This window comes from Orcinus orca, chromosome 12, assembly GCF_937001465.1.
Source record: "Orcinus orca chromosome 12, mOrcOrc1.1, whole genome shotgun sequence".
In the NCBI taxonomy this organism is placed as follows: domain Eukaryota; kingdom Metazoa; phylum Chordata; class Mammalia; order Artiodactyla; family Delphinidae; genus Orcinus; species Orcinus orca.
The window spans coordinates 73,395,434-73,467,522 of NC_064570.1; the positions used below are offsets into that span (position 1 = coordinate 73,395,434).

The 72,089-nt window shown below is 38.7% G+C and overlaps 1 long non-coding RNA gene and 1 pseudogene across 1 annotated transcript; one reads left to right on the forward strand and one right to left on the reverse strand.

Annotated features, from left to right (window-relative positions):
• Positions 1-27,191: 27,191 nt before the first annotated feature.
• Positions 27,192-40,304, reverse strand: LOC125960658 (uncharacterized). The gene is made up of 3 exons (XR_007470546.1): positions 38,821-40,304; positions 30,189-30,244; positions 27,192-29,633 (listed from the first exon to the last, which is right to left on the reverse strand). It is a non-coding gene; the product is annotated as an uncharacterized LOC125960658 (long non-coding RNA).
• Positions 40,305-40,310: 6 nt separating this feature from the next.
• On the forward strand, positions 40,311-40,998 carry LOC101273858 (type 2 phosphatidylinositol 4,5-bisphosphate 4-phosphatase-like; annotated as a pseudogene).
• The last annotated feature ends 31,091 nt before the right edge of the window (positions 40,999-72,089 follow it).

The window sequence follows — 72,089 nt, forward strand, 5'->3', positions numbered from 1 at the left end:
ATGTGGTGGAAATAGCTTTGCAACCACCTAGAGGGGTGGGGTAAGGAGAGTGGGAGGGAGATCCAAGAGGGAGGGGATATGGGGATATACATACACATAGAGCTGATTCACTTTGTTATACAGCAGAAACTAACACTACACTGTAAAGCAATTATAGTCCAATAAAGATGTTAAAAAAAAAAGTGGAGCCTGAACATGTGATTGAGTTGCTGCAATCTCATGATAAAGCTTGAACAGGTGAGGGGGTGCTTCTTATGGATGAGCATAGAAAGTGGTTTCTTGACATGGAATCTACTTCTGGTGAAGATACTACAAATATTTTTGAAATGAAAATAAAGGATTTAGAGTATTATGTAACTTTATTTGCTAGAGTAGGGGCAGGGTTTGAGAGGATCACTGCCATTTTGAAAGTTCTGTGAGTAAAATTCTATGGAAGGGTGTTGTAAGTGACAAAGATATCGTTAGTGAGAGGAAGGGTCAACTAATGTGGCAACTTCACTGTTGTCTTATTTTAAGAAACTGCCACAGCAACCCCAGCCTTCAGCAGCCACCATCCTGATCATCAGTCAGCAGCCATCAGCACTGGCGCAAGACCCTCCACCAGCAAAAAGATTACAACTCACTGAAGGCTCAGATGATGATTAGTATTTTTTAGCAATAAAGTATTTTAAAATTAAGGTATGTACATTGTCTTTTAGATATAATGCTATTGTACACTTCACAGACTACAGTAAAAAGTGTAAACGTAACTTTTATTATGTACTGGGAAACTAAAAGAATTATGTCCCTCACTTTATTGTGGTATTTGCTTTATTGCATTGATCTGGATCTGAACCTGCGATATCTCCAAGGTATGCCTGTGTATAAACAAATATTCCCTAGGCATGGTGAGCAGTCAGCTTATTTGAACTGTCAACATAGATAGTCATAGCTTCTCACCCAATTAGCAGTCCTTTATAGAAGGGGAGTCTGATATCTTTGAGGAAGTACTCTGCAATAAGATTATAGTATTGTGGTAGGCAGAATAATGAACCCCTAAAGATATCTTTGTCCTAATCCAGGAAAACTGTCACTGTGTTAGATTATATGGACTATATTAGAGTCTATGGCAAAATAGAATTAAGATTGCATATGGAATTAAGATTTCCAATCAATCAGCTGACATTTAAAAAGGGTGATTTTTCTGCCTTATCCAGATTAATTCAGTGTAACTAAAAGAGTCCTTAAATTGGAAGGGGAGGCTAAAAAGAGATCAGAGAATCAAAGGGAAATGTTACAAGGAAGAATGGCCAGAGAGATGAAACGTTGCTGCCTTTGAAGTTGGAGGAAGGGAGCCAGGAATGTGGGCAACCTCTAGAGCTGGAAAATGCAAGGAAATATTTTCTCTTAAAGGTGCTGTAAGGCCAACTGGCCCAAGGCAGGGGAACGCAATCAGACTCACAGGTTGCATCAGACCAAAACTCTCCGGACCACCCAGTTCCAGAAACTGACCTGGGGACTTCCCACCCGGCCCAGCCTTCCCGCCTTTCGAGGGGCGGGACTAACGGTCCCAAGACTGATGCAACCGGCACCAGATATTGCCACGATACCCGAAGAGACCACCAAATAAGGAATACCCTGCGCCCTCCCAGATTCACCACACCCCTTTCCCTTCTTCCCCTATAAAATCTTGCCCAAGCCTCGCCCGGGTGCGACTTCTCTGGCCCCCTTCTCTCGGACCAGTGAACCTCGCCCGGGAGCGCTCCCTAATAAAGCTCACTTGAAGCTTTCCTTTGTTTCGCGGTGCCATTTGTTAAGATCCGACCTTACATCTGGTGCCGAAACCGGGGAGGGGTATCAAGCCCCGCAGGTTACCGCGCGGGCCGCTCCTCCCCTCCCCCAGGAGACAACCAGGGAACCTCTACACATCCACCCGATCCGGCAGAAAACGGGGTAAGTCCCCCTCCCTTGTTCCCTCCGACCCCCAGAGTCCCGGCCCACCGGACTCCCTGTCCCTAATCGCGGCCGTGTCAGGGACCTCCGTCCTCTCTCCGGGTCTCGGGCAACTGTGGAGACGTCCCAATCGCCTGACCGCCCTCTGACCTGCCGTGAATTGGAGACTGAGACCAGCGACGCCTCTCTCCCTCTCCAATCACTCAGGAACTGACTGGGGGTCATGGGAACCTCACAATCGAGACAAGATCCTAAGGCCCCTGGGGTGTCTCCTAGCCAATTTTACAGCCCTCAGTTTCTCCCAAGATCTCCGTCGCCGACGGCTTATCCTCGAGACAATCAATCCAAATGGCCTCCTGAAGGGACTTTCGATTTTAACATCCTCCATGATCTAGATAATTACTGCCGCAGGACGGGCAAATGGTCTGAGGTCCCCTATGTCCAGGTTTTTTTGGTATTTGCGCTCTCGCCCCTCCCTTTGCATCAATTGTTCTACCTCTCAAATCCTCCTTGCCAAACAAACATCTCTTCTATCCAAAACCTCAATCCCCTTGGACGATGATTCCTCCCCACTAACCGACCCACCCGAATCTCTCGCCTCTCCCCCCTCCAGAGCTCCTCTCCAACCTCCACCCTACCCTGAAGCGGTCCCCCCTCCTCCCGAACCCTGCTCCGGCCCCTCCAACCGCTCCCCCGCCTCCCTCAACGGTTTCTCCTCCCACGCCCCTTGCTTCGCCAATTAGTGCACATACACGCTCTCACGACTCCCAAGATCCAAATCTCCTCTGCCCTCTGAGGGAGGTAGCAGGAGCGGAAGGACTGGTCAGAGTCCATGTCCCTTTCTCTCCCCAGGACCTCTCTCAAATTGAAAAACGATTAGGCTCCTTCTCTGCCGACTCCTCCCACTACATCAAACAATTTCACTACCTATCTCAAGCTTACGATCTAACCTGGCACGATATCTTTGTGGTTCTGTCCTCTACCTTAACCCCTGACGAAAGGGAAAGAATTCAAACTGCTGCCCGAAACCATGCAGATCAGGTTCACCTTACCGACAACTCCATGCCTGTCGGAGCGACTGCCGTACCTGGCACCGATCCAGGCTGGACTTATCAGGATGGCCAAGATGGCCGCCGTAAACGCGACCTCATGATCCAATGCCTCCTGACTGGCATGCAGGCTGCCGCTCATAAGGTAGTCAATTTTGAAAAACTAAAAGAGATAACCCAAGAACCTAACGAAAATCCAGCTATCTTTCTCAATCGCCTTACAGAGGCCTTAACTCTCTACACCCAGCTGGATCCTGACACCCCGGCAGGGGCAGCGGTCCTAGCCACTCATTTTATCATCCAATCAGCCCTGGACATCCGAAAGAAATTAAAACGGGCAGCAGATGGCCCTCAGACCCCTATTCGAGATCTGGTAAAGATGGCCTTTAAAGTCTACAATGGCCGTGAGGATTTGGCAGAATCCAGCCGACAGGCTCGGATGCACCAGAAGGGGGCCCTCCAAACCCAAGCTCTTGTAGCTGCCCTAAGGCCGGCCATCTCCCATGGATCACAGCATCCACGGGGTCCGCAAAAGGCAACCCCGCCGGGGGCCTGCTTCAAATGCGGAAAAGAAGGCCACTGGGCTCGCCAATGTCCCAATCCCCAACCTCCTTCTAAGCCCTGTCCCAGCTGTGGGCTAATGGGCCACTGGAAGAGTGACTGCCCTATGACTGGCCCTCCCTCAGCGTCTCCACGCAGGGGGCAGGCCGACCCAACGGCATTACCACTCGAACTGCTGGGATTGGCTGACGACTGACGGTGCCCGAACTTGAAGACCCCCCATCACCCTCGCCGAGCCCAGGGTAACACTACAGGTAGCAGGTAAGTCCATCTCATTTCTGGTGGACACGGGGGCTACCTATTCGGTCCTGCCTACTTATTCCGGGCCAGTTTCTCCTTCCCAGATCTCGGTCATGGGTATTGATGGCAAACCATCCTTCCCACTCCAGACCGGTCCACTCCCATGTCATATCGAAGGACTCCCTTTTACTCATTCCTTCTTAGTCATACCATGCTGCCCAGTTCCCTTGCTAGGCCGAGATGTCCTTTTCCACTTAGGGGCCTCCCTCCAGCTGGTTAGACTTGACCCTAAGGTCCCCTCCTCCCAACTCCTGCTTCCTCTTCTCAGCCTGTCTCTAGAACCCTCCCCCTCCTATCCCCCTCTTCCAATCACACCGAACCCAATCAACCCCCAAGTCTGGGATACTTCTAAGCCCATAATAGCAACACACCATTCCCCCGTCCTCATCCGCCTAAAGGACCCCTCCAAATTTCCATCAAGACCCCAATTTCCCATCTCTTAGACTCACCTTAGGGGCCTACAACCTATTATCACCAGACTCCTAAACCAGGGACTCCTTATCCCCACTGGCTCTCCCTGCAACACCCCCATCCTGCCTGTCCGCAAGTCCTCTGGGGATTATCACCTGGTCCAGGACCTCCGACTAATCAATGAGGCCATAATTCCTCTCCACCCAGTAGAACCAAACCCATACACCTTGCTCTCCCATATCCCCCCATCCACAGCCCACTTTACGGTTCTGGATCTCAAAGATGCCTTTTTCACTATCCCCCACATCCCGACTCCTATTTCCTCTTCGCCTTTACCTGGACGGATCCGGATACTCATACTTCCAGTCAGCTCACCTGGACAGTTCTTCCCCAGGGCTTCCGCGACAGTCCTCACCTCTTCGGTCAGGCGCTGGCACGGGACCTCACTTCCTGCTCCCTTACCCCCAGCACACTCCTTCAATATGTAGATGACCTCCTCCTTTGTAGCCCGTCTCTCAGCCTCTCAAGACAACATACTGCAGATCTCCTCAATTACCTTGGCTCTCGCAGTTACCGGGTCTCCCCAGCCAAGGCTCAGTTATCTGTATCTTCTGTAACCTACCTGGGGCTCCACCTTACCCCTACCACAAAAGGTCTAACAAACAGCCGACCGCACCCGGATTATCTGTGAACTCCACCTCCGGAAACAGCGGAACAAATTCTCTCCTTTCTGGGCCTCGTAGGATTTTTCCGACACTGGATCCCTAACTTTGCTCTCCTCACTAAACCCTTATATCTAGCCGCTAAAGAAACCCCTCAAGGACCCCTCACCTCTTCTTCCGCCATTCGACAGGCCTTTCTCACCCTCCGTAACGCTCTGATATCTTCTCCTTCCCTTTCTCTGCTCAACCCAAACGACCTTTTCACCTTCTTGTGGATGAACGGGCCGGAATAGCCACTGGACTCCTTGCCCAGCCTGTAGGGCCTTCCTACTGCCCCGTGGCTTACCTCGCCAACCAGCTAGACCCAACCATTCGGGGATGGCAACCATGCCTTCGGGCCCTAGCAGCAGCAGCCGAACTGACCAAACACTCAAACTGACTCTGGCCCACCCACTAAGCGTGTTTTCCTCCCACCGGCTGGTCGACCTCCTAGGCCACAAGTCTCTCTCCCTCCTGGGCCCCTCCCGCATCCAGGAGTTCCACCTACTGTTCAGTGAAAAGCCTGCTATCTCCCTCGACCCCCCACCCCCCCCCACCCCGCCTAAACCCGGCCTCCCTCTTGCCTATCTCTGATACCGGGACCTCCCCTTCCCACTCCTGCCCCCAAGTCGTAGAGGCCCTCAGCCCGCCTAGGGAGGGACGCTTTGATACTCCACTGTTAAACCCAGACTGCACCCTCTTCATAGATGGCAGCTCAATACTCGGCCCCGACGGACGCCGCCGGGCGGCCTATGCGGTAGTAACCATCTCAACCATTATCGAGGCCAACCGCCTCCCAGAAGGGACAACCTCTCAAAGGGCTGAACTGATAGCACTCACACGGGCCCTCGACCTCTCTAAGGGCCAAAGGGCCATCTTTCTCCCTATGGCCGCAGGCATTTCCCTAGCCTCCTCTCTCGTTGCTGCGGGCATCGGGGGAGGAGCCCTAACACACAGTGTCTCAACATCCCGTGACCTAGAACAGAAACTCCAGCTAGCCATCGAGGCTTCTGCCGCCTCCATCACCTCCCTCCAGTGCCAGATCACCTCAGTAGCCCGAGTTGCCCTCCAAAATCGACGCGCCCTGGACCTTCTGACAGCCGACAAAGGAGGTACCTGCCTCTTCCTACAGGAAGAGTGCTGCTACTACATCAACGAGACAGCGGTCGTTGAGGACAATGTAGATGCTCTCCGGCGCTTAAACGAAGAACTCCAACGCAGGCAGCGACAGTCCACCTCCCCAATTCCCGACTGGTGGCGGTCCACCCTCTATACCTGGCTGACACCAATCCTAGGCCCCTTAATTCTCATCTGTATCTTGTTCATGCTTGCTCCCTGTTTTCTTAGGTTCCTTCGCAGGTGCATGGAGGAAGCCTCTCGGGTGGCCACAAACCAAATGCTCCTCGGCCCTTACACCTTGCTTCCTACAGAATCATCCACTGGTCTCCCCTAAGCCTCGGACCTCTGGTTGCCCGACTCCCCTTTCGACGCCTCCATTCAGCAATAAGTAGCCAGAGATCAGAACGCCGCCCCATTACACCAAAGATGTAGGGATGTAAGGCCAACTGGCCCGAGGCAGGGGAACGCAATCAGATTCACAGGTTGCATCAAACCAAAACTCTCCGGACCACCCAGTTCCAGAAACTGACCTGGGGACTTCCCACCCGGCCCAGCCTTCCCGCCTTTCGAGGGGCGGGACTAACGGTCCCAAGACTGATGCAACCGGCACCAGATATTGCCACGATACCCGAAGAGACCACCAAATAAGGAATACCCTGCGCCCTCCCAGATTCACCACACCCCTTTCCCTTCTTCCCCTATAAAATCTTGCCCAAGCCTCGCCCGGGTGCAACTTCTCTGGCCCCTTTCTCTCGGACCAGTGAACCTCGCCCGGGAGCGCTCCCTAATAAAGCTCACTTGAAGCTTTCCTCTGTTTCGCGGTGCCATTTGTTAAGATCCGACCTTACAGGTGCCAGAAAGGAACACAGCCTTACCTTGATTTCAGCCTAGTGGGAACTGTATCAGACTTCTAACCTATGGAAATACAAGATGATAAATTTGTGTTGTTTTAATGCCACTGAATTTTTGGTAATTTGTTACATCAACAAGAGAATACTAATACAAATATATACTGCAAATATTTCTGCAAGATGTTTCCAAGGGTCTGTGAAGCTATTTACATAGAATGACTATGAACTTGGAAGGAGTAGCAATCAGACTTTAGGGACACTGGCTCTGAATTAATGCAAATGTGGAGGAATAAAATAGTACTGTGTGGTCCATGTGGAAGTTAGGTCAATAATAAATGGACCTTCAGCCTGAGTCCATCTTGTGTTCATCCTAGTTAATCAAGTAGAACATCCTGTGGTGTTCCCACATGTTAATTTTATATTTGCAGTTGAAATAGCTATACTCAGCAAATGGAAAAAAATCATAAGCTGGTTTTCTGACTCATGGAATAAGGGCTAATATGGTAGAAAGACCAAGTGGACATCCCTAAATTTACTCCTCCTTAGCAAAATACTAAACCAAGTGCAGTACCACATTTCTGAGTGAATTATAGAGATTACTTTAACCATCAACAGCTTGAAAGATGCAGGGGTGATGATTCATAGTCTATCCTTGTTTAAATTGCCTGTTTGGCCAGTGCGAAAGCTGGATGGGTCTATGACTGTGGGTTATTGTTAATGTCATCAAAGCATGATTCTCACTGCAGCTTTCCTCCAGATGTGTATCTTTACCGGAGCAAATCAACACAGCCAGTGACGTGTGGCATGCAGCTATTAATGTGGCAAATAAACTTTTCTCCATTGGCAAGGCATATCTGAAGTAATTGGATTTTACCTGGCAGGGACATCAATACACCTTTATTGTCTTACCTCAGGGCCTGTCCACAGGGGCTTGAACTAATATCCCAAAGAATATCATGTTGGTCCACAACACTGATGACATTATGATTGCACCTGTGAATAGGAAGTACCAGACACTAGCTGTCAAGATGCTTTATGTCAAGTATGTCAGAGGGTGGAAGATAAACTCCCTGAAAATTTAGTCTCTAGTGTATCAGTGAAATTTCTAGAGATTCAGTGGTCCATGTTATCTATGGGTATCTAAAGAAAAAGCAGGTTGCCGCACCCTGTAATTTCTACCAGTTGTTGAAAAGTGCAACCTATGATGGACCTCTATACTTAGAAAGCAACTTAAACCACATGTTCGTGTGGTGCTCTTACATTTTACTTAACACATAAGTCAGCTAGTTGTGAGTGGGACCCAGAGCACGACACTACTCTGCAGCAGATTCAAGCTGTGGTGCAATTAATTTTTCCACTTAAGCCTTGTAACACAGTAGAAGCAACAGTAGTCAAAGTATCTCTGGCAAATTAAGATGCTCTAATGGAGGCCCTATTTGGCCCCAAGAGGAGAATCAGTATAAACATCAAAATTTTCAGATAAAAACTACTTTCTTGTGTGGATAACTATTATCGTTGGAGAAGCAATTATTTTATTTCTACTAAACTCTGGTAGAGATTGAAAGCCTGACTAAAGGAAACAAAGTGACTATTATAAATCGGATTTTTGGGCTTCCCTGGTGGCGCAGTGGTTGAGAGTCCGCCTGCCGATGCAAGGGACACGGGTTCGTGCCCTGGTCCAGGAAGATCCCACATGCTGCAGAGTGGCTGGGCCCGTGAGCCATGGCCACTGAGCCTGCGCATCTGGAGCCTGTGCTCCGCAACGGGAGAGGCCACAACAGTGAGAGGCACGTGTACTGCAAAAAAAAAAAAAATTATATATATATATATATATATATATATATATATAAAAAATTGGCTTTTTTATAACAAAGTAGGTACAGTATTAGCTGATGCAACAAGCCATGAGTTTAAGAAGATGCAGTATCAGTATCTTTAAGTGGAAAGGACATATACAATATCATGTCTTAACAGATCAGAAAACACAAGTACGTTGCTTGAGCAGATAGATCAGTTTCTCCTGATCCCTACTTCTGTGTGTTGCCCACCCTTCCTCAGGCTCCAGTTATGGAATCATGTGAGGTTCCCTATAATCAGGTGACAGAGAAAGAAAAAATCAGCCTTGTTTTTACAGGTGGATTTGCATAATATGTGGGCAGTGGAACTAATGAGATACTACTGTATTACAGCCCATCTCATGGGTGACTCTGAAGAAGAGTGAAGAAAACTCCTTTCACTTTTTCATCTGCCTGTTGGTCATCTGTAAGTCTTCTTTGGAGAAGTGCCTATTTAGATCTTCTACCCATTTTCTGATTGGGTTGGGGTGTTTTTTGATACGGAGCAGTATGGACCGTTTGTATGTTATGGAGATTAATCCCTTGTTGGCTGCGTCATTTGTAAATATTTTCTCCCATTCTGTACATTGTCTTTTCATTTTGTTTATGGTTTCCTTTGCTGTGCAAAAGATTTTAAGTTTAATTAGGTCCCCTTTTTTTATATTTGTTCTTATTTCCATTATTCTAGAAGACAGATCCAAAAAGATATTGCTGTAATTTATGTCAAAGGGTGTTCTGCCTATGTTTTCCTCTAGGAGTTTTATAGTATCTGGTCTTACATTTAGGTCTTTAATACATTTTGAGTTTGTTTTTGTGCATGGTTTGACAGTTGTTCTAATTTCATTCTTTTACATGTAGCTGTCCAGTTTTCCCAGCACCACTTATTGAAGAGACTGTCTTTCATCCACTGTATATTCTCTTACCTCCTTTGTTGTAGATTAATTGACCATAGATGTGTGGGTTTATTTCTGGGCTTTCTATCCTGTTCCATCGATCTATATTTCTGTTTTTGTGACAGTACCATACTGTTTTGATGACTGTAGCTTTATAGTATAGTCTGAAGTCAGGGATCCTGATTACTCAGCTCTGCTTTTCTTTCTCAAGATTGCTTTGGCTATTTAGGGTCTTTCATTGTTCCATAAAATATTTTAAATTATGTGTTCTAGTTCTGTGGAAAATGCCATTCATAATTTGATAGGGATTGCACTGAATCTGTAGATTGCCTTGGGTAGTAGAGTCATTTTAGGGAAATGCAAATCAAAACTACAATGAGGTATCACTTCACACCGGTCAGAATGGCCATCATCAAAAAGTCTACAAATAATAAGTGCTGGAGAGGATGTGAAGAAAAAGGAAACCTCCTACACTGTTGGTGGGAATGTAAATTGATACAGCCACTATAACGAACAGTATGGAGGTTCCTTGAAAACCTGAAAATAGAGCTACCATATGATCCTGCAATCTCACTCCTAGACATATATCTGGGGAAAACCATAATTCAAAAAGATACACGTACCCCAATATTCACTGAAATGCTATTTACAATAGCGAAGACATGGAAGCAACCTAAATGTCCATTAACAGATGAATGGATAAAGAAGATGTGAGATATATTTACAATGGAATATTATTCAGCCATAAAAAAGAATGAAATAATGCCATTTGCAGCAACATGGTTGGACCTGGAGATTATCATACTAAGTGAAGTAAGCCAAACATAGAAAGACAAACATCATATGATATCACTTATATGTGGAACCTTAAAAAATGATACAAATGAACTTATTTACAAAAGAGAAAGCGATTCAGAGCTCTTTACTGAGCTCTGCCCACCAGAGCAACACCCAGCTCTACCCAACACCAGTCCCTCCCATCAGGAAGCTTGCACAAGCCTCTTAGAGAGCCTCATCCACCAGAGGGCAGAGAGCATAAGCAAGAAGAACTACAATCCTGCAGCCTGTGGAACAAAAACCACATTCACAGAAAGACAGACAAGATGAAAATGCAGAGGGCTATGTACCAGATGAAGGAACAAGATAAAACCCCAGAAAACCAACTAAATGAAGTGGAGACAGGCAACCTTCCAGAAAAAGAATTCAGAATAATGAGAGTGAAGATGATCCAGGACCTCGGAAAAAGAATGGAGGCAAAGATCGAGAAGATGCAAGAAATGTTTAACAAAGACTTAGAAGAATTAAAGAACAAACAAACAGAGATGAACAATACAATAACTGAAATGAAAACTACACTAGAAGGAAACAATAGCAGAAGAACTGAGGCAGAAGAACGGATAACTGACCTGGAAGACAGAATGGTGGAATTCACTGCTGCAGAACAGAATAAAGAGAAAAGAATGAAAAGAAATGAAGACATCCTAAGAGACCTCTGGGACAACATTAAACACAACACATTTACATTATAGGGGTCCCAGAAGGAGAAGAGAGAGAGAAAGGACCAGAGAAAATATCTGAAGAGATTATAATCGAAAATTTCCATAACATGGGAAAGGAAATAGCCACCGAAGTCCAGGAAGCGCAGAGAGTCCCATACAGGACAAACCCAAGGAGAAACACGCCGAGATACATAGTAATCAAATTGGCAAAAAATAAGACAAAGAAAAATTATTGAAAGCAGCAAGGGAAAAATGACAAATAACATACAAGGGAACTCCCAAAAGGTTAACAGCTGATTTCTCAGCAGAAACTCTACAAGCCAGAAGGGAGTGGCATGATATACACTTAAAGTGATGAAAGGGAAGAAACTACAACCAAGATTACTCTACCCAGCAAGGATCTCATTCAGATTCGATGGAGAAATCAAAAGCTTTACAGACAAGCAAAAGCTAAGAGAATTCAGCACCACCTAAACTACAACAAATGCTAAAGGAAATCCTCTAAGTGAGAAACACAAGAGAAGAAAAGGACCTACAAAAACAAAAACAAAACAATTAAGAAAATGGTCATAGGAGCATACATACCAATAATTACCTTAAACATGAATGGATTAAATGCTCCAACCAAAAGACACAGGCTCACAGAATGGATATAAAAACAAGACTCATATATATGATGTCTACAAGAGACCCACTTCAGACCTAGGGACACACAGAGACTGAAAGTGAGGGGATGAGAAACTTATTCCTTGCAAATGGAAATCAAAAGAAAGCCGCAGTAGCAATACTCATATCAGATAAAATAGACTTTAAAATAAAGAATGTTACAAGAGACAAGGAAGGACACTACATAATGATCAAGGGATCAATCCAAGAAGAAGATATAACAATTATAAATATATATGCATCTAACATAGGAAAAAATACATAAGGCAACTGCTAACAGCTATAAAAGAGGAAACAGTAACACAACAATGGGGGGGACTTTAATCCTCACTTACACCAATTGACAGATTATCCAAACAGAAAATTGATTAGGAAACACAAGCTTTAAATGAAACAATAGACCAGATAGATTTAATTGATATTTATAGCACATTCCATCCAAAAACAGAAGATTAAACTTTCTTCTCAAGTGCACATGGAACATTCTCCAGGATAGGTCACATCTTGGGTCACAAATCAAGCCTCAGTAAATTTAAGAAAATTGAAATCATATCAAGCATCCTTTCTGATCACAATGCTATGAGATTAGAAATGAATTACAGGGGAAAAAACGTAAAAAACACGAACACATATGTTACTAAATAACCAAGAGATCACTGAAGAAATTAAAGAGGAAATCAAAAAATACCTAGAGACAAATGACAATGAAAACACGACAGTCCAAAACCTATGGGATGCAGCAAAAGCAGTTCTAAGAGGGAAGTTTATAGCTATACAAGCCTACCTCAGGAAGCAAGAAAAACCTCAAATAAACAATCTAACCTTACATCTAAAGGAACTAGAGAAAGAAGAACAAACAAAACCCAAAGTTAGCCGAAGGAAAGAAATCATAAAGATCAGAGCAGAAATAAATTAAATACAAACAAAGAAAACAACAGCAAAGATCAATAAAACTAAAAGCTGGTTATTTGAGAAGATAAACAAAACTGATAAACCATTAACCAGACTCACCAAGAAAAAGAGGGAGAGGACTCAAATCAATAAATTTAGAAATGAAAAAGAAGTTGTTGCAACAGACACCGCAGAAATACAAAGCATACTAACAGATTTCTACAAGCAAATCTATGCCAATAAAATGGACAACCTGGAAGAAATGGACAAATTCTTAGAAAGGTATAACCTTCCAAGACTGACCCAGGAAGAAATAAAATATATGAACAGACCAATCACAAGTAATGAAATTGAAACTGTGATTAAAAATCTTCCAACAAACAAAAGTCCAGGACCAGATGGCTTCACAGATGAATTCCATCAAACATTTAGAGAAGAGCTAACACGCATCCTTCTCAAACTCTTCCAAAAAATTGCAGAGGAAGGAACACTCCAAAACCCATTCTATGAGGCCACCATCTCCCTGATACCAAAACCAGACAAAGATACTACAAAAAAAGAAAATTACAGACCAATATCACTGAGGAATATAGATGCAAAAATCCTCAACAAAATACTAGCAAACAGAATCCAACAACATATTAAAAGGATCATACACCATGATTAAGTGGGATTTATCCCAGAGATTCATGGATTCTTCAATAAATGCAAATCAATCAATGTGATACACCATATTAACAAATTGAAGAATAAAAATCATATGATCATCTCAATAGATACAGAAAAGGATTTTGACAAAATTCAACACTGATTTATGATAAAAACTCTCCAGAAAGTGGGCATAGAGGGAACCTACCTCACCATAATAAAGGCCATATACGACAAACCCACAGCAAACATCATTCTCAATGGTGAAAAACTGAAAGCATTTCCTCTAAGATCAGAAACAAGACAAGGATGTCCACTCTCAACTCTATTAATCAACATAGTTTTGGAAGTCCTAGCCACGGCAATCACAGAAGAAAAAGAAATACAAGGAATACAACTTGGAAAAGAAGATGTAAAACTGTCACTTTGCAGATGACATGATACTATACACAGAGAATCCTAAAGATGCTACTGGAAAACTACTAGAGTTAATCAATGAATTTGGTAAAGTTGCAAGATAAAAAATTAATGCACAGAATTCTCTTGCATTCCTATATACTAATGATAAAAAATCTGAAAGAGAAATTAAGGAAACACTTCCATTTACCATTGCAACAAAAAGAATAAAATACCTAGGAATAAACCTACCTAGGGAGACAAAAGACCTGTAAGCAGAAAACTATGACACTGATGAAACTAATTAAAGATGACACCAACAGACAGAGAGATATACAATGTTCTTAGGTTGGAAGAATCAATATTGTGAAAATGACTATACTACCCAAAAAATCTACAGATTCAATACAATCCCTATCAAATTACCTATGGCATTTTTTACAGAACTAGAACAAAAAATCTTAAAATTTCTATGGAGACACAGAAGACCCTGAATAGTCAAAGCAGTCTTGAGGGAAAAAAGTGGAGCTGGAGGAATCAGACTCCCTGACTTCAGACTATACTACAAAGCTACAGTCATCAAGACAATATGGTACTGGCACAAAAACAGAAATATAGATCACTGGAACAAGATAGAAAGCCCAGAGACAAACCCATGCGCCTATAGTCAACTAATCTATGACAAAGGAGGCAAGGATGTAAAATGGAGAAAAGATAGTCTCTTCAATAAGTAGTGCTGGGAAAACTGGACAGCTCCATGTAAAAGAATGAAATTAGAACCCTCCCTAACACCATACACAAAAATAAACTCAAAATGGATTAGAGACCTAAATGTGAGCCCAGACACTATAAAACTCCTAGAGGAAAACATAGGAAAAACACTCTTTGACATAAATCACAGCAAGATCTTTTTTGATCCACCTCCTAGAGTAATGGAAATAAAAACAAAAATAAACAAATGGGACCTAATGAAACTTAGAAGCTTTTGCACAGCAAAGGAAACCATAAAAAAAACCAAAAGAGAACCCTCAGAATGGGAGAAAATATTTGCAAACAAATCAATGGACAAAGGATTGATCTTAAAAATATATTAACAGTTCATGCAGCTCAATATTAAAAAAAACAAACAATGCAATCCAAAAATGGGCAGAGGACCTAAATAGACATTTCTCCAAAGAAGACATACAAATGGCCAAGAAGCACATGAAAAGCTGCTCAACATCACTAATTATTAGAGAAATGCAAGTCAGAACTACAATGAATTATCACCTCATACCAGGTAGAATGGGCATCATCAGGAAATCTACAAACAACAAGTGCTGGAGAGGGTGTGGAGAAAAGGGAACCTTCTTGCACTGTTGGTGGGAATGTAAGTTGATACAGCCACTATGGAGAACAGTGTGGAGGTTCCTTAAAAAACTAAAAATAGAACTACCATATGATCCAGCAATCCTACTACTGGGCATATACGCAGAGAAAACCCTAATTCAAAAAGGCACATGCACCCCAGTGTTCATTGCAACACTATTTACAATAGTCAGGTCATGGAAGCAACCTAAATGCCCATCGACAGACAACTCGATAAAGATGTGGTACATATATACAATGGCATATTACTCAGCCATAAAAAGGAACGAAATTGGGTCATTTGTAGAGATGTGAATGGACCTAGAGACTGTCATACAGAGTGACGTAAGTCAGAAAGAGAAAAACAAATATCGTATATTAACGCATATATGTGAACCTAGAAAATTGGTACAGATGAACTGGTTTGCAGGGCAGAAATTGAGACACAGATGCAGAGAACAAACATATGGACACCAAGGGGGGAAAGCGGCAGGGGGATGGGGGTGGTGTGATCAATTGGGCGATTGTGATTGACATGTATACACTGATGTGTATAAAATTGTTGACTAATAAGAACCTGCTGTATAAAACAATAAATAAAATAAAATTCATAAATTTTAAAAATTAAAAAAAATAAAATAAAAAGTCCTACCAGGAAAAAAACAAAAACAAAAACAAAAACACTTGTGATTCAGTAATGACCACACTGGGGCATCAAGCCTTCCTGTTAAATTTTTTAGGAAAATCAAGTCATCTTAATTTGGGTTTCTCATGATTGTGTTCATTTTTACCTAACAGTTATTTGAAACACTTTTTCTAATAATTTATTAGAATAAGATGTTTAACCTACATTGGTAGATTTGTGCTTTGCTTGAGGTTTTCTATTTCCAAATGTATTTTAAATATCAAATATTTCATTTCACTGATATGTTTTTAATTTTGTGAATTCTACTTTTTTAAAAACAAAATATACTCATATTGGTATTTCAGTATTAGGCAAAATAATGACCAAAACACTGGCATTGGTCTTCCCTGGTGGCTCAGTGGTTAAGAATCTGCCTGCCAATGCAGGGGACACGGGTTTGAGCCCTGGTCTGGGAAGATCCCACATGCCGCGGAGCAACTAAGCCCGTGCGCCACAACTACTGAAGCCCTTGTGCCTAGAGCCCATGATCCGCAACAAGAGAAGCCATCACAATGAGATGCCTGCGCCCAGCAACGAAGAGTAGCCCCCGCTCACCGCAACTAGAGAAAGGCCACACACAGCAACATGGACCCAACACAGACAAAAATAAATAAATATTTTTTTTAAAAAAAGCATTATAAAGACATGAATATGATCATAAATTTTGAAAACCCAGGTTAACTATTTTAAAATCTGCATATTGTCTACATTTGTTTCTTGAAACTCTCACCAGAAGTATTGCAAATTCATTATTTATTTTCAAAGCAACATCAAAATAGACCACACATGTAATGAATGAGCTTGGATGGGAGAATTTATATATTGGCTATATGGACTTGAAAATCAAATCAGTGTGCGATGTCAGACACAATCAAAAGTGGGCAACTTGATATATATTTCATGTGGTATGAAACAGAGCAGCTATTTGAAGATGAAGGAAAACGATTCAACTAAGAAATAAACAGTGATGAAATGATCAGCTGAGCAACAAAGGGAAGTTCTTAAGTTCTAGCAACTATTCAAGATCTTAAAGCCTTATGAAACCAGAAAAACAAGCTTCCTTATAAGACATACAATGTAATGCATTAATTACTACTACTACTTATTATTATTTCTTACTCTGAAAAGAATAATTTTAGTTTTGTGGGTGAAAAAATGATAAGGATGAAATATAATAAGAAGACAGGACTAGAACATAACTTTTTGCAATCTGCAGCCAAATGTGCTAATATAATTTGAAAAATACAAAGGGTTTCAAGTCAGAGTGAGAATGTATCTAGCTTGGTGTCAGGAGAGGCTTCTTACTGAAAGTAGCATTTTTGGTCAGCATATGTCTGGTTGATGTTATTAAACCAAAGTGTAACCAGACACCAATGAAAATTTGAATTCAGAATTATCAGCGAAATCAATAAACAATAAATAAGTGTTGCAATCCTCAATTTTTAAAGCTATGAGTTATTTTAAGAAAAATAAAACTATCAAGTACTCTCAGGTTAGTTGAAATTTCAAAATTAGTCGAATACTACGTGAACAAAAGAAACCAAAGCAAATATGCATTTGCAAATCCCCCTTCCAAGGATTCCAATACACCCCCTTCCAATTTCTGTTTCCTAGTTTCATTCCTTCTCATTTAGAATCACAATATGGTATACGAGTTCATGATAAATAGTCTGTGACTATTATCTACCCACCAAATATTTATTGAGCAGTTACTATTTGTAAGGCAATATGAAATTAAGGAAGGAGTCATACTCAATACATATATATATGTATATATATACTCACATCTATGAAAAAGAAAGATATAGAGATATGAGTATAATGAGTAGAAGTAAGTATGGAATAGTGAATGAAGATGGTATTTTCAAATGGAGTGTTATGAAGACTTTGAGGATGTAGTGATATTTGAACTGAACCTTGAAGTGTGGATATGGTTTGGTGTACAGAACTGGGGAGATGTAGCTGGAAAGGCATCTCTGAAAACTTTCTGAGAAAGAACAGAAATGTCAATCACATCCAGGTACCTCAATAGGGAACTCCATGGAGGCAGTTGCTGGAACATAAACTGTGGGAAGAATAAGGAGAATTATTTTTGGAAAATAATATTTGAGCCAAATTATAAGGCAAGGGAAGGAAGAGCACAGGATGACAGAGATTGCAAGACAAGGCATGAAGGAATGCCCTGTTCATCCCATTTCTTAGAGCCCAGTTGCAAAAAGGACCTTGTTTTGATAGTTTTCTCCCCCAACTCTGCTTTTATCACCAAATGAAGGCCTCCAAACCTTGTAAGCCTCTAGGTTTTGATGGGAAATCATTGCTGTTTCCTTGCCATTTTCTAGTAGAACTGCTGAATTTCAGAGCTGAAAGATGTCTCATCTGTCAATTAGGTGAGTCTCCCATTTTTATATGAGAACACTGAGGCTCGGAGAAATTGAGTACCTCATTCAGAATCACGCAGGTAACTATTGTCAACTCTCTAATGAAAATCCGAGTCTCTGCCTTGCCAGTTGAGTGTGCTTATGAATCTATGTGTGCCTTGCCTGTAGCCTGCCCCATTCTGCATCCAGAGTTATCAAGGGACCTATGAAGAGGCAAACAGAAACAGTGTTTGGAAGGGTGACGCCAATGGAGAAAGTCATTTTAAATACAACACTAAGGATGCAGCTGACAGACAGATATTAATTTTAAGGCTGATAGCTTCTACCCACCTGATGGTGTTGATACAAACATTGATAAGTCATCTCCATTGATAAGCTCATATTTTTGGAAGAGGAGTTATGGAGGCATATACATTAAGTTTATGAGGCAGCTATGCTTCAACAATCCCTTTGCCTTCCCCAATCGTTCCTTAACAAAACCAGGGACACAGCAGCCATCCGTATCAAGCCTGCACCACTCAGAATCAGACACTCTATCTGCAAAGGATCCACAGACTCGCCAGCTCCAATGACACGAGTTATAGGTAAGAACAGAACACTATAAGCTTCAATTATATCCAATAAAGAAAAAGTCTATTTATAGAGACTCAAACAATGGTTGGATCTAATGCAAACTTAATGGTCTCTGTATTTGCCAGGATTATTTGGCTTTTTGTATTCTGCCAGTTCCAGGCTAAACATAGTGTAGTACATGGGTAACTCCCTCTGTATCTGAACAGAGAGGCAGACAGGCTGCCAGAGCACCACATGTAAAAGACCTAATTGAGGGGGAGGGGATGGGTTGGTCATCTGCTCCTAGAGGCTTCTGTACTTAATGAGAGTGCAAACCTACTACATTACTACACAGCTGACTCAGTGAGACTTGTGGTCCACATCGTCTACAGAAGCTACTCAGAATTCACAAAGGTGGAGTGTTAACTGAAAGAGGACTCTATGTAGAGAACCCCGAATTAGCTACTACCAGCCAATGAATGACCTCTTTTGACTCAGTCTCCCTTGTCCCAAACTGAGCGTACTTTTTGCCAGACTATAAAAGACCCAGGACATACCAAAGTACTTCAGAATCTGACTGCTTTAATTCTGGTTTTCTGCCATTTCTGAGCTTTTTTTCTGTGTGATGCAGGGGAAATTACTCAGCTTAATTTGCTCTTCTGTAAAAAGGAGCTGCAAGGAAGCATCTTGGTATAAACATTACATGTAAAACATCTAGCAAAACCTCTCGTACATGGTAGACACTCAGGAAATTTTAATACATTGTAGCTCCTTTATCATTCGGGATTTTATTGCAGCGTGGATCCTAGGCTCTTAAATATTATTTGGTCTTCCTTTCACATAATCTATATATAATTAATTAGAATAAATCATAAATCCAGAAATGATGATAAAACGTCATCTTAGTTTATTTCCTTCTCTCTAGGAGGTAGACATTATTCAATTACTGGAATTAGATCTACCTTCCCAGTTATTACAATCTGTTACTTTATAGTTCAAGAGAAAGTGAATGAGTCCAGATATTGAGAAAGAAAAATAAAGCCACATGTGGAACTGTGACACTAAATTATTCAAGTTCATAGATTCATTTAATCCACTCTTTTAAATTGAGAGAATTGGAATTAAGTAATTAAGAGGCCACAGCTCCTGTCTTTAGAAAGTTAAAATTTAGCAGGGGAAGCAGAAAGCTAAACAAACTGTGTGTGGAGGGGGGGGGGGGAGAGAGAAAGAGTAAACAGAACGGTGTATACAGTTTTATGAAAACACTCAAGATGGAGCAAGTTCCTGTTCAGACACCACTTCTTCAAACCACCCTTGTTAGTATACTATTTTTTAAAGGACTTTCCCTGATAGAATGTTACTATAGCACCTTCAAATAATCAACTGTTCTCACCCAAATTCAACTATTTCTGTTTTATAATATCTCAAGTTATTCTTATCCGGGGAACTCAGTGAACAATGAAAGAACATAGTTGCGAGTACGTCAAAAATACACTGGGTTAACTGCATACAGATTACTAAGCAATTAACATAGGAATATTAACAGTTTAGTAGCTTTGTCTTATACAACAAAGGCATTCTTGTTAACAGTCTTTTCAGGGTCCCTGATAGATTTCATGTAATTTCATCTAATTGAATTGATCAGTGCTTCTTCGATTCTCTGAGCCGCTAGGAGGCCTCACAATGACTGAAAGATCTGGCTGGCTCACCTTTCTGGAATCACGTTGATGATTACAGAGGCTGCTGGTCAGAAGTGGCCACACCCTCCACCTCACTCCAAAGTTATTTAAGGGTTTCTAGGGCTCCTGTACGCCCTCGAAGTGGTCTATTTGTCTATTCCCTGAAGGAAGGATTCTTTTTCCAGTAAAACCTAAGAAAGTCTTTTAGAAAACTGTCCTCCCAGGAAGCTCAGTTAACTGTTTGTCATTGGTCCTATTTACCACTTCAAAACTTCCTAAACTCTGCCCAGAAACTGGTAGCCTTAAGTTGTGTTTCACAACAATATACTGATGGTTGGAATTAGAAATCTTCAAATGTTTACTTGCCCACTAAGGATGGACTACAGACTCTGAAATACAGAAAGTCCTTATTACCTGAGGGTCATTTGCAGTGGGAAAAACTATATAAATTATTTAATATAGGGATAAATTAATAATTTTTTTAAAAAATCAAGTGACGTTATCTTAAAAATGAAACTAAATTAAGATGCTGTTTGATTTTTTATTCATTAACTTCAAAATGTAATTGAAATTCTACTTAATTCTTACAATGGAGGAAAAAAATTTTTAAATCAATCACATGTTATATGAAAGCTCTGAATGACAGCTTTCTTCAGGTTATATTTCGTCTTTACAACAGATATTTTAGATCTTCATCTGTTTCCCTAAGGGCTTCTGTGAATCATTTGAAAATCAAATCATGCTCTTTAGAAGCGTCAATCTTATCATTACCCTTGTTATTTTTTCTTAACCAGTATTAAGCAGTCTATACATGCTGATTCTAATGTCAGTGATTTGCCTGTGGTTTGATCAAGTCTCCAATACAGTACTGGAAAATTAGCATTTTCGTCTTAACTGATGTTCATTCTCTGTGCCTTGTATTATTTAGTGTTAACGATATCCAAAGATCAGTAAGATGAGAAGTAGAGCAGAGTGTTACTTAGTTGTCAGTTGGGGACTGAATTTTATAAAGGGTTGATTCGTTTGTAAATATGTTCTTATTATGATGCCCTCTACCTCATTAATTAGAACTTTTCTAAATCATAGGACACAGATAATGAATATTTAGATAATGTGGACCCTTATATTTTCTTTTCATTGTTCTTAGTAACTGTCAGCCCAACTTGTTGTCCATGATTAATTTAGGGGACTGTCTACATGTCACCATGCAAAAACAAAAGTTACTTGATTGCTCAAATTCTTCTTAAGGGAGTAGGCCAGCAGTGAGGAACTGTCACGCCATTTAGTGATCCTCCCAATTCCAGTCCAAGGCATGATAATGTTGCAATTGTTTCGGTAGTGGAGGTGTCCAGTTCAAATCTCATGACTCTGAGGGGAAACTATGAAGAATTGTTACCAAATGCCTGGTTCATCCTGGTAGAAATGTAATCAGAGTGGAAGTGGAAGTGCCTGCTTGGCACAGTCCTAGTCCAAGGATCAGCAGTTGCATCAGAGAGAAGTCTGACGATCTAAGAATCCAGAGCTCTGGATCCTGGCCCTAGCTCTTCCTCTAACTATGAGCAGAACTTCATAAAAGCCTCTGTGACACCCATTAGTTCAGTTTCTGTATCTGCCAAATTGGATAATAATTTGTTCCCTCCTAATCCTTGTAATAGGCTGAATAATGAGCCCCTGATGATGTCCATGTCCTAAATTTCCTAGAACCTGTGAATATGTCACCTTACATGTTCAAAGGGATGTTTCCGATGTGACTAAGGACTGGGGGATGGGAATATTATCCTAGATTATCTAACTGGGTCCAATGTAATCACAAGGGTCCTTACAAGAGGGAGGCAGGGGCATCAGAGTGAGTAGCAGAAAAGGTCACCATGGAAGCAAGAGGTTGGAGTGATGTGAAGAAGGGGTCATGAGGCAAGGGGAGCAGGCGGCCTCTAGAAACTGAAAAAGGTAAGGGAATGGATTCTCCCCTGAAGCTTCCCAATGGAACACACCCCCACTGACATCTTGATTCTATACTTCTGACTCCCAGAACTGTGAAAAAATAGATTTATGTTGTTTTAAGCCCTCAACTTTTTGGCGATTTTCACAGCAGCAATAGGAAATTAATACAATGTGTAAATGACTAGGAAAATCAACAGAGCAGTAAGTTTGAGATCCCTCAGGAAACTCAAAAGAAGCATTTCAAAGCAAGATGACATGGTAGGTCATACTCTGTCCATAGATAATTAGTAAAAATTCCATGAATTATAAACGCGTATGAACCAGGATTGGGTCGTTCCTTGGTTTTTACATGCTTTAAGTACAATTAGACGTACAATTAGACATGGCATGAAGGTCTCAGCTTTCTTGATTACATCACAAGGGTCTCCAGGTGTGGTCTACCTTATCACTCCCATGACCTTCAATCATCCACTATGCTGTCCATTTAACCTCATACCTTTCCCCCTTTTTGCTCTTCTCCTCCCACACCTCTTCTTGCTTTCTGAAAATGTGACCGCTGCACTTTGTCAGAAAACAAAACACTGAAAAGCACCTGAAACTGTAACATCTTCAGGGCAATTTTCTCAGCATATAAGCAGCTAGTCCCTTGTTTAGGAAGAAAGAATGGTGTGAGAGCAAGGGATAGCTTGAAACACACCATAAATATTCAGACTCCAACTTGGAAGTCCACAAAGGAAATGCATCTCTCACGTTATTAATATTCTGGTCATCACTTTTTGCCTCCAAAGAAACTTGTTCTAAAGCCAATCAGTCCAATGTTCGAAACTTCAAATGTGACATAGAAATATTTACAAGGATGGGAGTTATTACTTCGAGTATTATGTATAGTCCCTAGATTTAGTAAGTGTGATATTGTGGTTTATAATGAGAAATATATACTTGGTCTTCTTCCCCTTCCTGGCACAGACGTCCTAAAACCATTGGAATTTCCTAAGTGTTGAGAGCAACGAAGGTGTCTTTTGTTATGTTAATGAGGTGACTTTTGGAAAGCTTTCCAAGGTAACCTAAGGAGGGAGTTGTTTGCCAGTAAAGCCAACCTTGTGATTAGAGGATTGAAACTTTCAATCTCACTCCTCACCTTCGACCTCCAGGGAGTGGAGTGAGGATGAAGATTGAGTTCAATCATCAAAGACCAATGATTTTTTTTTTTTGCGGTACGCGGGCCTCTCACTGCCGTGGCCTCTCCCGTTGCGGAGCACAGGCTCTGGACACGCAGGCTCAGCGGCCGTGGCTCACGGGCCCAGCCGCTCCGCGACATGTGGGATCTTCCCGGACCGGGGCACGAACCCGTGTCCCCTGCATCGCCAGGCGGACTCTCAACCACTGCGCCACCAGGGAAGCCCAAAGACCAATGATTTAATCAATCATGCCTATGTAATGAAGCCTCCATAAAAGCCCAAAAGGACAGTGATCAGAGAGCTTCCAGGTTCAAAAAAGCATGCCCAGAGAGGACATGGACTTCCCAAGTCCCTCCCCACATACCTCGCCCTATGTATCTCTTCATCTGGCTATTCATCTGTATACTTTATAATGTCTTTAATAAAGTGGTAAATGTGTTTCCCTGAGTTCTGTGAGCAATTCCAGCAAATAATCAAATCCAAGAGGGAGGAGGTTATAGGAACCTCCAATTTGTAGTCAAGTTAGACAGAATTTGTGGGTAACCTGGGGACCAATTACTTGTGATTGGCATCTGTAGTATAGTCTCCTGGGACTGAGCACTTAATTTGAGGGATCTGACGCTATCTCCAAGTAGACAGTGTCAGAATTGAGTTAAATTGCAGGACACCCAGCTGGTGTCCCAGATTTGCTTGGTGTGGGGGAAAAAAAAAAAAAACACCCATCTGGTGTCACAAGTGTTGTTAGTTCTATTTCTCTAGAGAACACTGACAAATACAATGGCTAAGTTAGAGTCCTTTAACAGGAAAAGAAGCAAATCATAACATAATATTCTAATATTCCCAGGTTCTGCACCACTTTCAGAGCAATCTCAGATGTCTTTAAGATATCACCAATGATATTATGAAAGAAAAGTTCACACAACTAAAAAGTCTGATCTGCTGCTTCACCTCTGTACCCCATCCCAGTGTGGTATTTTGAGATCCAATCTGTAAACTCCAACTCTGGAAGACTACAAAACTTAGAATGATTCTAAATTATTTTCTGAGGTAGCATTCTCTGATATTACAAGTATTACCCTACAACAATATTCACATACCTCACCCCTCTCAATGGGCAGCACTAAACTGCTTGACTGCAGCAAGTAAATTGAGATAGTAAAAAGAATTTAAGACTCCAACAGCCTCAGTTTTCTTAGAAAATCTTTGCCAATGGTTTCTCATATATATCATTAATATTTACTTTATGAACATCTAAAAAGCATGAAACTGAAAGTATCTTGATAGTCCCTAGACTTACTTAACTTTCTCATTAGTATAACAAGAAAAAGTAAACTATGTGTTTTCTCATTACAAAAATAACTACCATTTTCATACTGAAGTCTGTTCCCTCTTCTGGCTGTTACCTGGGTTAGGTTACCTGATATGTATGGGTTCCAAAGAAACTTTTCTGCTTTCTCCTGGAATATTGGCCCCTGTGCTACCTTTGGGATGTTTTGTTCTTTTGTTTTTCATTCCTGAGGCAAGGAATGATGTTTATTCCTTCATGTCTCAGTTTGATTCTTGCCATGTAAGTGCTCTAATCCAATACCAAGGCATTAAAAACTTCCAGCAGTTACTTAGCAAAACAAACCCTGCTTTTTCATTAAAATCCATTATCATCACAGCTAGAAAAAATGATTCAGGGCGACTCTGATATGCTTACCTCAATACATGATTGTTTCAGTTAATATATTGACTAAAATTTGAATGTATGAACAATACAGTTTCCAGGAAATCATCTGTGAAATGTACATGCTGCTTGTGTAGTTTATATAGTTTAAACAACCAAAAAGAATAAGGTAATTTTGTTCCAAATGTCAAAGGACTGTCCCAAAAGTTCTTATCTGTAAATACTGTTGTTTTCTTGCTTACCCATTTACTAAAATTTATGGGTATGAACAATAGAATTTTCTGGAGAACTTCATGATAAAGCAAAAGCTGCTGTGTAATTTAAACCAACAAATAATAGTACACAATGACTTTGCTCTAAATCCAAGTCAATATTCTTGAATAGGAAAAATTAAGAAAGTAAAAACAAAAGAGGTGTAAGAACTCGGGTCTGCCCTCCTTTCATCAAATATGAAGATTGGGCATTAGGAAGTGGAAAATTTTGAGCATGTTAATAGGTAAAAATGTATGATAGTGTTTAAAAAGATGATATAATTGTAAGGTTTTTTCCCCACTTAATATAAGCATAACCAAAAGAATTAGGTACAGTGATTATCCCCATTTTATGGATGGTGCAGCTGAGGTGGTGAAGTTCTCAAGGATACAGAGCTAGTGAGTATCAAGGCCAGGATTTGACTTACTCATTCTGTCCTCAGAGCCTTGCTCTAGATAGGGTTTACACAATTCAATAATGTACAAATATAGGAAAAGGTGAAAACAAGGATTTTTTTTTACTCAAATTCAGATGCCTAATAGGTTTCTTATTTTCTTAAAACAAAATGAGACAAAAAAAATTAACTTCTAGGCTTCCAAGTCATGAATGTTACCATATCACCTATTAGATTACAAATACTTAACAACACCCCCTGGTCAATGGCTCAACAAATTGGACTATTCCTGCAATCCATCTGCTTAGCAGGTGGCATAACTTTCACTGTTAAAGGACCTTTGTGGTTCAAGGCAGGTACAACAGGGTAGGAATAGCAACAAGGTGGATGTCATCTTTAAGTAAAATGGACAACTTCTTAAAAGAGATGCATGGGTAGTTAATGGCAGGAGTTTTGCAGAACCAGAACGCTCTCTAAAAGTATCATGTAATATTAACTTTTCTCAGCCGTCTGACCTCTCCACTGTCCCCTGTAAGACATGTGGATATTCCTATTGTTGAGCCCTCTCTCTTCATTGCTGATTAATTTATTTCCAGAATCTACAGCAGTCTTTATTTCATAATGAAATGATGTTTTGTTGTTACCTCAGTAAATAAACTACTTTGGCTAGAGTGGAAAATAAGAATCCCATGTTAAATGTAGAATACAGAATTCCATGCTCAAGTAAACCATGTTAGAATAAAAAATTCTGTTCATTGGAAAAGAATTCCATATGGAATAAATATGAATTAGCCTGAGTTATATTCTTCATATCTTAATTATTTTATTACACCCTTGCTTAACTATGCTGAAAACACTCATTGTATCTCATCCTTGCATAAGTCTTAGAAATAATAAATTTTTTAGAAATACCATGGCAGCAACTGTCATTTCTTACAATTTTTAAAAAGTCTTTTCTCTTAAAAGGGCTGAACCACAAACCCAATTCCTTAAGATGAGAAACACCTTCACTCCAAATAATGAAATGTGGTGACAGTGATGAGAAAGAGATGACAAAGAATATTTAAAGTGGAAATGAGTTGTACACCTGAAACTAACACAACATTGTTAATCCACTCTACTCCAATATAAAATAAAATTGTTTTTAAATAATAAAAATAAAGTCACTGAAAAAATAAATAAAGTGAAAATGAAATGCTTACCTCTTTATCTATGGCCTGCAATGTTTTGGGTTGTTTTGTAGTTTGAATGTTTAATAACAATCTAGATACTCACTAGAGAGTAATCCATCTGAGAGCCTGACCATTCATTCTTCTATGACTTCAGCACAGAGCACCAAGTCCGAAACACAAAAGTTTCTCAGTAAATATTTATTAAACTAAAAGAAAGACAACTGTTTTTCTCTCAAACATAGGGTATCACTCAAATTCACTGACAAAGTATGTAAATTGTACCCAAATGGAAAGTGAGATCATAGGATCATAGAATTTTAGAAATGCAAGGCAGTTCAGGAGGTTTCTTTCTTGGTGCCTAAGAAAATTCTAGGCTGTAGGAGAAAAGTACACACTAAGAGAATAATCCAGTTCTCAAGCTGCTGTGTTTTTTCTCCTAGTTATGTGCATTTTTCTGATATTTTAAATTCAGTTTCCTTTTCATTCACATTGGAATGACCATCCAGTTGGCTTACTAGATGCCTCTTAGGCGAGCTCTTATCAAAGCTCAGCACAGAAGTACCATCTATTGGATCAGACCCCTTTCTGTTCCTCCTTTACACTTAAATTAAAAATTCAGTGTGTCTCAATTGGAAGAAAATTATAGCTCAATTGCAAAGAATAATGCCAATTTCAGAGAGAAATGTTTAATATCACAGTAGAAACAAATATTGTAGAGCTTTTAAAATAGAGAACTAGGACTTCCCTGGTAGCGCAGTGGTTAAGAATCCACCTGCCAATGCAGGGGACACAGGTTCGAGCCCTGGTCCAGGAAGATCCCACATGCCACGGAGCAACTAAGCTCGTGCACCACAACTACTGAGCCTGCGCTCTAAAGCCTGCAAGCCGCAACTACTGAGCCCGCATGCCACAGCTACTGAAGCCCACACGCTGTACAACAAGTCCGTGCTGTACAAGAAAAGCCACTGCAATGAGAAGCCTGCGCACTGCAAGTAAGAGTAGCCCCCGCTAGCCACAACTAGAGAAAGCCCGCGAGCAGCAATGAAGACCCAATGCAGCCGAAAATTAAATAAATACATTTATTAAAAAAATAAAATAGAGAACGGTAGAACACATCCAGAGAGCTTACCTAAATCAAAGATATACCATGATTATCTTTAAATATAATGGTTTAACTGAAAGATGTTAAGAGGTCAGTCAAGGACCTACAGCAAATAAATCAACCCTTCTGCCTGTTATTATATCAATAGTTTCATTCCTGTGGATTTGTATAGCTTTAAAATGCAAACATACTTGAGACAGGTCATATCTGCAAACACCCTATCATTTAAAACCTTATCAGGGGGACTTCCCTGGTGGTCCAATGGTAAAGAATCCGCCTTCCAATGCAGGGGATGCAGGTTTGATCCCTGATCAGGGAACTAAGATCCCACAGACCGCGGGGCAACTAAGCCCGTACACCAAAACTACTGAGCCCACGTGCCTAAACTAGAGAGCCTGGGTGCCGCAAACTATAGAGCCCATGCGCCCTGGAGCCTGCACACCACAATTAGAGAGAGAAAACCCGCATGCTACAACTAGAAAGAAGCCTGCACGCTGCAACAAAAGATCCCGTGTGCCTCAACGAAGATCACATGTACCGCAACTAAGACCCAATGCAGCCAAAAATAATAAATAAATAAATTCATTAAAAATAAAAACAAACAAACAACCTTATCAGGATTACTAATCACTTGACAGCAAGTCTGAGAGTCAAAGCAGGTACCCCAGGAGGTAAAGGAAAGATAGCTTCAGACGTAATTTAAGTACATCAAAGATAAAATGTATATCAACTGGATTTGAGCTCTTTCTCTTCAGAGTCCATAAACGTTTTGTACAATTTTATGGGACTTATGTATATTGCAGTTACATGACTGTTTTATTCTTCCCTTTAGCGTGTGTCCTCTGTGTGGGTAGGAAAAGCTTCTATTTGTTTCCTCAGTTCCTATTCAGTGCTTTGCATGAAGCCAATGCTCATTTTTATGTTTGTATATTAAATTCTGCTTTGAGCCATCATTACATTTGGTAACTACACTCTTTGGTCATATTTAGAATAAAAAAGAAGCAAGCGATAGTCCACAGACATGGGCTAATTAATTGCAGAAGCACTAATACTCTAAAACAAATCAGCTGTAATGTATAGCGGCATCCATTTTGTTGATTTTCTATCTCCAGATACAATTAAAAAGAAAAAGACAATTAAACCTGGCATATTTTTGTGTGCTGCAGTGTTGACCTATGAAGCTCCATTCTTTCACCAGCAACCTTTGCAAACCACTAGTTACTGGTTTTATTTTATGTCCAAATCTGATTTAACAGAACTCTGAGCCATTCTAGCACATCAGGCACAAAAAGTCCCTTTGATCTTCTTGCCACTTTTAAGAAACATCTGCATCTTTGTAAAGACCTGGTGGGAAGAGCCAAAAGTTTGAGAACAGATAGAGCCACATGTAAGAAGATAGAAAGAATTGTTAGAGGAACCAACCCTTCTTGTAAGAGTCCCAGAGACCTGAATGGAAGGCTGGCAGCATCTAGGGCTATAAATGTAGAGTCGTTTCCAAGAGTTGGACTTCAGAGGTGACCCATTCCATCATTCTATTGAATAAAACAGCCTGATATCATTGTCAAAGAAGGACAAAGTAGTAAGATTGGTTTTAAGGTTATCCAAACATTTGCTTCACAATAAGGAAATTACAACCAAAAAAGTTCCTACTTGGACTTTGCTCTTTTCTAATTTTTTAAGATAAAATTTAAACCTTTCTTTGTCAAAATTTCTGTTGTATTCTATTCCATCTGGGTTTCATTTCAGGGAAAAAAGAATAGCCTCCATAAATATCCAATATATCTCTCTGTGCATAGGGTACAAAATGGTCAACTACTGCATCTGTATCCTCTACAAGATTCTGATCCCACCAAGTGCTTAGATACCCTTTATATATTCCCCAGCTCCAGTCACGTGTTTGAACTGAACTGAACTTTTTTGTGTTCCAGATAAATGCTGGAGTGTGCCATGTAAAATAATGTTCAAACACTTCTTTTGCACTGAGTATTGCAAATGACAAGATGAAGATTCTGGGACTAGCTCAGATGTGTTGGATAAGAGAGATCCCTGAGGGCTAGTTCCAAGACCTGGGAAGGGTTAGCCCTTACCTCCCATTCTGCCGCGAGTCTGAGGTTTCCTTTCCCATGCAGGTGGAAATGGAGAACTGAATGAAAGAAAAAGCAAAGTAGCAGATGATAGCAGAAGTTTTCCGTCATAGCCTCATCCAGTTCTCTAGCACATGTTGCAGATTGAGTATTCTGTGAAGCCCAAGAGGCATGAACTGAACAGGAGGTTGAGCCAAAACTCCTCATGGTTTATTGAAAACATTTCCAGGGCTTGGAAATGTATCCTAATAGGAATTCCTATCATTTCTGGCAAAGTCAGGCAAACTAGTATGTTCTGAGAACCCAGTGGCCTTCCCTCTCCCCTTTTAGCAAGAAAGACAAAGTAGTCCAGAGGTACATATTTGAAAATAAGTTGCTTTCAGAATTTAAACAAGAAGATTCAAAGTCTTATGTCCTGAATTTTCTGAATTTTCACTTATATAGGTATACATATACATATTTATGTAGTTAATACGGCACAGGCTGGGAAGCAAAAAAAAATCTAGATTCTAAACTATGATCCCCTTCTCACGGAAGGCTACTAAATGAGCTCTGAGGTGTCTCCAAATTGTAAATTATGTTGTTATTTCATTTTATTTTTATCAAATTTTTTGAAGTATGTTTTAGGAATGGTAAACTGCATACATATGAAGTGTACCATTAAATGAATTTTGACAGATGCACACATCCATGAAACCACCAATACACTAAAAAAGCAGAATATTTCCATGACCCCCAAAAGACTCCTGGTGCCCCTTTGTAGTCAAGCCCTTTCTCTACCTTCAACCCAGCCAACCACTGATCTCTTTTCTGTCAGTATGAAGGAGTTTGTATTTATGGAAATGGAATTACGTAGTAAGTACTCTTTTATGTCTGGCCTTGTTCACTCAGCATAATGATCTTGAGACTTAACCATGTGATTGCATGCACCAGTAATTTCTTCATTCTTATTGTTTTATTTTTCTAACCACATATCTGCTGATGGACAGTTGGGTTATTTCTAGTTTGGAGCTATTTTAAATAAAACTGCTATGGACATGCATATACAAGTCTTTGTGTGTTTCTCCTGGGTAAGTACTTAAGAGTGGAATGGATGGGTCATATGTTAGTTGTATATTTAAAATTTCTAAAAAGTACAAATTTGTTTTCCAAGCTGGTTATCTAATTTTATATTTCCATCATGAGTAATTTTATATTCCACATTGTCACCAACACTTAGTATGGTTAGTCTTTTTAATTTCATCCATTCTATTTGTGCATGTAGCTCTGTCTCATTTTTTTTTTGCGGTACGTGGGCCTCTCACTGTCGTGGCCGCTCCCGTTGTGGAGCACAGGCTCCGGACGCGCAGGCTCAGCGGCCATGGCTCACGGGCCTAGCCACTCGGCGGCATGTGGGATCTTCCTGGACCGGGGCACGAACCCATGCCCCCTGCATCGGCAGGTGGATTCTCAACCACTGCGCCACCAGGGAAGCCCTCGGTCTCATTTTTATCTGGATTTTCCTGATGACTAATGTTAAGCATCTTATCATGCACTTAGGACCATTACTTTATCTTCTTCTGTGAGGCGTCAATGAAGTTATTTTTATATTTAGAAGTTTGTTTCTGTTTTCACTGTTGAGTTGTAAGAGTTATTTATGTATTTTGATTACAAGTCTTTTGGCAGATACACATATTGCAAATATTTTCCCCAATCTTTGGCATGGTTTATTTTCTTAACCATGTCTTTTGAAGAGAAAAACAGGATGTAATAATAAAGCTAAATTTAATGTGTTTTTGTCTGGTTTATACTTTTTGCTCCCCCAAATTGCAAAGATTTTCTCCTTTTTTCTTTAGAAGTTTATTATTTAACTTTTAATTTTGTGATAATATTAGACAGTCAGAAAAGTTTTTCAAGTAGTATTGAGGGTTCCCAAAGACCTTCACAGAGCCTCCCTTAATTTTAACATTTTTTATATTCATACAATTATCAAAACTAAGATGATAAGACTGGGAAAATGCTGATAACTAACCTGGAGGCTTTATTTGCATTTAACCAGTTTTTACACTAATGTCATTTTTCTCTTTTTAATTGAAGAATAGTCAGCTTACAATAGTATATTTGTTTTACTTATACAACACAGTGATTCAAAATTTTTACATACTCCGTTTAAAGCTATGATCCCTGTGCTGTACTATACATCCTTGTAGCTTATTTTATACATAGTATTTTGTACCTCTTAATCCCCTACCCCTATCTTGACCCTCCCCCATTCACTCTCTTCACTGGTAACCACTAGCTTATTCTCTGTATCTGTGAGTCTGTTTCTGTTTTGCTATATTCATTTGTTTGTTTTAGTTTTTAGATTCTACATATAAGTAATAACAAGCTGTATTTATCTGTCTCTGACTTATTTCACTAAGCATAATAACCTCTAGTCCATCTCCATTAGTGCAATGGCAAAATTTTATTATTTTTTATGGCTGTATAGTATTCCATTGTGTGTGTGTGTACATGTGTATATATATATACACCAAGTCATCTTTATCCATTTGTCTGTTGATGGACACTTAGGTTGTTTCTGTATCTTGGCTATTGTAAATAATGCTGCTGTGGACACTAGGGTGCATATATCTTTTTAAATTAGTGTTTTAATATTTTCTGGATATATGCCCAAACGTGGAATTACTGGGTCATATGATAGCTCTATTTTCAGTTATTTGAGGAACCTCCATACTGTTTTTCATAGTAACTGCACCAATTTACATTTCCACCAACAGTGTACAAGGGTTCCCTTTTCTCCACATCCTCTCCAGCATCTGTTATATGTGGTCTTTTTGATGATAGCTCTTCTGACAGGTATGCAGTGATAGCTTATTGCGGTTTTGATTTGCATTCCCTTGATGATTAGTGATGTTCAGTATCTTTTCATGTGCTTGTTGGTCATCTGTATGTCTTCTTTGGAAAAAGGTCTGTTCAGGTCTTCTGCCCATCTTTTAATCATGTCATTTGTTTTTTGATATTGAATTTTATGAACCATTTATATATTTTGTATATGAACCCCTTATTGTCATATCATTTGCAAATATTTTCTCCCAATCAATAGGTCATCTTTTCATTTTGTTGAAGGTTTTTTTTTCTGTGCAAAAGTTTTAAATTTAATTTGGCCCCATTTGTTTGGTTTTGCTTCTATTTCCTTTGCTTTAGGAGACAAAAAACATATTGCTATGATTTATGTCCAAAAGTGTTCTGCCTATGTTTTCTTCTAGGAGTTTTGTGGTTTCATGTCCTACATTTAGGTCTATTCCATTTTCAGTTTGTTTCTGGATATGGTGATAGAGAATGTTCTAATTTTATTCTTTTACATGTAGCTATATAGATTTCCCAGCACCACTTATTGAAGAGACTGTCTTTTCTCCATTGTATATTCTTGCCTTCTTTGTTGTAGATTAATTGACCATAAGTGTGTGAGTTTATTTCTGGTATCACTTGCTTTCAGCTTGAAGAACTGCCTTTCTTAAAGTGCAGATCTGCTGACAATTTTTTGTTGCTATAATTTTTTGGTTTTGTTTGCTTTTTTTTAACCCAAAATGCCTTTATTTCACCTTCTTTCTTAAAGCATATTTTTACTGTAGTAGAATTTTGGCTTAACAAATTTTTTTCCTTTCCATACTTCAGAGATTTGATCCATGGTCTTCTGATCTTCATTGTATCTGGTGTGAAAACTACAATCTTTCAAATCATTTCTTTTTCCTAACTGCTTTCAGTACTCTCTCTTTCTCTTTGATTTACAAACAGATTCATTCAGATGTGGCTAGGCATGTCACTTGTACTTATTCTACTTGTGGTTCACTAAACTTCTTGAAGATGTAAAATTCAGTCTTTCACCAAATTTGGTATGTTTTTGACCCTTACTCTTAAAATGTTTTTAGTAAACAGTTAAATTGATTAGACCCCAACTGCAAATTCTGTTTCACCTGCAGTGGGTGGTATTGCAGATCTCAGTTCTGTCCTTTTATCCTTAGGGGCAGCTAACCTTGACTTTGCTCCATGTATGCTTGGTCCCAGGGTCAATCAGAGATTTGGGTAGAGTGTATATACAATTTAGAATTCCTCTTCTTTGGCTTTTTCCTCTTCGGGACTTCTTCCCCACACTCTAGAGGCCATGGTTGTCCTGTTCTCTGTCCTCTGCTTCTTTAGCTGCCCTTCACTACTTTGTACCTGACGCTCTGGCTAGCCTCAAGCTCAGGTCATCAAAATAGGAAACTCAGCCCATGACAGCCCTTTCTTCCAAATTTCAACTCACCTCTAATATATGTCTGCTCTTATTCACTTTCCAAGAGTCATTAAGTAAGACTGCGTGTTGGTATGTCTGTGTGCATGTGTGTGTATATGTGTTTTCTCTAGAGTATATAGTTGTTATCTGATGAAGCATCAATCTACTGTGACCTTTTCTACCATACTAAAGACACAAATGCCCCAAATTCTATTATTTAATATAGCAATACATGTGTGCGTGCTTTTGCCTAACTAAACTGTTGCAAATGCTACTTATTACTTCCCTTTATTCATTTTCCCATAATGTTAATATTTCATTTAAACCAGGTGTTGTTTTAATTGCTGGTATGTAGAGTATTCACAGCTTAGCACCTTTTTTGCTGTTCTCAAATAACTCACAAAAAAGAGTAGGTAGAATTTTTAACAAGTTTGAGAAAAGGAAATTGGGATTCCAAAGATTAGAAGATCACGAAAGATCACACATGCTATGGACTCGTGTGTGGAGAGAAAACACTGTCCATTTTGAGAGCAGAAACAACCTAAAGAAACCTTAGGAAATGCAAGCATTTCCTATGAAAGACTGGAGTTAGATCACTTAGGTGACTTTCAAAGATTGCATAAATAGTTAATGACTCAATCAGAATGTCTTCGCAGTCTCAAGGATCAAACTAGTAGGAAAGTGGGCATAAAAAACCCAATGTCTGTTCTATAGAAAGAAGGACTTCCAGCAAAAGTGCCACATAAAAATGACAGACTAAAGAACTGTACTTTTTTTATATTAATTTAGAGGCATTTAAGCAGAGACTGAACTTGTCAGGGAAGCTGTATATTAAGCATTTGATGGGTAACTGAACTAGATAACCATTGAGGTTCCTTCCAGACCACAGCATTCACAACTTGACAATTCAGTGACCATTATCATTGCACCTAAAAGTGCCATTTTTAAAATTCTGACTCTATTACCTTGACACATTTGTATTTGTATGTCCTAAAGAAATAATGTTTTGAATTGAGGGATTAATGTTCTTAGCATGTGGTGCTTGCAGAGCTCTTGATGCTGCCTGAGAAAATATTTTAGAATTCCTGTCTATAGCAGACATAAATTTCACGTAATGAAATCATTTTCATAAAGTTGTCATTTACTCTTCTTTGCAAAGAAATTAAAGTTACGTTCTTATTATGGTTAAAGTCAACTCATATTAAACAATCAGAATTTTCTTATAAATCAGACACACAGACATACTAATGTATATAGAAACAGAGATACGTGGATTAAAATTTTCCTTGGAAGAATATTTCTTTGAATTTATTAATATAAATGTAATTTGAATTTTAAATTTTTAATCAAAGAGAAAGTGTGAAAATTGTAACTTTTTTGTATTGTTCTATAATTCAGCTTAATGTACTCGTGAGCCACTCCCTTTTTTCCAGTAGGACAATTGTTCTCAAAGTGTGGTTGAAGGACCCCTAGAAGTTCCCAAGACAATTTCAAGGGTTCTGCTAAGCCAAACTACTTCCATGCTATATAATATGGAGATATTTTTGCCCTTTTACTTTCACTCATGAATAAGTGTGCAGTACATCTTTCCAGAAACTACATGTTATGCAGGACATGTGTTTTTACTGCTAATGGAATATGTGCTTGTGTGGAATATTCCTATGTTTTCTGAAATCTATAGCATATAAATATTCGAATTTTCATAAATTAACTTAATTTTTAATTAGTACTTACACTATTCTATTACTATCACTGATTATACTTCTTTTTATGGAAGTCATAACATGGATGTAGTTTTGTTTTGTACTGCACCACGAGGCATGCGGGATCTTAGTTCCCTGACCAGGGATGGAACCTGCACCCCCTGCAGTGGAAGCGCAGAATCTTAACCACTGGACTGCCAGGGAAGTCTTGATTATACTTCTTTTAATCTTTGTAAACTCATTATCATCCAATAAATCTTACTCTGAAATTCTGAAATTCTCCTTTTAGCTACATGGAAACACAAAAAGAAGTAGAAGTTGTCTAGATTTGTATAATTTTAAATTTTAAAAAAGTTCTAATCTTTTAATTATCTAAAGATAATATTTTTAGTAATAATATTACTATTTTAGAATATAATCATTTATTTTCAAATAGAGGAAATATATATTTGAGGAATGATTATTGGCTTAAAAAAAGAAGACTCATTTTCTCAACCCACAGATGCACCATCTACAACTAAAAATGCTGAGAAAAATTAAACTCTCATATTAGAGGGTCATTTGACTAATGGAAGAGAGAATTCTTCTCTAAGGAACCTGGTGAAACTGTAACCAAGAAACAAAACTGTGACAAAATGCTACTTTTCTCACCTTATAAATGCTAATAATTTTTTTATTGTGTCGTTTGAAACAGAATATTTTAAAACAGTTTTGTAGTGCCAGTTAAGTTGCAATGTTATTTTGAGACCAAGCATTCAAAAGTTTAAAAAATAAATAATTAAATATTTAAAACATAGTTGGGCTAAAGTCTTTAGCAGACAAAACGATTTCTTACAGTTTTTCAAACTAGACTTGCAGAAGCCACTGAAATATCTTACAGGGAATGTTATCATATTCCATTGGCTAGAGAAGAACACAAAATAGCTAGGGTCCACTTTGGACCACTGACGTTGCTCAATGCTTGCTGATGAAAAATAAAGGCATTCACATCAGTGCCAATTTGCGGTATTAGAGTATCTTGTCAAATTAAAATTTTCCTTGAAAACATGGAGATGAGATAATATCTCATCTGCACAACTGTACTTTTTCCTTACAAATGGATGAATCTACAGACATGGCTGGACTTGCTCATTTGTTTGTATTCATCTGTTATGGATACTAAATAAGCAACTGGGAAGAGCTTGTTTTATGTGAATTTTTGGCAACAAGCACAACTGGCACTGAAATATTCAAAATATTGAGTAATATTTTTTAATTACATCACTTTTGGGGCCCCATGGAAGAAGTGTGTTGACTTTTGCAATGATGGTACAGAAGTAACTATGGGTAAAACTGCTGGTACCTTAGCACAAATCAAGGTAGTGGTACCTAACTGTACTACTGGCCATTGTATTCTTCACTGATGGGTGTTTGTAAGTAAAAAAAATAACAATAAGGTCAATGTTAATTAGGAATATTTGGTTTCTTGGCTCTCCCTGAGCACCTAGGATAATGGAATCTGGTGCTTGCTTTCTCCCTTGGAACATTCAGGGGACACCTGAGGGATTTCATTTGAGAGTGGTTTTAAGTTGGGAAGGAGAAGGATTCAGGAATGAGGGAGCATGCTGCTATCTTTCCAGAATTCCTCTTCGTAGTTAATTGGTAAAAATATGAATGACTAAATCCATTAACCTTTTTCTGGATGGCTAATTTAAAAAAATTTAACACAGAAATTCTTTGTTTTTCTTCACAAGTATAGTTCTAGGTTTGCAGATTTCCTTTCTGCTCTTACTTGTTTGTTTGTTATTTTATTGATTCTTAAATTTATTTACAGTCAAAAATATTTCATTTATCGTTGTCTCTCTCTCACTATTATAAGGCCCATAAGGATGGAGTTGATGTTTATGTTCTATTTGTTACTCCAGTGCCTAGAATAATGACAGGTACATAGTGGTTACTCAACAGATAATTGCAAAATGAATTATTTTTATATTCAGTTTAAATTGTCTGAATTTTGTGAGATTTTTTTGTGAACTATGCTTCCAATAAATCATCCTTACGAACAGCAACAACAAAAAAGTCTATCCAATTATATTTACCATTATTTACAAAACAAACAAACAAAATTTCCTTTTTGTGCATAGCAGGAATCTTTTAAAGCTTTTTTTTCTGTTTTATTATTCTCTTTTCTGACTTGAGATTTATTGCATTTAATTTGTGATAGCTCACTGTTTTTTCTCTCCAAATTGCTCTTTGATATTTTTGCTTATTTACATCTTCCAGATTTATTTAATAATAAATACATGTTCTTAAATATGGCTCTATCTAATGGGTTAAAATCATGTAAATCCCTGTTTATAGGATACATGAATAAACCAAAGACATTAAAAATCAGAAATGTTACCATACTTGTCATTCACTGACCTTTTCTGGTGGCCAATGCTGTGTTCCTTTCTGCTCAGGATGTTAAAACTAGATCCAGCCTCACCCTGATTAGTCCTACACAACTGCGAGTCACCAGGGACCTAATTAAAAGCCCTTTCCCTTTTAGTTAAAGACTTTGAAGAGTCTCTTTCCCAGTTCGAGGTTAATTGTACTTGTCTTCACATTCATATCTTTCTCACCCTAGTACATCCACAGGAACATCAGACAACAGTTAATCTGCTCCCTATTGCGTCTGACTATCCACCTTACTCACCTTCTGGCTGTCTTCCTGATTCTTAGCTCTTAACAGAATCTCCTGATGGGTTTGAAGACTGGTTTAGAATCACTTTGTTGATGAAAATAGTTCCTCTCCTTGTCTTATGTCAACCGACTCTTCCTGCTTTGTTTTATATACAACCCCTGATCCACAGTTTGGAGAACCACAAATATGCTAACATACACCTGTGCTTACACAATCATACAAATACTGAATGATAGGGCACACAATCACCAAGATCAAACGTGAGCACTCAGGTCGGTGTTCTTGTATAGTGATGCCAGTTCAGATCACACTGGAGAGGGCTAATTTGGCTGGCAATGCTCTTAAAGGGCACAGGTGATTTTGCCCTTCCACATTCACAACATAGCACATCATGCTGCATCAATATGGCTACACTGGCTGATGTAACTTCCTATGTAGTTGTTTATTTTTTATTACTATCATCATCATCATCACCACCATCATCATCACTATTTACAACTATATCTATTTGCTATTTCTTGGCATTATAATAAACACAGCATGAATTTCATTGTCTCATTAAATCAAAGGTGTTCTAGAATATTGAATGTACCTATATTTGCCAAATCCAACATTATTTTCCAAGCCACCAAATTCGTTTCCATTTTAAAGAAGAGAATTCTGATGTTGAGAAAAATAATTTTTCCCTAATGGCACACTGTATGTCATTGATGGAGCTGGTAATAAAACCCTAGTTGTCTGAATCTCCAACTCTGTGCTCAACTGAAATTGCATTCTTCACTCAAAGCTAAAGGAGAAAATAAAAGTTACACGCTGATTCCACAGGATATGTTGTGCTAAACTAATGTCACCCATTTCATTCCTTGCAACCCAAGCATACTTCAAGTACTATTTACTAAATGACCTGTGAAGGTCATTTCATGCAACAGTACAATGTTTGAAGTTTCTGAATTATCCATATTTTGAAATATTAACAAAATATGTTTTGTGAGCCTTCTACCCCCTCATAAAGTTAATAGACCACTTACCTACACTAGTCTCCTAATAAGGTTATGGTTGTACTAAATAGTGAAGAAGGTTTTTTAAAAAGCTCCCTACCATTTGCCAAGCAAGCAATACCATTATAATTTAACATATACTATCTCATTGAAACGCCTTAAAAACCAGCAAGATAGGTATTCTTATTATTACTTTACTAGACATAAAGATAAAGCTTTGAGCATTCAATTCATGTAATTAATTAACAGAACCAAGTTTCAAATTCCATTCTTCAGATCAACATCTCCTACGCTGAAAATAAGGCATTATTTTAAAACCTCTCAATTTCAAATCTAATAATAAATATGAAACTGAATTTAAGAAAGAGAAACTACTAGACTCAGCCTCTCCCTGCCAGCCCCGCCATCACTGCTGCAGTCACGACTGCTGATGGGGTGGACGAACGTTTGCCTCTGCTCTCCGCATCCCATTCAAGAAATGTCACTCCCATGTCCCCACCATACTTACAAGAAAGCAGCCCCAGAGCAGAACTCCCACCTCCATACACAGCCATCGCCAGCCCAGACGCCAGTGGTATTCCAGTAATAAAGTGCCATGTGTGCCAATCGCTCATCAGTTTGGATGGCAAGCTTCACCAGCTTGTGGTTAGGTGCACGGTTTGCAATGATGCTAGGCCAGTCGAAAATCCCCCAACAAGGAAGAAGTATGTTAGATGCCCTCGTAATTGTCTCCTCATTTATAAGGACACATCATGGCAAATAGGATGTCCAAGACCCACCTGTAGACACGTAATTAACCTTGGCCTAGTAATGCTTATTTCTGAAGAACAGCCAGCTCAACCTGCATTGCCAGTCCAACCAGAAGGTACAAGGATCATGTGTGGGCACTGTGGAAACATGTTCTTGTGGATGGAACTGAGGTTCAACACTGGCAAAATGCCCACACTGCAAAAAAATTTCCTCAGTGGGTAGTGCACTTCCTCGAAGGTGCTGCTGTGCATATATTACCACTGGAATGATATGTATTTTCACTGGAGTTGGATTAACTGTTGGCACCCAAGATTTTGCAAGGCGATTTCATGCAACCTATGTTTCTTGGGCAGTTGCTTATCTCTTAGCTTTGATCTGCCTTATCTGAGCTTGTTATTGGGGGGCCATAAGAGTGAGTTATCCAGAACTTGGTTTTGCATAAGCTTGTTTATGATTTGGTCATGCAGGTGAGAGTATCTAGCAGTTCTCAATAAGCTACTCTGGACATCTTTAAATCATTTACATAATGGATTTTTTTTTTTTTTGGGTGTGTTGGGTCTTCATTTCTGTGCGAGGGCTTTCTCTAGTTGCGGCCAGCGGGGGCCATTCTTCATCGCCGTGCGCGGGCCTCTCACTATCGTGGCCTCTCTTGTTGCGGAGCACATGCTCCAGACGCGCAGGCTCAGTAGTCATGGCTCATGGGCCTAGTTGCTCCGCGGCATGTGGGATCCTCCCAGACTAGGGCTCGAACCTGTGTCCCCTGCATTAGCAGGCAGATTCTCAACCGCTGTGCCACCAGGAAAGCCCAACCTAGTGGATTTCACTCTGGTTTATATATGAAGTTTTAAGACTTTGGGAGTCTTTTATGAACAAATGCTCATTGTACTACATTATATGCAAATAGTTTGTTTTGCTGCTAAGTTTTCAAGCTCCAAATAATAAAACTTGGTCTTCATATTCTTTCACATCTCTTAAAAAAAAAGAAAAGAAAAGAAAGAGAAACTACTTATCATCATCAATATCTTCTATTTGATCCAGAATACTTTACTAGAGACACAATAAAGCATGTTTAACCTGCAGTCCACATGCTAAACAGGTATGCTCTTTATTATCACAATAAAAAGGGACATATATTTTATTATCTAAGAGTATCCTGGACTTCCCTAGTGGCACACTGGTTAAGAATCCGCCTGCCAATGCAGGGGATGCGGGTTTGAGCTCTGGTCCGCGAAGATCCCACATGCCGTGGAGCAGCTAAGCCTGTGCGCCACAGCTACTGAGCCTGCGCTCTAGAGCCCGTGCTCCACAACAAGAGAAGCCACTGCAATGAGAAGTCCATGCACTGCAACGAAGAGTAGCCCCCGCTCGCCGCAACCGGAGAAAGCCCCCATGCATCAATGAAGACCCAATGCAGCCAAAAATTGATTAATTAATTTTTTAAAAAGAGAATCCTAACCACTTTGAAATGAATGTTCTTTAAAATTTTTACCTTATTTTAATAGACTAAATATTTAACTACCATAAAATAAAAGATGCCATATGAATCACCATATAAAATAGATGTTAAACTAGGCAGAGAATTACCTCAGCTTATTACATTTCTTTGGTTAAATATTCATGAAAACAGTCATTATCTATAGAAACCATCATAAAAAAGGTTAAGAGTAACACATCTATTGAAATATTTAAAAGTACTTCAAAAAGCTTTTATGCTAAGGAATCAGAAATCTTAAGAATAGAGAGGAAACATTAAATAAAACTCAAAACTAGATAAACCCATAGTGATTATGGTTATTCCATACAGGGCTTGGTCTTTCATTCTTTCTTATAAAAGATTTTTTATAATAACATGGAAGATGTGCATATATATATATATCTGAAATGTATGTAGATATATATGAAATATATATGTATCTGAAATGAATGGTTAAAATATTAAATGACAAAATTGAGATTCAGGAGTACTCTAACACATGATGGTTTCAAACAGTATAACAAAATAAGAATAAAGGTAAAGTCCTGATTTGGGAGCAAAAGAAACTGTGTATGGATAACATGGGGTAGACCTGGCTTGACAGCAGTTTAAGTGAAAAGATTCAGATTTGTCCTAATTGGTATTGACATATACACACTACAATATATAAAACAGATAACTAATAAGCTTTCACATATGGAGTGGGGCACAATAGCTAGTTGGCATCCCCCAGAATTACAGAAGTAGACAAAAGTCTCATATTCTCCCTGAATAGACTTTTCTGGGTCCTAATCTAATCTAAAAAGAATGAAATTAATAAATCATCTTTCTGACCTTGTATTTCATCATGTCATCTAAGTCACTTTTTAGTTAACCACGAACTCAGAAAATATAATCATCCATAGTAGTATAGGGTTAAAAGTGAAAACCTGGATTCTGAAGCCAAACTGCCTGGGTTCACAACCCAGCTCCGCCACCTGTTAGTTATGTCCCCTGGGCAAGTTGCTTAGCTACTCTGTGACATAGTTCTATTTAAAATGTAGGTAATAATATTACATATCTCATAGAGCTATTGTGAGAATCAAAAAAATTATTAAATGTTTGAACACTGCCTGACACACAGTAGATGCTATATGTGTGTTTGCTATTATTACTATCATCCTACCCTTTAAGTTATCTGAAAATAGAAAAATTGAGTAGATTAGCATGAATTTATAACTAACTCATAGCCTTCTCTTCTCTTTGCATCTCTTCTCAGCAAAGATATACTTTAGGAGTATTATAACAGAATATAAATGTTAAACTAAAATTAATTTTACCTTTTTCTTTTAGCATTTTAAAGAATCATTCTGCTCATTTTGATGAAAAGAGAATATTTTTCCAGCAGTGGGTAAAAATAAATTTCCTCTTTTCCAAGAAGAAAAGATTAGACAATCGTGGTTTACAAGAACTAGTTCCTATCTTTTCAAGAAAAGGAAAAAGAGTTTTCTTTAGTTAATGGTGTAGAGTTCAGTTATCATGGGTCACTGAGGTTCTACCTGATAGACCACCAAATGCTTCTGTGTGGGTAAATAAAATAGGGATTTGATGTGCATCTTAAAATTGGTAGAGGCTGGGAGGTTGGAGAGCCTTGTGTGGACAAGAGAAGTAGACGATTGGAGAGAAAGAGTATGGAAAACTCAGGAAGTTAATCCAAGAGTCCTTTCTGGGAAGGATGAATCAAGTGGGAAGGAGAAAGGACACTACAAGGATATTACTTCACTGTCCATGAGACATGTTGGAAGAGGTTATTTGACAGCTAATCTGTCTTTGTATAAATTATATGGGAAGTTTTAGTAGTGGCCTTTAGAATGTGAAACACCTATTTCCTCCTCCTTCAATCAAAAGTAGCCTGATTGACCCTTGGAGAAGTTTACTTCTCCCAACAGTATAGTGGCAATGCTGTTGAAGTGGTCCTGAACAGGCTTAATCCAATCAATTCATCTCATCACCATGGCCTTGATATTCAATTTAAGGGTGAACCTATAACACAGTTCAAGTAAGGGAGACCACAGGGAAGTAGCCATTTTCTTCCTCTGCATGAATTGCTGAGATAATATGAGATACAGAACTGCACTCTACATAAAAGAAAATCCTGGGGCCACCATGTAGAACTGAAAATGAATACTGGTGCCATGGAAGATGGAGCAAAAAGACAAGGAAAAAAATTAGATGACTAGTGGCTTATTCACTGTGCCAAGTCACATTAGCATCCTTTATCTGGACTGCTGAGTTATAAAGTCAATAAATTCATTTGTGGTTGTTGATTATACCAGTTCATGTTGAGGTTTGTTATTTGCAATTAAAATAGTCCTAACCAATACAGATTTCACATCTATATAATAGGTTTGCACCACTTGACTAACAAGTGTTTAGGCATGTAAGAATTTTGTTTTTTGTGAACCATGAATCCAGTTAGCTGACACCTCTGCTGAAGTATGTCACAAGTGTTCAACCTACTCCTCTCCAGCAACCCCACAAGAATCTTAGTGAAGTTGAATGAAGCATGCTTGATTAACCAACACTGGGCTAGGAGAAATGAGAAACATTACTAGAAAACATTTTTTCAGTCATTTGTAAGCATTGTAATTTCTACCCTAATAGTCATAGCAAAAACATAACTGCTCTGGCTGTATATACTCATTTAAAAATAGCACTTCACAAGTCACACACACACACACACACACACACACACACACACACACACACACACACACAGAAGCACATTAAACTATTCTACTGTGTTAAAAGAAAGTCATAGAAGTGACATATACTCCAATGACCATCCACAAATCTTAGTCAGACACGGCCATATCAGTCTTTCTCCTGTACTACTTGGAATAGGAATCACTTTTTGTTTCCCAGCATGATAGGAAAAATTGATGTCAGCAGCAAAATTCCATCTGTTTGGCCACGTGAGGGCTATTAGCTTGCTCACAAGATAACCTCTCCCAAAGGACTCAATTTCATGTTCTAAAATACGAATTTGAAATTCATTATTTAATATTTAAAATAATTCAGGATACCAAAAATGGTTTCCTAAAATGCTAAATTGTTATAGTAGTTAGTATACGAGCCTCGGTAGATACATATATTCTTTCCTTCTTAACAGTTTAGTATATTGAAAGAATATATTAAACCACCTCGTGACATTCAGGACGATATTTGCATACCATAACAAAAAAACCAAATCTCCAGTCTTTAAAGAGTTTTAGGACTTTTAAAAGATTATAAAAGAGTGAAAATAGAAGATTATAGTCAACACCTAATTTACATTTTTTCATATCACACAGGACTTTCCACAGTCTAAATTGTGTGTGTTGTTGTTGTCATTGCTTTTGTTGTTTTCTTATTCATTGTTATTTCTTCTTCTAGTCTATAAACTACTAAAGGGCCGGGAAGAATCTGTTAGGTTGACAAATAGGAGGTTCTCAATATCTATTTGTTGAATGTATAGATGAATAAATTAATGAATCACTAAATGAATGGACAGGTGAACAAGGGTCATCCTATATTCTGTATTGATCTAACAATAAAGGCAAATGCTTCAGTGACATTAGTGTGTTCATATCCTTGTTGCGTTATCTCCATTTATTTACTGGATAAATATTTATCGAGCACCTACTCTGTCCAACAGAATAATGATGTGCAGACCACCACACACAGCAGCATGGTCGTTGGCAACTCATGCTCTTCTGAGAGAAAATCAGGCTTCAGAACTACCTATAAATGAGTTTAAGGGTTGTGTTAAAAACAAACAAGCCTGACTCTTCTGGTTTGCCTGGGTCTGAGATGGTTCCTGTGACTCGGGTTTTTAATACTAACTCTGGGAAAGTCCTGTCAAAAGAAAAATGCATCAAATGGAGTTAAACAATCAAAGAACCCTTGTTCAAGACTATTGCAACAGGAGAGAGAAATTGAACTCAACTCCGCTGAAACAAAGGTGAGAGGGTTTTTAAGCTGTAGGGAGAGTTAGTGGAAAAGTACTGGGGAATATTAGGGAGTCACTGATTAATAGGGTTAGGCCATTTGTGTTTGTTAATTGTTGTTTATTGAAGTTAGGCTCCTACCTCACACAGAAACAGGGAGATAGCATGATATCTTTCGTGATGATTATATATCAAATAGATGATTCCCAGATCCCCTGGAAAGACATTCCTGGGTTGTGAAACTGTCAAGGGGCTGTGAGAAGATTTACATCTCAAAGGGACAGAAAACAATTTACAACTCTAAGTTTCCTAAAGTAAATGCTCTAAGAAAAGGGAGGTCAGGGGCCAAGAATTAGGAAAAAGGCATCCTAAAGTTCAGTCAAGCTGAGGAGAATGTTAAGACCCTCATGATCAGTCTCAAGCAAACTGAGAGAGGTGATCACCTGCTGGGTGTTAGGTGTTGCACAGAACTTCACTACAACTTTTCTACAGCTGAAATTTGGAATAAGCACATTTAGCAAATCCTCATGTAAATCTATGAGTTCATCAGCTTTCACAGGCTTACCAAAAAAGTGATCTTTTTCTCTTGGAAGATGCAATAATGATTTTTGTTTCCATGAAATAGTTTTTAGAAACACATATTTTTGGAGCTTTTGTTGGATTGTACGAAAATGAAGACTTCATATTCAGTGAAAAGCTTTAAACAAATCACCAAAAAAGCATTCAAAGAATGAATCTCTATTCCATGGTGCTTCTGCTGTACGAGAACCCTCAGAATATCCCATAAAAGGCTTTAATTTATTGTCACAAACTCCACTAACTCATCTTAAGCCTCATGATTATTTTAGATACTGAGTAAAATCAATGACTTGAGATTTGCTTTTTTTGAAAGCTTGAATTATAAGAATTCTGTCACATTGTCAACTCTGATCATTTAAATCCTGATGATAAGTTCATGATAATTTGTATGTGGCTTGAAACAGAAGATCTGTTGAAAGGAGTATTTTTGCTGTAGTGAAAAATAAATCTTACAGGTTTCTAAGTTAAGGTTTTATGTAATAATACACTGTATTGTTGAACTTTATTGTTCATTTCCTATATTTTTAGTTTTTAGGAAAGTTCTGAGCCCATATGGTGAAGGTGTTAAGTTCTAGAAATGCACTGAACCAAACACAGTACTAGAGACAAAAAGGAAACCCTTTTCCAATGTCTGGGGCCAATTCATTGTTGGCTTGGGCCAAAAGAGTGAAATGAGAAAGGGCCTAGATATTTTTGTAAAGAACTAAATAATAAATTATCGACGTCAAAATGAGGTCAACGACCTTCAATGTTTATCTTATTAAAAGAAAGACCATTACTTCATCTGTAGCCTAACACATTAATTTTCTTCAGACAGTAAAAGAATGAATTGGTAATTCCAGGAGGGTTTCTATTTTCCTGCTAATTCCAGGAATTCTGCTTCTCTGTGATGTGTGTGTGTGAGTGAGTGTGTGTGTGTGTGTGTGTGTGTGTGTGTGACAGTAACACTTCTGAGAAATTATCGAGACTAAATAAAATTAGGAAAAGGTCATAACTTACGTGTGTTATATTAGAATTTGAGAGAAAATTAGAAACCTGAGTATAGATAATAAATAAAAAAAATATTTGGGTAAGAATACATCTAAATTGTGAATCAACTTTGGTAAATTTTTACAAAAGGAAATGTCATGTTGCAGGTCAAGACTCAAATGAACAGCTTGTGGTTTTTGTGTGTGTGTGTGTGCGGTACGCGGGCCTCTCACTGTTGCACCCTCTCCGGTTGCGGAGCACAGGCTCCGGACGCGCAGGCTCAGCGGCCACGGCTCACGGGCCCAGCCGCTCCGTGGCATGTGGGATCTTCCCAGACCGGGGCACGAACCCGCGTCCCCTGCATCGGCAGGCGCACTCTCAACCACTGCGCCACCAGGGAAGCCCAAACAGCTTGTTTTTAAAAATTATGCATTATTTAACTCATTCAAAAAATATTTACTGACCATCTTCTAAATGACCAAGCATTAAGATAGGTATTATATGGATAGGAATGGTCTCTGAGGAAGTAATCGTTAATAAATAGACTCACACATGTATAATTACTCCAATACAATAGAAGCTTAGTTTTCAATCTTGTAACATGGGACCAAGTCAGCAGAACAGCCCTCTTCCATGCCATCTTTCTGAACTAAATGAAAAGACGCTCTGCAATCTTCAATATATGGCTTCTAGCGGGCTGAAATGGGGAAAAAAAGGCGGTAGCAAGGTGAGGGAGAAGCCCAGGGACATTTAACAGGCCTGGCTTGGAAGTGAGCCAAATCTCATTTATTCACCTTGCATTGAATAGACCTGGTCACAGAATCCCAGCTAGATGCAAGAAAACCTGGGAAATTCTATCTTGTGCTTCCCATATACACTTCATAACATAAAAAAGGTAACGTGTTTTTGGTGGACCGTTAGACATTTCTTCACAATCTACCTCTCTCACCATCAGATATGACTCTATACCCCATCCCTAAGTAGACAACTCAAAATCCAACCCACTTGCTGCATACAGTACAAAGTCCAGGATATATAGGTGCTGCACTGTCTTCATCATTTCCAGAGGTGGATTCTCATAATTTAATGATCCACATACCAAAAGGCCAATTATGTGCATTTTCCAACGTCACATGCCTATTTTATAAAGTGGAGCAAGGATAGCAATAAAAGCTACCATTCAGAATGTTGAAGGATACAAGATATACAGCAGCCACTCATCTGTAACAGTCATAGCATCCAAACTGCCAATTATCATGGAAGTCTCTACCCTGGCATGAGGGAAAGTCCTTCATTGACCTAAATACTATTATCTGAAAGAAACTGTAGTTATCCTCCAAAAACACATATAAGGGGGTTTTCGGGGACTATGTCCTCCTTGAGAGCAATATAGATTTCACAACTCCCTACTTGTTACATATATAAATTAGACAGTTAAGAAGTTGCTCTAAGTCTTGACTATTCAAAGACTCCTTTAGTGAAGGCTCACATTTCTTTGGAAACACCAGCTTTCAAAAACAGTAAGCTTCTGATTTACTTGCCTTCAGTCAGCACCAGGTGCCAGTAACTACAACTTAAATTTTCTCCTACACGTAATTTTCAAGTTTGATTTATTCCCTTGCCTCCATGCCCCTATGTCTCTCTCCGTAACAGCTACCTTGAGACCATATGAAGTGACAAACTTGAGGGGAAGGGAAGAATTTTTAATTTAAACCTTTCAAAGCTGAGTTTCTCTGTTTACTGAGGACGCTGATGAACCTTTGTTACTTACGTTCTTTTTAAGTCTCGTTTCCTATGGTTTAAGTTTCAAAACTCTTCACCCTTTTCTTTCTGCTTTTTGTTTCTGCCCCTGAATCAGTAAATTCTTGACCAAGATCATTGTTCTTATGTAATATCTTCCTAAATACAGTAAATAACAAGCTACCCAAGCTAGTAACATTCTGCTCTCCAGCCTCTTCTAGGGCCACAAACATTGAAGGCAATACTTCTCCTTATTAGTAAGGTTAGACTAACTGCCATAAAAATTAGAAATTAAAATGTAAACTGTATAAATACAATAGAAGGTTACTTTTATTCATGTAAAAGTATTGGGTAGGTGAACAGGTTAACGGGATTGTGCTTGTCCACACAATTGTTCAAGAACCCATTGTGACGGAGCTGCTGACATTGTCAACATGTTGCTTTCAAGGGCAACTGAGAGTCACTCTAATTCAAACCATACAAAAGTTCAGAGAAAATAGAGGAGCACAGGAAAGGATTTTAGTGCTGAACCTTGCCATACCACATGGCATGTCCACTCATGTTGCCTTGGCCAGAACTAGTCACGTGGCTCTACCTAGCTGCAAGGGAGATGGGATTATGCACTGCTTTCCTTTGAAAACTCTGTTTCGGAAGGGGGAACACATTTTTTGGTTGGTGGATAATTAGTCAAATCTGCTACAATTTGTGATTTGATAGGTGAGAAGCAGAAGACATTTTGGGGTGGGTGGGTTGGCCTGATTCTCATTTGAAGGGACATTTCAGGCAAAACAAATTGATAGAAGACGCCTTCAAGTGGAAAGATCTTGTTCTGAGGTTGTTTTCAATATCTCAGAGTAGGCCACTATGATGAAAGGATGATGAGGAAAGTAGAAAAGATGGTGCTAGAGAGGCATACTGGAGACAAATCAAGCAAGGAGAGTTAACAAATTTGAACTGTGTTCTAAATGCGATAATTTAGAATGTATTTTAAGTAAAAGAAGAAATTATTTAATATTTTAAAGACCATATCAGCATTGAAAAAAAAAACCTCTGCTTGTGGTATGGAGAATGGGGGTAGGAGTAATGGTAGAAGGTAGTAATCTTGATAAGACACTAAGGGGTGTGAAGAAGAATGAGAGAAGGATCTGGTACCAGATGTAGCATTAACTAGGCCCAATGGGCCATTAACTAGGCCCAATATGGATCACTTGGACAGTCATACCTCTGGGAGATGTGAGAAACTGCTATCTAAAAACACAGGGTGCTTACTGACCTAAATGAAAATCCTGGAAGCAAGGATCTCATTTGGACAAAGACAATAACTTGTATGTTCTCTTACTCTTTCCACATATACACAAAGTATTTCTTCCCTTTGATTATCCTCTGTTTCTTCATGTTAAAGATCTGCTCCCTAATTATTGAAACATTTTATGATGAAAATGTATACGTATATTTTTCTTAACGGAACTTCCCTACACAGGGATTAGAGATCTCATGGAGAGTGGAGGGAAACAAATATTTTCATGTTTCTGTATGATTAGGGCATTCAGAAAAAAGAAAACTGCAAGCTGGATTGAAGGATAAGTCTTGAAAGGTAAAAGATGACTGAAAAGTGAGAGATCTCAGGGAGATTTAAAGGGTTTACCTCCTTGGTGTTTGTTTACATTTCAAAGGATGAAACCCAGAGATGTCCTTTTACTTTCTGAAGGATTTTAAACCATTAGGGAACAAAGATTTCTCTCCCTCTTTCAGGAACAGAGGAGTACTCTGTAGCCTATATAAACTCCCACATACATAGTTTGGGGCTTCCTCTCCTATAGTACAAAAAAGTCCTTGGCATGTATGTTGTGATTTTGCCCCTGATTGCATTATTCTGAAGAGGGAATAATAGAACATGGAGAACTAATACAGTTATTGCTATAAGTGATAATACTCTGTCTCTGACCCAGAACCTTGGCATTGGCTTTCAGGTTCATGTAAATAAATAGACATATTAAAAATGTATCAGATTAATCAAAGGCAATCCTTTCAAAGAATCTGTACCACAGATTGATGGAAAAATCACTGAAGGAGAAATAAACATGGGAGAATGGCATGCATCTCTATGAATAGCATCATGGGAATAAAGCTCAGAACAAACTGAGACTTGTAAAAACTAATACGGACACTACAAAAGGATTCGTAGATAGTCCTTAAGCAAGATCAGCAGTGAAGGGGAAAAGGCTGTAATATTAAGAGAAGACAGAAAGTAGTCTACTAGTAAGAAAAATAACTTCTTTTCACTAAAACAAATTATAGTAAACCAAATTCATTCACTGCTTGATTAGGGTAATAAAACAGATATAATGGAATTTATTTAGGCAAACCATTTTGACTGCTAGTTACAATACCATTATAGAATGTTTTAAATAGGCTAGAATTAATAGAGTTACTGGACGAATGTGTGTCAGATTCTAAAACTTTGCATTGCATTAATGATTAATAGTGTCTTGTAGATCAGGAGAATGTTAGCCACTGGTCTGTCACAAGATGTAATCCTGTTTTGCATTTTAATCAGACTTGGCTAAAAGGTATATGCACTTTTTTGAACAAAAGAATTATAATTCAAAATTATCTTAGCTAGGTAAGCCAAAAAGTAGAAAATTAAATGTAACTGGTAAGTTCTCACTTGGTTTCAGAAAGCTAGCTACAAACTGGGGAACCCAGAATTAACAGAAGTTTGATTTGAACCTATCTTTGGAATTAGCACCCAACAGTTGTCATGAAATCTAGATTCTGAGCTAAATGACTGTGCCAGGAGTTTCGGTTCCAACATCATCGCTTAGTAGCCAACAAGAGTGTAACCTGAGAATAGCAGCCAGGCTGTGGCCAAACCCCAAAGCTAAGTAATGGGACCCAGTTGAGAACTAAGGGCTTTTAGTTCAGAATGCAGAACACTGGGTAGGGGGTCTCATCTACATAAAGCAATATTATATTGACATTATATATTGACAAAATATTATATTAACATATAAAAAATATTATATTGACATTGGCATGTGTGTGGGGAAAACATAAAAATGAAACACAAAAATCGAATAATGTTATTAGTTAATTATATTAATTGAATATTTACAAAAATAGCATAAATGAGAAAAAATCATAGTGACAAACATTTCAAATCCATTATTTTAATTGTCTGAATTAATTTAAAAAATTAGAAGTACAGTAAGTCCCCTACATATGAACCTTCAAGTTGCAAATTTTCAAAGATGCGAATGTGTGTTCGCGTATCCAATCACTTAAGTTAGGTCATGTGTCTGGCGTACATTGTCATGTGTGTGCATCCTCTACAAAATTAGAAATGCCCTCTTTATTTTCTGTTTGTTTTTTATGTATTATGTGTGTGAAATGTGTTATAAATCTATTACAGTGCAGTACTATATAGCCGATTGTGTTAGTTGGGTACCTAGGCTAACTTTGTTAGACTTACAAACAAATTGGACTTACGAATGTGCTCTCAGAACTGAACTAGTTCTTATGTACGGGACTTATTTATTGCCTTATAGACAACCAGATTTTGCTATGGGAGAAAATTCTAGACGTTAAAACATCTAGATGTTAGTAACACAGAGGCAATTTGGGAGTAATAAGAGAAAAACATTTTCAACTCTGAAAAGAATTTCCTTATATAATAGAGTGCCAAGTCCCTGAAAATTGTTCAAGCTAAGGCTGGAAAGTCATGTAACTAGAGATGGGATTGCTCTGAGATAACCTCCAAGACCTTGTCCAAATAAAATTCATTATTCTATTAAATCAGGTAAGCCTATGTGGAGAAGAGGTCAGGAAGATAGAAATATCCAAATATTATGAAAATACCTAGCAAAATCTGCGAAGGATAACGTTAGAGTAGAATCTGGAAATCATGTCTCTGGGAAGATTTTCAGGAATGCAGGAAACAATGGATCCTAAATAAATCTTGTAAGAAAAGCACTGGAGCTTGAAAAATAAAAAGTATTTGAAAAGAAAGTAAAATTCCAACTTTAGTGCTTTCCCAGCATTACTGTAGTTTCATGGGTTGAAATTTTCTAATTATTAATATACTTAAAACACTGTATATTAATATATCACTATGAATATCACAAAATACATGCAAATGAAACAGACTGTGCACATATGTATGTGTGAATATATATATGGAATATTATATATATATATTATATGGAATATAATATTATATATATATATATAATATACATATGGAATATTCCTCTGCCATGAGAAAGTAAGAAATTCTGCCATGTGTGACAACATGAATGGACCTTGGGGCATCATGCTAAGTGAAATAAGCCAGGCACAGGAAGAAAAATATTGCATGGTATCACTTATATATGGTGTTTTTTAAAAACTCAAACTTATAGAAACAGAGAGTAGAAAAGTGGCCGCCAGGGGGTAGGGCGTGGGGAAATAAGGAGAGGTTGGTAAAAGGGTACAAACTTTCAGCTATAAGGTGAATAAGGTCTGAGGATCTAACGTATAATGTGGTGAGTGTAGTTGATAACACCGTATTGTACAACTGAAGTGTGCTAAGAAAGTAGACCTTAAAGGTTCTCATCAAAAAACCAGAAAGAGGGCTTCCCTGGTGGTGCAGTGGTGCAGTGGTTGAGAGTCTGCCTGCCGATGTAGGGGACACAGGTTCGTTCCCCAGTCCGGGAGGATCCCACGTGCCGCGGAGCGGCTGGGCCCGTGAGCCATGGCCACTGAGCCTGTGCGTCCGGAGCCTGTGCTCCGAAACGGGAGAGGCCACAGCAGTGAGAGGCCCGCGTACCGCAAAAAAAAAACAAAAAAAAAAAGATGGAAGGAATCCTTTTACAATGTATACATATATCAAATTACCACATTTTAAATATCTTAATCTTTAAATACCTTACAATTTTATCAATTTTATATGTCAATTATCCCTCAATAAAGCTGAAGTTAAAAAGGAGGCAACAAAAAAAAGGAAAACGGTGGGCTAGAAACCTGGGTATAGCGATCTATCAGCAAATGGGTGGTTACTGAAGCCATAGGAGTGGGCAAGATTGTCCAGAACAATATAAAGACTGAGAAGAGAAGAGCTGGAGCAGATCCCTGCCTCACTCCAACAATTTAAGACACAGGCAGAGGAAATATTGCCTGGAAAAGAGGTCAAGAATAAATGACAAGATATTGTCAGAGAATATGAGGATAGAGGTGTTTGTGGTTGAAAATTTTAAGTGATTTGCTTAAAGGCCCTGTATTAGTTTTCTAGGGCTACCATAACAAAATGCCACAGGCTACGTGGCTTCAACAATAGAAGTGTATTTTCTCACAGTTCTGGAGGCTGGTTGTTCAAGTTCATGGTGTGGCAGGTTGTTTTCTCCTGATATCTCCCTCTCCTTTTCTCACAGTTGGCTGCCTTGTCGCTGTATCTTCACAAGGTCTTTCTTTTATGCATGATCAATCCTAGTGTCTCTGCTTCTTCCTATCAGGACACAAGTCATATTACGTTAGAGCCCCATCTTTATGACTTTTTTTAACCTTAATTAACTCTTTAAAGACCCCACCTCCAAACACAGTTACATTGGGGGTTAGGGCTTCAACATATGAATTTGTGAGGGGCCCAGTCTAGTATACCACAGGTCCACAGGTGGGAAATAATGACCTTGGGGTTCACCTGACTATTCACCCCATCCTGTTATTCTTTCTGTTATAGCACACTATTTCCCTGTGTGATATTTGAATTGGAATTTATTACTAACTCCATCTAGAAAACTGTAAGCTCTCTGTGTAACCTGTTCTATTTATGCTTATACCTAAGAGTAATTACCATAGCATCCAATAAATTGATGTATTAAAGGATATATATGAAGAAAAATCTCTGTCCATCCATTCAACGTAAGTTAGCCTTTCAATTAGTTATGAATGGCCCTTGCTAATTATCTTCACTGCAGTGCACACCTTTTATAAACTGTAAATGGATATAACCTAGGGGTCTCTTAGGAGGAATAAAGTCAAAGTGTTTAAGAGGAGAAAAGTCAAATACTAAAAACACAGCTGGCAAAAAAAGAGGAGAGAAGATATATCTGCAGATATCATCTCTACTTTATCCATTCTCCTCTCCTTTATTCAGTTTCTCAGTCCCTCTATTTCACAGAAAAGCAATGCTGGAGATTATAGGAGAAATGGTAAGCTAACCTATAAAGGACTGATGGCAGGAAAGGGAGGAGTGGTCCCACTGTGACATGCTACAGACTGTAAACAGAAAGCATCTACAATTGACACCTTGGGGCACAGAGACTGATAGCAAAATTAAAGTAGTAAAGATGTCTTTCAGTTTCCTTAGTGCAAATTTCCTTTTTGATTAGCTCTCCCATTTCTTACATCCTCCATTCCCTTTCAACAATCACTTTGATCAAAAATGGGAAGAAAGGAGCCGAATTCCTTGATGGAGGGAAGAGGTTAGGCGAAGATTTCTAATGCAGATGGAGATGGAGGCCAAGGATATCAAGGATGCAGTCAGTGTTTCAGATAATAATAGAAAGCCACGTGTAAAGCGCAGCCAGGAAATGACTTGGTGGGTTACAGTGTTAAACAGTCATTTTCTTATTAAGAAACATTGTCTTTACTAGCCACCAGAAAAGCTCCTCGCAATTTTTGCCTGCTGGAATGTAAGATACACATTTCATTTGTCTCTGTTCCTGAAATCCGTGGCTTGAAACTTGGAGAGCAGAAAGGTCATTAGATTTAGCTGGCCTAAAATAATACTCCATGAACCAATTTCGATTGTCAAGTAGAAGGATTGGCTTGGGATCTAAAAACCTGTAATTCTTTGGAATGAGTTAATTGACATCTTTTAAAATGTTAAATTTATTTGCACCGTTTAGGAAAATGTGTAGTCTCCATGAGCTCAGGATTGTGTTTTAAGAGAAAGATTTTATTTTAAGCCTGACGTTGAATGTTAAAAGACGTTCTGTATTATTTGATAATTTTGATAGATTTATCAGACATTATCCCTCATCCATTACTTCTGTCAAGGCATGAGATTTTAATATTTGATTCACCAAGCAAAATTTTCACAAAAGGAATTGCTGAAACTTTAAAATTTACGAACCCCAATGCTGAGACATTCCTACCTTCTTCCTTATTTCCAGCATTTTCCTGGATATGTACGGCTATATGTACGGCTATAACTCCTCCATTTTACCTGTCAACTGATGAGATCAGAATTTGTTTCAAAATTCTAAATTAAGAGAACTGTTGGAAGGAAGGAAAATATTATTTTATCTATGGATCGTTAATGATGTTCAGGACAGTTCTTTTTCATACATGATCTCTTATATGTATTTGTAATATGTGTCTCTGAGGTGTGTACAAGGGATGGCCCTGGCGAGGAGCTCTGTGTTCATTTAAAGGACGCTCAGTTGATCTTAGGTCTTCCAGACTCCCCACATTTCAAATGCAGTGGCCATGCTTTCCACTTAATAAAAAGTATTTTCAATAATTTGTAGATAATCCATGGAGTCTTGATGTAAATATTTCTGTCAGACAGACTTGGGGCAAGGAAGACAGGGAATTTTTGACTTCTTAGAGCACTTGGCTGAAGGTCATGATTTGTTTAAATGCTGTGGATTTTGCCTATTGTAGGACAATTCACCGCAGCAGGTAGTTTGATATTTCTCAGGGCAGGATGTACTCATAGATGTACATATGAATTCTGAGCATAACCAGAAAATCGTATGTATTATGTAATATATATGTATTTGTTGTTATTGTTGTTTGCTTGCTTTTTTTAAATTTCTATTTTTTTTTTTTTTTACATCTTTATTGGAGTATAATTGCTTTACAATGGTGTGTTAGTTTCTGCTTCATAACAAAGTGAATCAGTTGTACATATACATACGTTTGCTTGTTTTTAAGATATTTGTTTTACTCCTCTGCTCAGGGAAAGACCTAAAGACATCTGTTCTCAAGCTTGACTGGCTGTTAGGATTACCTGGAGAGTCCTTAGAAATTCTGATGCCTGAGATCCACTCCCAGAGATTCTGATAAAATTGGATTAAAATAATGGTATTTTTAAGCTCCCCAGGTATTTCTAACGTGCACCTGAGGTTGAGAGCCATTGCCTTTGGCCACTGTGCAAAGTCAGACTCTTAGGGCCCATGGCAATGCCTATTTCTTGAATTTTGATTTTAGACTCAGAGTTGCCTGAGTTTAAGTCCATGCTCAGCTGCCTACTATCTAGGAAGGGCCTTATTAGTTTGTAAGGCTCAGATTACTTTATGTTAAATATGGAAAATAATAGTAGCTACCTCATGGGACTGTTGGAAAGATTAAATGAGATGCTGCAATTTAAAACTGTTAACTAAGGGCTTGGCATAGAGTAAGACCTGAATATATACTAGCATTACTCCTGCTACTACTGCCGCTGTTATACTTTTCTGAACACTAACCACAGTATTCAGACATTTCCAGTGGAGAGACGGCCATGGGGGGTGGATTTTTGCAGACTCCTTCTCACAGAGGAAGGCCAGGCTTCCACCCAAATCCTCAACCTGTCTTCTCCTCTTGCTAGCACATTTGATGAAAACCTCTTTCACATAGAACACAAATATTTTTGAATTGTTCTCTTAGGTTAATGTTGCTTAGTAAAATGTAAGCCAGGTAAAAATGCAGCCATCGTTTTTTACTTTGCACTATGTATTTTCAGTATGTTGGTCTATATTAGACTGAAATCTTGAAGTCAGGGTCCAAGTCCAATTCTTCTTCATGTTTACATAATATCTAGCCCAATTTTTTACACCAAGTATTCACTCAAGACAAATAAGTGGTTAAATGAATCAACAAGTTATCAACCTAACAACCCAGGCAGATCACATCTTGCTTCACTGACTTTTAGTCTCCGGAAAAGCATCACAGAATGAAAAGTTTTGGTAGCTACTTTCATGCTATCTTGTGATTCTTCATTCCTTGTCAGCTGAAAGCTTGGTGATAGTATGAGCTCTGTCTGTTACTCTCTTCCCTAGGAGAATTTCTCTTACTCAGTAAATACTTGTAACAGGATTGCATGAATTTATGAATAAATACTTGAGATATAAGCCCTTCCTCCTCTGTGTGGATAGTTTTCGCGCTCCAGACAATTCCTTTCTGCGTTGCATAAATCAGTGTATCTGTACATGGTGTCACTGTTTCAGAAGTATGTGTGTGCATATGTTTGTATGTGTGTATGCTTTCTTTCCTAAATTAGATTATATCTTCCTCAAGGGAGGGGGCTTAAGTCTGACCCCCTTCACATCCTCCAGGCTACTTAGCCAAGGTCTGGACATGCGCTGAATGATGATTAATAAAAATGTTTATTGATTGCTCTCTTCCCAAGCAGCAAAGGCAAGAATGTTGTTATTGTTATCTTTTCCATTTTCCACTTCAGTTTTGTTTTATAGGGAAGCCTAAGAAGTCCCCTTCCATGGGGAAATCTTGTAGCAAATTAAATCCTCATTTCTGTGGGCCCATGTGTGTGATGAGAGCTGCCTGGAGGAGAAGGAAAACCCAGCCTGCCTCCAGGCTCTGTCCCGCTCTATGGCTCAGAGACCTCAGCAAGGAAGTAAACAGGGTCTAAATGAATTCTGCAGATGATACTAAAATGGGAAATGTTGGAATAATAACATGGGCCCTAGCAAGGAAAATAAAATAAGGTTCATCTTGGAAAAAAGAACTAACACATCGAGGGGAAAAATAATTCGAAACACAGATTCAGCAGGAGGGACAAACTTGGAAAGCAACGCATATGGCAGGCTCTCCTTACACGGTCCAAAGTCAGGGTTGACATTTCAGTGCACTCACCCACCTTGCTCCCCTTCATCACCGAAAGGGTGACACTTTTCTGTGCTTCCAATAAAATTTGGGGCTGAAATTTTCATATCCCAAGTTGAACCCTTTTGACGTAGGCAGGCAAATGTAACTAGAAAATTTCAGACATAAGTAATGAAATGGACAAAGGAAAAATTCAAGTATTTATTCGTAATGATCGTTTCTCAGAGCAGAACAAGAAGAGATCATCAGAACAGAAACCATGGGGCAAAACACACTCTACAAAGTAAAATATTTATATTCATATCCCATCACAACTTCCACCACATTTATTTAATGGCCACAGCATAGGGGCTCTTGCTTTAGAAAGCGATGAATTGAGGATGCTGTTCAGTGGTTCAGATGGGTTACCATTTTGATTTCTCCCTCAGTCTCCACAGTGTTATCTTATTTGTAGCATCATTACTGGCCCTGTTATGGCCTTCTGCTCTCAACTGTCAGCTATACCACTTTTACTTCTACCAAGGCACAGTGAGAGAACTGATATTTCTATAGTGCTGGGATATATTGGTCTTATTGATATTTAAAACATTCTGTAGTATAAAGTGGCTTTAGTGTAATCTCACATATAATCCTCAAAAAATGGATTACAGCTTCAAACAGTCTGTTTGACCCCTACCATTTTTTATCATTTCAGCTCTCTTTACTTTACTAGATCTCTCTACATTAGATTCCATCCACACTAACAGTTAAAAGGAGCAGAAGAATCTCACCCAAACAGATTTGGAATCTTGGACAAATTCAGATTAGCATGAAAACCAGATAAAAAAAGAGACAGACTAAACATATTGATTTTCATCATTAGCCTGTTGCCTGATGTTCATTTGCTCCACCCTGATTTCTTTTAGGCCAAGAGTATGAGACTGCAATTATTTTTAAGGTTTCTAAGAAAAAATTGTTTACCATCATTATTTTAATAAGCAAGAACCCTGGTGTTTTCTAGGAGTGAGTAAATTTCAGACAGAATGAAAACAATGTATATTTTCATTCTCTTAAATAATATTTAGACTGGAACTCATCTGCCAATTAAAAAACTATCTGGACTTGTACTTCTCACCAAGATAAGGTAAAAGAGACTAAATTTACCCTATTGCCTGAAACAACCAAAAATAGACAGTCAAAATATGTGAGAAAAAGTTTACAAGACACTACACATCAGACAATGAAGAACACTGGTCTCTGAGAGACGGGGAAAAAATGAGACCTAAAATTGCCCCCAAGCTATTAATTTGGGAGACTTTTCAGGTCGCAATTCAGGGAGAAGGAACCCATACAGAGACTGGTAAACTACTTAAGATGAAAGGACAGCTGAAATTCTGGGGAGATTCTGAAATACACAGGAAACTGTATCATAGATGAAAGAGAGTCAGGAAGACAAATTTCTAGTTTTGGAGAGGGTCTATCTTGAGTATCCAATTGAGTACCGATCAGCAAATTAGTGTGAGAAAACTACCCTAACCAGGGGAGACTACTACCTAAAAAGATAGACCTAAAAGCATTGCTCAGCACCTATATAGATGCAGGAATTTTATCAGTTCCCACTAAGCATATTGGGAAACCTTATATCCATAGCTCATTAGGTAGAGTACACAAACTGGTCTTGTCTTAATAGTGGGAAATAATTAGCCATAGGCTGATAACTGCTCTAGCTCCACCTAACCAATCTTAGCAAAACAAAAAAATCATTTCTTCATGTAATTTAACTTCATTCTAGAGCAAAGCTCAACATTTGTGGCAATGTGAAAATATTCAGCACCCAACAGAGTAATATTTACAATGTTTAGCATTCAATAAAAAAAAAATTACCAGGTAACAACAAACCAGTAAAATATGACTCATAATGAGGGATGATTAATCAAAAGCAACCCAGAACTGACACAGATGTTAAATAGCAGATAAGAATATTAAGCAGGTATTATAAATGTACTGCATATATTCAAAAAGTTAGAGATATGGAAGATTTAAAAAACTTTAAACTTCCTGAGATGAAAACTACAATGTATAAGATAAAAAAAAAATACACTGGCTGGGATTAATGGCAGATTAGACAGTAGATATTGTGCCAGAAAAGATAAGTGTACTTTGATATCATAAGTAATAGAACTATCTAAGATGAAACACAGAGAGATGAAGAAAGCATCAGTGAACTGTGGGAAAAATTCAAATGGATTAATATGTATGTAATTTGCATTCTGGAAGGAGAGAGAGGAAGGAGGGAAGTAAAATAAAATTGAAAACTAATGGACACAGGTTGTTTTTTTTTAATTAAAAAAAATCTGTAAGTATGAAAATCCAAGAAGCTCAGTAAACCCCAAGCACAAGAAATATGCAGAAAACTGTACCAAAGCACATCATGGTTAAATTACTTAAAACCAGTGAGAAGTAGAAAATCTTAAATTCGGTGAGGGAGTATTATGTACAAAAGAATAAAGATAAGGATGAAAGCTTATGTCCTGTTGTAAACAACAGAAATGAGAAGTCAGCGAGACACCATTTTAAAAATACTGAACAACAAAACCTCCACTCAGAACCAGAGGGAAATCAGTGAAAAATTTTATAAAAAGAATAATAGAGAAACTACATAAAACCTATATTTAGTTCTTTGAGAAAATCAATGAAACTAAGAAACCTCTAGCCTAAGATCTCAGGAAAAAAGAAGATACAAATTAACAATACCAGGAATGAGAAAGGTGACATCAGTATAGTTTCCACAGATATTAAAGGATAGTAAGAGACTATAAACAACTTTATGTCAATAACTACAATAAATTAAATGAAATGGACAAATTCCTTGAAGGACACAAACTACTTTATTCAGCTCACTTAAGCTAACTCAAGAAGAAAGAGATAACCTGAAGAAATAGATAATCTATTAGAAAAACTGGAAGTTAAAAAAAACTTTACACAAAGAAATTGCAGGAGTACGCGGCTTCACTGGTACATTCTACAAAACAGTTAAGAAAAATCTAATATCAATTCTACAAAAACTCCTCCAGAAAACTGAAGAGAAGGTAATAATTTTTAACTGATTTTATGAGGCCAGAATTACCCTGGCCAGAAAACTACCAGAAAACTACAGAGAAATGTTCCTCATAAATATAGATGCAAAATTTCTAAACACAATTTTAGCAGATCAAATACAACAATATACAAAAAGCATGACCAGGTGGGATTTATCCTAGGAACACAAAGTTGATTTAAGATTTGGTAAATCAATCAACGTAACTTACCATATTAACAAACTAAAACAAGCAAACCAACGCCGCCACAAAAATTCAGGATATAATCATTGAACAAGTGCAAAAAAACTATTTGACAAAATCTAAACTCTATTTCAGATACAAACTCGCAGCAAAGTGGAAATAGATAAGAACTTTTTAACCTAACAAAGAACACCTATGAGGAAGCTTTACAGCTAACATTATACTTAATGGTGAAAGACTGAATATTTTCTAAGTTTACAAATAAGACAGGATGCTCACTGTCTCTCCTATTTAATGTTGTACTGAAGGGTCTGAAAAGTAAAATAAAGTAAGATAAATAAATAAAATGTATCCATATTGGAAAGGAAGAAGTACAACTGTCCCTATCCCTAGATGACATGAATACCTATTTAGAATACCCAAAGCAATCTATACAATTGACTTAGAACTAATAAGTGACTTTATCAAGTTTTATCAACTGAACACAAGACCAATAAATTAAAAAATCAATTGTATTTTTTATACTAGCAGCAAACAATAATAAATTGAAATTAATAACTAATAACATTTACAATAGCATCAAAAATATGAAAGTAGAAACAAAAGAGACTTCAGGCTGAATGCTGTTAAATCAGTTATTAGAAAAATTATTTAGATGATAGTATGGTTTGGAAGGTTTAATAATGATAGATATTGAGACCTGAAGGACTTTTCCAAGAATGGTAACCAAAATTGTCCTGCCACTGCTGCTTAGAAAATAGCTTCATATCTATTGCATTACTGTGTGAATTATATTATAATTGTGTAATTTTATTTTGTTATTTAGCTAGTGCATTACATGACAAAACTGTTTTTAGAGTTTAATAAGTTTCAATTCTTTGAGGAAATTTCTTCATCTCTTCATGAATATAAATGCCTCTTGATGTTATTTTTGTTAGAATTAAGTATTATGGGTGGGGCACCCTCAAGATGGCAGAGGAGTAAGACGTGGAGATCACCTTCCTCCCAATAAATACATCAAAAATACATGTACACATGGAACAATTCCTACAGAACACCTACTGAACGCAGGCAGAAGACCTCAGACTTCCCAAAAGGCAAGAATATCCCCACGTACCTGGGTAGGGCAAAAGAAAAACGAAAAAACAGAGACAAAAGAATAGGGACAGGACCAGCACCTCTGTTAGGGAGCTGTGAAGGAGGAAAAGTTTCCACACACTAGGAAGCCCCTTCACTGGCAGAGACAGGGAGTAGGCAGGGTGGAAGCTTCGGAGCCACGGAGGAGAGCACAGTAATAGGGGTGCGGAGGGCAAAGCGGGAAGATTCCCGCATAGAGGATTGGTGCCGACCTGCACTCACCAGCCGGAGAGGCTTGTCTGCTCACCCGCTGGGGCGGGCGGGGCTGGGAGCTGAGGCTCGGGCTTCGGAGGTCAAATCACAGGGAGAGGACTGGGGTTGGCGGCATGAACATAGCCTGAAGGGGGCTAGTGCACCACAGCCAGCTGGGAGGGAGTCTGGGAAAAAGTCTGGACCTGCCTAAGAGACAAGAGACCATTGTTTCAGGGTGCACGAGGAGAGGGGATTCCTTCCCTGTCTGCCCACAGAAGGCAGAGCAGCACCTAAACGAGGTCCAGAGACGGGTGTGAGGGGCAGCTATCAGCTTGGACCCCAGAGACAGGCATGAAATGCTCAGACTGCTACTGCAGCCACCAAGGAGCCTGTGTGCAAGCACAGGTCACTATCCACACCCTCCCGGGAGCCTGTGCAACATGCCACTGCCAGGGTCCTGTGATCCAGGAACAAGTTCCCAGGAGAACACACAGCATGCCTCAGGCTGTTGCAATGTCACGCCAGCCTCTGCCACTATAGGCTCGCCCCACATTCCAATTATAACTACCGTACCCCTCTCTCCCCAGGCATGAGTGAGCCAGAGCCCCTGAATCAGCTGCTCCTTTAACCTCGTCCTGTCTGGGCAGGAACAGACGCCCTCCGGTGACCTACACGCGGAGGTGGGGCCAAATCCAAGGCTGAACCCCGGGAGCTGTTCGAACAAAGAAGAGAAAGGAAAATCTCTCCCAGCAGCCTCAGGAGCAGCAGATTAAATCCCCAAAATCAACTTGACGTACCCTGCATCTGTGGAATACCTGAATAGACAACAAATGTTCCCAAAATTGAGGAGGCAGAATTTGGGAGCAACTGCAGACTTGGGCTCTGCTGTCTGCGACTGATTTGTTTCTGGTTTTTATGTTTATCTTAGTATAGTTTTAGCACTTGTTATCACTGGTAGATTTGTTCATTGGTTTGGTTGCTGTCTTCTTTTTTTATTATTATTTCTTTATTTTAATAACTTTTTTTTCTTTCTTTTTTTCTCCCTTTTCTTCTGAGTCATGTGGCTGACAGGGTGTTGGGGCTCTGGCCTGGTGTCAGGCCTGAGCCTCTGAGGTGGGAGAGCCGAGTTCAGGACACTGGACCAGCAGAGACCTTCCGGCCCCAGGTAATATCAGTCAGCAAGAGCTCTCGCAGAGATCTCCATCTCAGCACTAAGACCCAGCTCCACCCAATGGCCAGCAAGCTCCAGTGCTGAACACCCCATGCCAATCAACTATCAAGACAGGAACACAAACCCACCCATTAGAAGAGAGGCTGCCTAAAATCACTAAGTTCACAAACACCCCAAAACACACCACTGGATGTGGACCTGCCCACCAGAAAGACGAGACCCAGCCCCACCCACCAGAACACAGGCACCAGTCCCCTACACCAAGAGGCATACACAGCCCACTAAACCAACCTCGCGCTTTGGGGGCAGACACCAAAACCAAAGAAACTACGAAACTGCCACCTGCAAAAGGGAGACCCTCAAAACAGTAAGTTAAACAAAATGAGAAGACAGAGAAAGATGCATCAGATGAAAAAGCAAGGTAAAAACCCACCAGACCAAACAAATGAAGAGGGAATAGGCAGTCTGCCTGAGAAAGAATTCAGAGTACTGATAGTAAAGATGATGCAAAATCTTGGAAACAGAATGGAGAACATACAAGAAATGTGTAACAAGGAATTAGAAGAACTAAAGAGCAAACAAACAATGATGAACAACACAATAAACGAAATTTAAAATTCTGTAGAATGAATAAATAGCAGAATAACTGAGGCAGAAGGACGGATAAGTGACCTGGAAGACAAAATAGTGGAAATAACTACTGCAGCGCAGAATAAAGAAAAAAGAATGAAAAGAATTGAGGACAGTCTTAGAGACCTCTGGGAAAACATTAAACACATCAACACTCAAATTACAGGGGTCCCAGAAGAAGAAAGGAAAAAGAAAGGGTCTGAAAAATATTTGAAGAGATAATAGTTGAAAATTTCCCTAACAAGGGAAAGGAAATAATCAAGTCCAGGAAGGGCAGAAGAGTCCCATACAGGATAAATCCAAGGAGAAACATGCCAAGACACATATTAATCAAACTATCAAAAATTAAATACAAAGAAAAAATATTAAAAGCTGCAAAGGAAAAGCAACAAGTAACATACAAGGGAATCCCCATAAGGTTAAGAGCTGATTGTTCAGCAGAAACTCTACAACCCAGAATGGAGTGGCAGGACATATTTAAAGTGACGAACAAGAAAAACCTACAACCAAGATTACTCTACCCAGCAAGGATCTCATTCAGATTTGACAGAGAAATTGAAACCTTTACACACAAGCAAAAGCTAAGAGAATTCAGCACCACCAAACAAGTTTTACTACAAATACCAAAGGAACTTCTCTAGGCAGGAAACAAGAGAAGGAAAAGACCTAAAAAAAAAAAAAAAACCCAAACACTTAAGAAAATGGTAATAGGAAGATGCATATCAATAATTACCTTAAATGTGAATGGATTAAATGCTCCAACCAAAAGACATAGACTGGCTAAATGCATACAAAAAGAAGACCCGTATATATGCTGTCTGCAAGAGACCCACTTCAGACCTAGGGACACATACAGACTGAAAGTGAGGGGATGGAAAAAGATATTCCACGCAAATGAAAATCAAAAGAAAGCTGGAATAACAATTCTCATATTAGACAAAATAGACTTTAAAATAAAGACTATTACAAGAGACAAAGAAGGACACTACATAATGATCAAGGGATCAATCCACAAAGAAGATATAAAATATTGTAAATATTTATGCATTGAACATAGCAGCACCTCAATACATAAGTCATATGCTAACAGCTCTAAAAGAGGAAATCAACAGTAACACAATAATAGTAGGGGACTTTGGACTTCCCTGCTGGCACAGTGATTGAGAATCTGCCTGCCAATGCAGGGGACATAGGTTCAAGCCCTGGTCTGGGAAGATCCCCACATGCCATGGAGCAACTAAGCCTGTGCGCCACAACTACTGAGCCTGCTCTCTACAGCCTGTGAGTCACAACTACTGAGCCTGCGTGTCACAACTACTGAAGCCCATGTGCCTAGAGGCCATGCTCTGCAACAAAGAGAAGGCCCCACAATGAGAAGCCCGAACACCGCAACGAAGAGTAGCCCCCACTCGCCACAACTAGAGAAAGCCTGTGTACAGCAACAAAGACACAACACAGGCAAAAATTAATTAATTAATTAATTAACTAAAAAAAATAATAGTAGGGGACTTTTTTTGTTTGTTTTTTTTTTGTTTTTTTGCGCGGGCCTCTCCCGTTGCGGAGCACAAGCTCCGGACGCGCAAGCTCAGCGGCCATGGCTCACGGGCCCAGCCGCTCCGCGGCATGTGGGATCTTCCCGGACCGGGGCACGAACCCGTGTCCGCTGCATTGGCAGGCGGACTCTCAACAACTGTGCCACCAGGGAAGCCCAATAGTAGGGGACTTTAACACCCCACTTTCACAAATGGACAGATCATCCAAAATGAAAATAAATACTGAAATACAAGCTTTAAATGATACATTAAACAGGAAGGACTTAATTGATATTTATAGGACATTCCATTCAAAAACAACAGAATACACTTTTCAATTGCTCATGGAACATTCTCCAGGATAGATCATATCTTGAATAACAAATCAAGCCTTGGTAAATTTAGGGGATATTGAAAGCATATCAAGTATCTTTTCCAAACACAATGCTATGAAACTAGATATCAATTACAGGAAAAAAATCTGTAAAAAATACAAACATACGGAGGCTAAATAATACACTATTAAATAACCAAGAGATTATTGAAGAAATCAAAGAGGAAATCAAAAAATACCTAGAAAAAAATGACAATGAAAACACAATGAACCAAAACCTATGGGATGCAGAAAAAGCAGTTCTAAGAGGGAAGTTTATAGCAGTACAATCCTACCTCAAGAAACAAGAAACATCTCAAGTAAACAAATTAACCGTACACCTAAAGCAATTAGAGAAAGAAGAACAAAAAAACCCAAAGTTAGAAGAAGGAAAGAAATCATAAAGAAATGAATGAAAAAGAAATGAAGGAAACAACAAATATCAATAAAACTGAAAGCTGGTTCTTTGAGAAGATAAACAAAATTGATAAACCATTAGCCAGACTCATCAAGAAAAAAAGGGAGAAGACTCAAATTAAGAGAATTAGAAATGAAAAAGGAGAAGGAAAAATGGACACTGCAGAAATACAAAGGATCATGAGAGATTACTACAAGCAACTCTATGCCAAGAGAATGGACAACCTGGAAGAAGTGGACAAATTCTTAGAAAAGCACAACCTTCCAAGACTGAACCAGGAAGAAATAGAAAATATAAACAGACCAATCACAAGTACTGAAATTGAAACTATGGTTAAAAATCTTCCAACAAAAAAAGCCCAGGACCAGATGGCTGCACAGGTGAATTCTATCAAACATTTAGAGAAGAGCCAAGCCTATCCTTCTCAAACTCTCCCAAACTCATTTGATGAGATCACCATCATGCTGATACCAAAACCAGACAAAGATGTCACACACAAAAAAACTACAGGCCAATATCACTGATGGACATAGATGCAAAAATCCTCAACAAAATACTAGCAAACAGAATCGAACGGCACACTAAAAAGAACATACACCATGATCAAGTGCGGTTTATCCCAGGAACGCAAGGATTCTTCAATATATGCAAATCAATCAATGTGATACACCATAGTAAAAAATAGAAGGATAAAAACCATATGATCATCTCAACAGATGCAGAAAAATCTTTCAACAAAATTCAACACCGATTTATGATAAAAACTCTCCAGAAAGTAGACAAAGAGGGAACTTACCTCAACATAATAAAGGCCATATATGACAAACCCACAACCAACATCATTCTCAATGATGGTGAAAAACTGAAAATTTTTCCTCTAAGATCAGGAATAAGACAAGGTTGCCCATGCTCACTGCTATTATTCAGCATAGTTTTGGAAGTTTTAGCCACAGCAATCAGAGAAGAAAAAGAAATAAAAGAAATCCAAATCAGAAACGAGGAAGTAAAAATGTCACTGTTTGCAGTTGACATGATATGATACATAGAGAATCCTAAAGATGCTACCAGAAAACTACTAGAGCTAAGCAATGAATTTGGTAAAGTAGCAGGATACAAAATTAATGCACAAAAATCTCTCGCATTCCTATACACTAATGATGAAAAATCTGAAAGAGAAATTAAGGAAACACTCCCATTTACCGCTGCAACAAAAAGACTAAAATACCAAGGAATAAACCTACCTAAGGAGACAAAAGACGTGTATGCAGAAAACTATCAGACACTGTTGAAAGAAATTAAAGATGATACAAACAGATGGAGAGATATACCATGTTCTTGGATTGGAAGAATCAACTTTGTGAAAATGACTCTACTAGCCAAAGCAATCTACAGATTCAATGCAATCCCTATCAAACTACCAATAGCATTTTTCACAGAACTAGAACAAAAAATTGCACAATTTGTATGGAAACACAGAAGACTGCGCATAGCCAAAGTAATCTTGAGAAAGAAAAACGGAGCTGGAGGAATCAGGCTCCCTGACTTCAGACTATACTACAAAGCTACAGTAATCAAGATAGTATGGTTCTGGCACAAAAACAGAAATATAGATCAATGGAACAGGATAGAAAGCCCAGAGATAAACACACACACACATATAGTCACCTTATCTTTGATAAAGGAGGCAAGAATATGCAGTGGAGAAAAGACAGCCTCTTCAATAAGTGGTGCTGGGAAAACTGGACAGCTCCATGTAAAAGAATGAAATTAGACAACTCCCTAACACAATACACAAAAATAAACTCAAAATGGATTAAAGACCGAAACGTAAGGCCAGACACTATAAAACTCTTAGAGGAAAACATAAGGCAGAACACTCTATGACATAAATCACAGCAAGATCCTTTTTGACGCACCCCCTAGAGAAATGGAAATAAAAATAAACAAATGGGACCTAATGAAACTTAAAAGCTTTTGCACAGCAAAGGAAACCATAAACAAGATGAAAAGACAACCCTCAGAATGGGAGAAAATATTTGTACATGAAGCAACTGACAAAGGTTAATCTCCAAAATATACAAGCAGCTCATGCAGCTCAATATCAAAAATACAACCAAGCCAATCCAAAAATGGGCAGAAGACCTAAACAGACATTTCTCCAAAGAAGATATACAGATTGCCACCAAATACATGAAAGGATGCTCAACATCACTAATCATTAGAGAAAAGCAAGTCAAAACTACAATGAGGTATCACCTCACACTGGTCAGAATGGCTATCATCAAAAATTCTACAAACAATAAATGCTGGAGGGGGTGTGGAGAAAATGGAACCTTCTTGCACTGTTGGTGGGAATGTAAATTGATACAGCCACTATGGAGAAAAGTATGGAGGTTCCTTAAAAAACTAAAAATAGAATTACCATATGACTCAGCAATCTCACTACTGGGCATATACCCTGAGAAAACCATAATTCAAAAAGAGTCATGTACCACAATGTTCATTGCAGCACTATTTACAATTAGCAGGACATGGAAGCAACCTAAGTGTCCATTCATAGATGAATGGATAAGGAAGATGTGGCACATATATAAAATGGAATATTACTCAGCCATAAAAAGAAAAGAAATTGAGTTATTTGTAATGAAGCAGATAGACCTAGAGTCTGTCACAGAGTGAAGTAAGTCAGAAAGAGAAAAACAAATACCATATGCTAACAGATGTATATGGAATCTAAAAAAAAAATGGCTCTCATGAACCTAGGGGCAGGACAGGAATAAAGACGCAGACGTAGATAATGGACTTGAGGACACGGAGAGGGGGAAGGGTAAGCTGGGACGAAGTGAGAGAGTAGCACAGCCATATATACACTACCAAATGTAAAATAGATAGCTAGTGGGAAGCAGCCACATAGCACAGGGAGATCAGCTCGGTGCTTTGCGACCACCTAGAGGGGTGGGATAGGGATGGTGGGAGGGAGATGCAAGGGGGAGGGGATATGGGGATATATGTATACATATAACTGATTCTCTTTGTTTTACAGCAGAAACTAACAACATTGTAAATCAATTATACTCCAATAAAGATGTTAAAAAAATAATAAGTTAAGAATTAAGTATTATGTAAAACCCTTACTGTAGCACCTATTTCCTAAGAAATGTTCAAAAAATTTCAGTGGAATCTGTTTAGTTTTTAAAATTTATGCTAATGCATTGATTTGCCTAATATCATAATTCCAGTATAAATTCCCTGAAAATCCAAGACTCAGTGAAAGTATTGAGTAGATCTTCAACCAAAATTAATACAAACAAATCCTGCACTCTTGTACTTACCCCTCTCAGTAGAGACTGGACCCAGTAAACTTTGTTAATACATCCTCCCTTTTGTTATCTAGGATTAGCCTCTGCTAAAAATGCTTACCCAATAATAACTCATATATTTTTTCTGTTTAACAAGGTCACTGAATGATAAACTGTAAACAATTTTTTTTGCTTGTTTGTTTAGAATATTTTAGTTTCACATTTTCCCTAGTTTTTGTGTAGGATTTATGTATTCTTAATATTTTTCATATAAGTGAAGCCAGACATATCAGAGAACCAAACTAAACAACAAAGTTGTACCCTATTTATCAGAATAATAGCTGGACTTTTAAAGAAAAAGCTTTAGAATCAGATATATCCAATATAACTCTTACCTTAGCTTTGTGACTTTGGGCAAGTTATTTCTTCACTCTGCTTCATTTTCCCCTTTTGTAAAACATAGATTATAATCGTACCTTACCTAACAAGATCGCTATATAGATTTAAATAGATGTAATTAGTGTTTAGCACAGGATCTGAATAGAGTTCACACATATAGTTATTGTTAGTATACTGATGGGTATATCGTGGATCCATGTAAAACTCTCCAAAATCTATGGGTGTGTTGTGTGTCATTGGACTCTGAGGTCTCATGGATGATGCCGTAAACCTATCAGGGGAAATTAGATGTAAAGTTTATTCTTCCTCCCATCTCTGATGATATGGCCACATCTACTTTAGATGTGAGTTGTTATGTTGATGGGAGGGAGGCAAGTGCTGGGAATGAGTGAGATGTTGCAAAAGGAGAAGAGGTTTTGCAGGACTACATAAGTATTTGTCAAAATTACCCCTTTGAGCCAAAATTGTAGACACCTACAGTCTCGTGATGTTTGCATGAATGGGAACATCAGCCCAACTCTCTCTTTTCTACTCCAGACTTCTAAAGAATTGGAGCATTTAAAGAGGTGGCTTTGGAACACTCAA